The following is a 72,089-nucleotide window of genomic DNA, read 5'->3' as shown; positions in this document are numbered from 1 at the left end:
TAAATAAGAGTTGACTGTCCTGAAAAATCCTGCCCTAAGTGTTTTCAGATTTACTGTTTTCTCTGTTACAAACAGCTATGTGAGGTACAAGGAGTTATGGAGTAAATGAGAAGGGATAGTGCTGTCCTGACATTGATGGGTTAAAAAAAGGGAAAAATCAGACGTCCTTGCACTAAAACATTCACCTGATTTTTCATTTGCTTTTCACCTCTGAGGAACTAGGATATTTTATCTATGACACTCCATTAGCTCTGTGATAATGAAAACCAGGGTAGCGTTTTTCAGTTCTAGCGTTGCTGTTAGAAATGTTTATTACACATGGGGGCAGTAGCACGCCGTAAAGATGCTAAGTATGTTAATACTGGCTGGGTTGATTTATGGGCGTGCAATATACAGTGGGATATTTAGTATTCGTTAGCTGGCTGTATGTTTGACAGATATTGGCAAGAGGTATTAACTTACATCCAAGTTTGTCTTAAGTAATAAGTGATGAGCAGAGAAGTTTGTATTTGCTGTCATAAACCAATCTGTGAATCCTCATCCTTCAAAGTTTTTGATTCCAACTTTGACACATGGCCACTTTCATCTGTTTAAATGTTGCAGGTGCCATCAGAAGCCAAAACTGAAAAGACTGCTTTTGAGAACAACAAAACAACATTATTCTCGTGCCTTGCAGTCAGCACTTGTGTTAAACTGCCCTATCTCATCTGAGCGTGCTTATTTATTTATTTATTTTATTAAAGCACTTCTGGATAGATTTGCTGTAGTACAGTTAGTGGAAAAGTTACTTACCTTTGCTAAGGGATAACCAAATGCTTAAGTGCTTTGCTGGATCCCGGCCAGAGCGGGCATCTTGCAGGCTAGAGCCCATGACAACTCATTTCATCCCAAAATCTCAGCTTGCTTCACAGAGCCCAGTAAACGAAGTCTCCTGATAGCCCGGGAGTGCTGCAGCAGCGGCAGGGTCCCAGCTTTCCAGATGGCAAAGAGAGTGGTTAAATGACTTGCTCAAGGGAGTTGGGAGACGAGTGAGGCTGGGCAGATGCAGGAGGCGGACTCTGGGGATGATTTTGTTGGCTGGGTTTATTACATGGTTGTTATATTTATGCTGCTGCCTGGGTGGTGTGATTGGGACGTAATTGCCTGAGTCTGTCTGTTCCTGCGAGGTGTTTCTAAGAGTATGTCAAGAGCTCCCAGGGCCGAAGACGAGGGGGCTCTGGGGCGCGGAAATGGGGCTGGTTGCAATGACTCCGACTTGCTCCCGGAGTTGGTGGTGGCACTGACAGGAGTGATAAGTTGCAGAATGGTTGAGTGCTGATGCTCTGGTGCCCCAGGTCACCCTCGACTCTCTTGATACATAAAAGGAAATAATGGAAAAAGAATGAAAGCAAGGAAATGAACAAACACAGACTCTCAGCAACACCTTTTCCATCCTTGCGTTTGTAATTTATGTTAGTATTAATAACTGCAGCCAGGAACTCACCTGAAGCAATTATCTAGGGGCTTCCTAATGGTATTCCATCATAACACAGGGAGTTACGCAGGGTATTATTTTAAAGTAATACATTCTGTGTATTAATCATTGGTTGTTATTGACTTGGTGACACATTGCTGTTGGTGAAATGAACTGTGATATAATTAGGCGCAAATAATACCCAGGCATGCTGTGCTAATTATTTTTATGTGAACCCAATTCATTGCTAATATAAATAGCAATATTAATCACAGCAAGTATCAATATTTATGCAGCATGCTTCCATTTAAGTGCAGCTATAGACGAGGATTCTTGTTACGTACACTGAAGAAAGAGGCATACGTGGGCTTAAATAGTCTTTTTAATCACACCAGAGGATAGAGCGTTATGTCCATTACATGACCCAAGACAAATTGTTCTGTGGTTGTAACAACTGTAAAACATTACTCCAGGCCACTTCCCTTCCTAGGCCACTGACCCACAACCTAACCTAAAGCATGCCACTTTTTTTGTTATCATTAGGATGGGCGCGTTCCCTGTTGTGACTGTGTGAGAGGTATTTCACTCTTGTAAAGTCATTCCAGGAGAGCAGAAGGCCCATGTGGTGTTAAAAGTATGAAGGGGAAAGCTATGTGGGCGAGGAGATTGAAAGCCAGATTTCAGAGTCTGCTGCCGCCCATTAGTGGTGAACTCCACCGCCAGAGCAGGTGTTAGATGGACATCCCTGCTTTCCCTGAACGTTTGCTTAAATGGTGCGTGCTGGAAGGGTGGTTGCGTGTCAAATACCTAAGAAACATGCGCATTGTGAGGAAATGTTTCTGCGTGGTGCAGCTCAGTGAATACACATCCCAGAAAGGTTGCTATGTAATCCTGAAGTGGTATAATAAGTTAAAGCACCCTGAAACGGTTCATGCTGATGTGGATTTAGGGAACATCCAAACCATCCCACCAGATGTCCCAAAATCTAGGTATGCAAAAGTAGGCCCAGCAGTTTACTTTCCAGCTTTTCCTTCAAGTGAAACACAAGACATGCCCTGACCCAAGGAGGAAACAAGCCGATGAGCTTTCCGTGCTGAGTTCCTACAAACACCTGTGAATCCTGCGTGGGTGGAGGGAGGAAGGGCACAAGCTTCTCAGAGTTTGTTCCTGCCTCTGGCCTTGGCCTCCTTTCTGGCAGATGAACGGTCAGGAGGGATATGTGCTGCCAGACCGTTGCCCTCGGTCAGTAAGAGGATATGTCACGAGTTGGCCTTTAATACCGTCCCTGCTTTATCACTCTCCTAATCTCTTTGCCTAATATCTGCTGTGATTTTTGGAGTCATCGTGACAAGCGTGGGGCTGCACATCACAAACCGGTGGTTGCTAGTTGCTTCCCTAGAAGCAGACCTCAGACTTTGCCACATAATAAACACCTTTGTCAACATCTGGCTTTTTGGGAGAGAGGAGCTGGGGTGTGTTTTTAACCCTGTGATAACCATGACTCCCAGTTGTATCACAGCATTCTCTGTTCCAGAGTGCAGGTGTGAAGGGTTCCTGCAGCGGACTTAGCGTGGCTGACCAAAGCCCCAGGTCCTCCTCAGTCTAACAAACTGAACTAATGCTCTTGGAAGAAATTTGCATTTATGTTTGATCGTTTTTTCCCTCCACCCATTTCTAAGCACACAGGCTGTTACTCAGCGCTTCTTGGCCTGCAGCTCTGATACTGAAAGACGCTGGGTGCAGCAGGTGTCATCGGTGGATCTCGGCAAGAAGCATGTTCTGCTCCTTTCCCGTGGAAGTCCTCTTTGAACATGAAGCTAATTTGGGTGAATCAGAATCATCTCTGTTTCTCAGCTTCCTCATTCTTAATAGAGGGCTGTGATACTAGCAGATGAATGTGGCAATTGGAAGACTGAACTGCCCCAGCTGGATTTTTATTCTGCAAAGAGAAAGCCAGGAGAGTTTGTGTTTGGGTGCCAGTGTCTGAGCACGTGGATCCAGGCACTTGGCTTGTTTCAGAGGCTCCTGCTGGGATCCCATCTTTCCAACTACCTATGAGTTTTCCCAGGATGATCTTGTTAATGAACGTGGGGGGCTGTTTCTTGTTCAGCCTTGTGCTGATTGTAAACCTGCTTTATAAAAGCAGTGTTGGACTGTGCAGGTCAGCTGTGTGAAGATAGCTTGCCGTACAAATCATGGCACTATTGGCACACAGGGGAAGCCCAGGGCTGGAAAAAGCAAGACTGAAGATTGGCATGCAATCATGACTCTAGGCAGGGATGTACAGTGCACGCTGCAGAGGTGCACTCAATAAATTAGACGATGATGAATGGCATAGTACATCACATTCTTGAAGGCAAGGCATATATACTCACCAGATAATGTGGAGCATGTGAAGTATTGAATATATCAAAGAGAGATTAATCTTTATCTGAGAGTAACCCTGCACATTCTCTGTCTAGCTGAGCCAATGCTGTATAATTTAAAATTGGGGCGGGGGGGGAGGGATGTGTGTGTTTGCTTTTGTACTTGGACATAGGAGGAACATGTTTGTGTGTTTGTTTAATCTTAGAGGATGTCAAGGTACACATCTGCTACTTTTAATATGAAAAGATTTCCCTCTGTTATTTTGCAGAAGGAAATGTTCTGGTAGTGTCTAAGGCCCTTGTCATAAGCGAGGAGCTGTTCCTTTTGTCAAATGCTGCGTAGCTGAGAACGGTGCGTCCTGCCCCAACAAGGCCGTAGACAGGTGAGTTTTATTCTTTCAAATCCATCTAGAGGAAGCGGTGGCTGTAGCGCGTGCTGCGCCATTAGTACCCCTCTTGATACATCAACTAAAAAAATCAAAGAATAGAAAGTGACAGAATAATTATTACATGGTGCTTTGGCAAGTATCTGCTCAAAAACAAGTACAGCTCAGCGAAGGTGTGCGTGTGATTGAAAGGTTAGCTAAACGTTTCCAACATGGGTTTTGTCTGTATTGAAGGGTCAACGTTTTGTATAGTTAAAATCCCTACAACTGTTTTCACCTTAGCGATCTGCATCTGCTGTATTAACATGAAAATTTAAAACCATGGTGTGATGTATTAAATGATGATTAATTTACAGCCTTTATCTTGGGTTACTAATCATTCTGTTTTTTAAGTGATAATTTTATTTGTAATCTCCACAGTTAAATTTCCATAAAATATCATACTTACAAAGACATTCATGAGCAACGGAAAGGACATGACACATAGTAATTTAGGAATTAATGCACACATAAAAAAAAGCAATTTCAAGAGAAAGTTACTAATATATGTACGTTTTAGGAAAAACAAAGCCCCTCCCCCCCAAAAAAAGCCCTGCAAAACAAGGTAAGCACATGAGCATTGCAGCTCTATCACCAAATGACAGTTTAAAGATACGATAACTTCCATCCCACCATCTCTGAACAAGGAGTAACAAAGGGCTGAGAAGTGTAGGAAAATAATCTAGTGCTGAGCATGAGTGGTACCAGGTGGAAAACATTCACAGTCCATGCCTGATTAAGCTCTGCCTTGCTATCTGTCAGTGGGGACTGCTAGAAAATGTCCCCCATTTAATAAAACTCTGACTCTCTATTTGTACTGCAGTAGCACTGGGGAGCTTCAGTAAAGGGTCAGGACCCTGTATTACCAGATGATGCAAAAGGCGGTACAGAAAGATGCTTTTTGTTTGGGTAATCCCTAATTTTAGGACATTTGAGGATAGGACAAGAGCTCCAAGGCCTGCAGTGCTCTCCAAACCTTGCCCCAAACTGCATGTGATCCATCTGCCTTCTCAGCTTTCCTGGCTGTCTGCGTACCCAAAGTGGGGCTGTGGGCTTATCCCATGGGGTCTGGGCTAGGTGCCTTGCTCAGTGCTAGTTGTCATCACGCCAGGGAGCTCAGTGTTGCTGTGTCTCCCAGCAGTGCTCCTCGTGCTGTGTAATTTAAGTCTAGGTTGGGCACGTCCCTGGGAGCTGCCCTCTGAAGGGTGGAAACACCAGCAGTGTCAGGCAGTTCCTCTTCGTCTGTATCCGTTTTTGGGTGAAACCATCCACCTTGCAGTAGTGTCACAGGAAGGAAAACAAAGTGTCTGTGATCTCCGAGTAATATGTATGATACATGTGTTTTGTTTTTTTCAGAATAACTAGTAGAAATTAAAAAAAAAAAAAGGGGAGGGGGAGAGAGTAAAATAATCAAGATATGAATCTCAGATTTTGGTGCATTTAGTGTGCAGTTAAGTTTGTGGTACGGTTGGCTGATTCGTGTAGAACTGGATACTTTGTCTACTGAAAATGACTGGTCATTTTGAACTGAATTAAAATAATTATCTTTTTAGATCACTGTAATGGCATGAAGGAGAAGCTTAGAGTTAGGTTTTCCTTTTGTTGGCTAATAATAGTCTATGGAGCTCTACTTGGGTGTACAGGGAGAGAACAGTTTTCCTTTGTGGCACGGGAGAGACATAAATTACATGAAATTAAGGAAGCTTTTTTTCACTGTGCAGACAACCCTTTGTTATGTGTTTGTTCTTCATAGAAAACAGTTAGTCATTAATCTTACTTAATATAGTAGGGAATTTTAAAATCAAGAGTTCAAGCGTGCTTTCTTTGAAGGATATTTTTGCAAGGCATAGTATATCCTATGACAGAAGTCACCTGTATTAGTGAAGAGAAGCTGAAAGTACTAGGGGTAGGGCAGGAGCGACTCTTTGGTTACTTTGAACTGTCTTGGGAAATTGCAATTTATACCTACAGAAGAATGGGAAGAGGTTGAAGAATGTTTCGATAATATGAGATCTAGTTGGTACCTTAACGGGTTGCGGTGTTTGATGGGATCCTGGCTTGCAAACAAACCCATTTCCTTTCTCAACACTGCTCTTGGATGCACATGTCAGTATGGGTCACTGCTGTCACCCAGCTTTCATTTAAACATCCATTCTAAATAATAATGAACATTTAAGAACTAGCAGAGGTTTTTTAATTAGCTCAATCCCTCAGGCGCAACCATATTGTGTACCTTAAATTACCCAATTCTCTTTTTTTTCCTGTTCTAGCATTACCTGATAGTACACATGCTGCCATTTATGAGGGGGTTTATAATTTAGCTGATTTAATATTCACCCAAGGTTTCTAGTGTAGAATGCTAAATGCATTTTAATTTAGTTTCTTATAATGAGCATAACTGATCACCTTTTCTGATATGTTTATTTTATGGAAGCATATTATGCATATTATGGAAGCATATATGACAGTACTTGGCCAGGTGATTTCTATACCATTAACTCCTTTGGTTGAGCTGGGTTTTGGTAGCTGCAAAATAAATAATCTGTCCTTTCACTTTCACTGTCCTTTTCTTCTGCTTTCTGCAGGTTTCCTTCTAGCTGAGAAAGTGAGAAAGAGCCTGTTTAGGTAATGTGAATTTACCTGCCCACATCAAATTCAGAACGAGTGATCCTTCTGTCTCTAGCTCTTTCTCTGCCTCTGCATTACATGCACACTCAGTCTCTCGAAATCATGCAGAACTTCCGCGAGCAGGAGTCAGGGCTGCAGGTGGTAACAGAATGACCAGAGTTACACTTCATCAAGCTCATGGCAAAAAAGGTCCTTTGAATCAGTGGTTATTTAATAAAGAGGACCTATCTGCAGATAAAGAGGACCTATTTGCAGAGAGGTCCGCCCTGCAAAGAGCAATTTAGCTGCAATCTCTGCAAAGGTAGAATAGTGTAACTATAGAAGCTGTCTCAGGTGAACCTTTCTGAAGTGTGTCCTTGGCGACCCTGACTGCCTGGTCTTCCTTTCTCTCTCTGCTCAGCACCTTGTTTCTCTAGTTTTTGAGCTCTAGCATTGTTACTTTGTCCAGATAGTTGTGTCACTGCTTGAGCTGGTCACTCTGATTATTGGAATTTAATTCTGTTTAGTCCAGGTTCCCTGGAATGTCTTGCAGGGAGTCCACAGCAAGCACACCGAACTAAATGGAGAGGCAATAATGTTTTGTTTTTTTTTTAAATGGGGCACGTGAAAGCAGGACATGAAAAACTTGCCAGGAGTTTCTGGGCAGCTTTTCCACTTGGTTGTAATATTGTCTTCGTTGATGCTGTGTCCCAGCGATCAATAAAACTTGATTAAGGATAATAGAGAAAAACAGCAGCCTGCAACCTCATTAAATATAAAAATTCAGTACAGAATGTAGTGTCTAGAGTCAAATGATCATGACTCAGAGGACAAAGACACAGCTTTAGAACAGAAGAAATTGAAGCTGATATTTCCAAGGTTTTTTCTCACCACCTCTGTCTCACAAGAGGAAAGCTAGCACTTCCATGAGCTGAATGTGGATTTACAGCTGGACAGGAGATGAAACTCTGCATAAGTGTCTTGTCAAAGATTTATTTTCTTTTCAAATCAAACCAGGATTATTTTAGAAAGATTTGTAAAACAAAATGATTGAGGGAGAAAGTACTTTCTTGGGGCTGAATGAATCTTTTGCCTAATTTGAAATGAGACATCTTATATTTTTATTGAGTGTCTTTATTCATTGTAGCCACAATTAAAAACAATTGACATTTTAAAGTGAAAATCCGTTCCAAATTTTTAAAGTTTATATTATATTTTTCCTGTAGATATCTTTTCAAGGAGGAATGTGATGGAATAGACAGCAGATGCCAAATGTTTTGTTGCAATCGAATATGGATTTTCTCATTCCAATAAGGTTTGAGTGGCCCAGCTCTGTTTGGTGCTCTGTGGTGGAAAGAAACTTGAATCTTGATTTTGGGACAGGTGAGACTTCTCTTCTTTGTGTGATGATAGAATTGGAAAGGTCACTATTGCCAACTGCAAGGTTTTAAAAATTGTTAGGATGACTTAAAAATCATGAACTATTGTTTTAATGCATTGTGGATTCTTTTGATTTGTCTTCTGGTTTCCAGGTTATTAGAGTATTTATAGTCATTTCTTCACCTTCTCTGTACCACCACAAAGGTGTTATAACCACTTTTTCATTAAACTGGAGTTTATCTAAGCATATGCCTCTGGTGGCTGTGGCTTAAAACAGTAAAGCACAATGGGAGACACAGATTAGCAACACTGGAAATCTCTGAGGTAGGAAAGTTTCTCCCGTATTTTTTGGTGCTTGTGGGAGCACGGTTACCTAGTGAGGAAAGAAGTTGGCGTGTCAGAACCTGTCATTGTTCTTTATGTTTAAATACTTCTATGTTGTAGTTAGAGTAAGGGGCAAAGCCTCCCCCCGGTGAGTCCTGCCTTGCAAAGTGGGCACAAAAGCTTTAGAAGTTGTGTGGGTGTGAGAGCCTTGGACAATCTGTAGGTGCAGAAGGCTAGCTCCTGAGCTTTATCCCAGCAAAGTTCAGATAGTCTTGGGGTAGGATTTTCCTAACTCACATCCTGCAGTGGTTCTTCCTCTCCCTTATGCTTCTTCAGCTGCAGCAACTGTTGCTCAACTGTTCGTTGCACAAGCTTTAGACACTCTCATTCTAAGGCATTTGTAAGATATATTCCAGGTGGATTCTGTCTCTCAGCTCCATCTGCGCCTCTAAGGACAAGTTCCAGTTATCACGTTTAAGAAAGCAAAAGGAGATGTTAAAGTAGAGGTACCTGATGGACGATAGCTTACATGCTGGTCACTCCATGTTTCAATGTAAACTTGGCATTGTACTTTATAACTTGCACAGTTAATCGAGACTATGTTTGAAATTGTTTCTCTTTTTTCCCCCCCTAAGTGGAAAGTTAAATGCAATCCACTTTCTAGAAGCTGTTTTTAATTTTGACTTCCAGTAACATGCTCCAATAATGAAACCTGTACCTCCATTTAAAGATCCTTTGTGTAATTTATAGACCCTGTTTTCATTCCTCATAAATTCCCACCCTACTTTCTAGGGAGGCAAAGTGTACATTAGCCGCTCTCTTGGGAGACTTCCATACTGTGCGTATAATAACTGTGAGATGATAACTCAGCCTAGGAGGGCTGAGTGCACTCAGCTTCCAGCACCATGCAGAATTAGGTCCTTGGCTTGACCCCAGTATGAGCCAACAAAGGGCTGTTTTTCTTCCAGGCAGTATGATTTCTGATGCATATTTTTTTTTCTAAAGCACTGACTCATGGGAGGAGGGGTTGTGGATTTTCCTTTTGCTCAATTTATGTGCAAGTGTGACAGGAATGCTTCTTTGAAGTGTCTTTAGGGTGCTGTAGGGCAACCGTATTTTTCATTTTAAAATATTTTAAAAATGCCTAAAACCTTCAGATGTGTGTGTTTGTATTCATTACAGAATGTAAGCTCGAAGATATAACGGCTAACACGCATAGAAAGTCAGCTTGGTCAAGCTATGCGAGTGTTGCAATTTCTCTTCAGTCCCGTGGTTGGGGACCTTTTAGATTAAATTCATTAGTTCATGGTAGTTTTGAGATGTAATAAAAGCCTCCAAAGGGATCTTAAGCTTCTCTTTTTTATTAAAATGAAATCTTCCCTTGGCGTTTCTCTAGGCACTTCTCCAGTTGCAAATAAAAAGGGACAGTGCTGAAGGGTATTCTGCTGTACCCTTAAATGCCAGCGATCCAATTAAAGGAATGTTTAACCTTTTGTAAATAAAGCTATGGCTTGCACTGCCTTTTGTCTAAATGAAAAAAAATTAACTAATTTATTATTAAGCTTCTTACCCAAGACTGGTCTATGTATTCATGGTATAGTTTATAGCATTATAAGTCCAGAATACTGTTAACATCATTCTGTCCCAGAAGGTCAGCTGGCTGCAGATTCAGAAACCGTGTTTTCAAGACAGGCCTGCTAAGGGATGTACTTCTCAAAAGCCACCTCTGAGTCTTTGGCAACCGCTAGTCACAAAAGTCCTGATCCAGACGTTAGAGGCTTCACAACGTTTTTTGTATTTCTGTTTTTGAATTCTGGTCTTTGTAAAAATGAGGGTCATTTTCCAGTTGTAGACAGTACGTGTGGATTTAGGTAGGTTCTTAGTTCTGATGTGCTTTGTTCTGAGGCTTGATCAAAAGCCATTTTCCAAACTAAACAGTTCTGAATTGATTTTTTACTGCCTCTAGAGAATGTGAACAGTTTAAAAGGTTACTCTTTTGCTTCTGCTCGGAAACACAGCATATTGTGGTGTCCTATCCAAGAAGTTCTGGCAGAGAAGTTGGACCAGGTCTTGCTTAGGCAGAGCTGCCAGCAAACATGACAAAGGCTCATACTGGCAGTGGGGTGGAGGGGGAACATTTTAAAAGGTTTCCTGCTTTCAGTGTCCTAGAGCTATGGAGGGCTTTAAAACAGAAATCCATGGCAGTAGTAAGGTGCTTTTCTAAACCCCATTAACAGCTGTGATAGTAGAGTTGGACCAAGACAAGGTTCTTGAGTAGGGGTGCTTTTACTAGACCAGCTGATACTCTTGAGGCCTAAAAGCCTACTTGAATTCTGAAATAAAAGCAGCATCCTTCAAAACTAAATACAGGTGGAGAAGAACTGCTCAGTGTGAATTTCAAATCTTCCACTTCTAGTTCAGACCTGAAGAGAAGAGCCTGTGTGCCCATGTAAGTTTTCTGGTTGAATCAATTGGTCAAATATAGGATATCATCATATGAGTCTTGGCTTACCTTTTCTGAGTGTATTTCCTGCTTTGCTGTTGTAGTGTCCCTCAGAGAGGCTGTACTAGAAGCTCTGGATACCTATGGTGCAGCAAAAGGCATGCCCGAGGGACTAAGCCACTCAGAGCAGTGAATACCAGTAATACACTTGCTACAGGAGGGTAACGGGCAAGAAGGCTGAGCCTAAAGGTGAGTCTAAGCAGTTGAGGGCAAATAAACAGTGCTGAGTCTACCTGGGAGCCGGCTGGCTCGGAAGCCCATGCAGCGGGGTGGCACTGGGGCAGTGGGACAGACGCCCTACGCTGCAGTTGCCGTTTCCCCTAGCTCTCTTAGTTTTGTCTGCACATGTCTTTTGGTCCAAATGCTTTACAAGCCAAGGCTACAAATGTTGCTGTTCATTATACAGAAAGGGAAGCCCTCTCCTTGGTTACTGTATGTGCATGTGCTGCATGGAAAAAGGTTAAGTGATAACATGAAAGATCAGGCAGGAGTTTAGCACTATGTAGTGCGTTTGGGACAATGCCTGAGCTCTATAATAAAGGAGTTTTTCAAAATGCCTTGTCCATGAGGCCACAATAAGAATAATAGTAATAGCACGAAGAAGGATGGTGATTAGAAGAAGCGGAGGCCAGCACTGCATGTTGCGATCGTGTTAAGTTCATTACTGTGTGGCCAAAAGCTGACCAACTGTGATTTTTCAGTGTCTGTGCTGTCTGCTTCTGTAAAGTGTTTTGCAGTTCTGTGAATGAAAAAAGATGGCCTTAGAGGTAGGAATTGCCCATCTAGTTTTCTAACTATTTTGTGTCAATTGAAAATCATAGTCCAAAACCAGGCCATGTCTCACCAGCAGTCAAGGTTCAGTAGTGAGGTGCCCTGGAGAACAACAGGGAAGATCACATACAGAAATTATTGCAGCAGAAGCCTTAAAATGACCTAAAACCCTAAAGAGAGATTTGTTCCTTGATGTGATCTCTTGTTCTGGATGAGTTTTGCTTTTTTTCCCCCCTGTCAGTAATTATCGGCAAGAAAACTGAAGAAATGAAGATATCTGTAAAACTGTGGAGTGTCGCTGCTTGAACATGAATCTGCTTTGGTTTTGCAGAATTTCTCCAAATAGAGCTTGACCTTGAAAAACCATAAGTCAGGCTTACAAATAAGTTGATGCTGGTTGCATTTTACGTTACCATAAAGTTCAGAGAGAATCTGGCTAGGTTTTTGTACTGTTTCACTTTATTTGCGAGTAATGTTGAAATAAGAATGGTTTTACCTTTGCCAAACCTTTCCAGGTAGGGTTTGCTTAACTAAGCCCAAACGTACATTGTCCTGTCCACGGTTCACTGAAGGACAACAATGCCAGAGGTTTCTGGAAGAATATCCCAGTCTTGATCCTTTTCCTAAAGAAAAGCTATCTGTTTTCTGGATTTGAGTGCTAAACTCTCAGAGGACCTTTCTGATGATGTTAAGGTATTTTCACTGACCTACAATGGCATTTCTGTTCGCAGGCAGAGTAAATCAAAGCTGCTGCTGAGATTCCATAATGCTAATATAGCACATTGTGATACTCATCCCATTGTGCTTTAGGATGGGCTCCTGAATGTCTCTAATTGGTGAGAACACAGAGGTCCCTTGTCTGCGCGTCTGCTCCGTTTGTGGTTTGCCAGCTGGCTCATTCTTTTATGTTTGTATTGCTCCTGCTTGCAGCTTGGCATGGTTTGGGGTTTTCTTTTTTTTTTTTTTTTTTTTTTTGATGTTGGTTGTAAGGCAGATATATTTTCTTTCCCTTGTAAGCTATAGAAAAACCTAAAGCTTCTTTAAAAAAAAAAAAAAAAGCAAGCAAGCAAGCAATTCAGCTTTTTGAAACCACGTAATTGAAGAGCTCTGAAATAATTGGCTTATTATAGTGCACCCGTAAAAATGAATTTGCATCTCATTTATGAACTATTAGATTCCCTATTACATGAAACTGGTTGTTCTTAATGTGACTTGCATGTAATTTAGCATTCTTTACTCAAACACTTTGTAGCTAAACATGGGGGGAGGGAAGTTCATTCCAAAATCGTGGCGCTAAAGCTTACGTTACAGGGCATTCACGAACCAGATCCTGCATGTTGTGCTCTCAGTATGCTGTTTATATTCCCATGCCAGGTACGCATTGTATTGCAGAAGCTCCAAACTATCCAGCCTATTCTTTTTTTCCTCTTCATCCCCAGTAAGGGCTGGTCATGCTGCAGTGAGAGGTGTGATCGCTAAGGACCAACATGACCAGTGAGCACGCAAGCAACTGCTCAGCGCCCTCGACATAGATTTGCAGCCTGCGCGGGAGCCTTTGCGGTGATTTTCAGCTAGGCTGGTTGGCCTGAAGCGATAGGGAGATTTCCGTTGGCTCGGACACATTGCCAAGCACGCTACAGGTCGAGGCTGAGTCCTTGGGTGGTGGCTGGAGTCCTCCCCTCGGAGGGAGGTTGGGTGGAGCTGCCTCAGGGCTCAGCAGCGTTTCCCACTGTCGGACTGGTGCCGCTTATGGTGACAGTTTTGGCCAGGCTCAGTAACAGTGTGCTGTTGCTTGAGCTAACGTGCCTCACAGCGAGGGCTCTATGTGCTGCAGGTGTTTGTAAAGTTACACCCAGGGCCCAAATCCTTGTATTGGGATAGGTGTGAAGACTTCTCATTGAATACTTTTCAGCCACCGGGCTGAAATCTGTGTGTACCAAAATGTGTCTATGCTACTGTATAATAGCTACAGAAAGCTCTTGCATTATATCGCAGACCAGGGCTGTAACGCACTCAGGAGTCATTGCCGCCTCGTGTGCTTCGGTCAGCATTTCCCGCTTTGTGCGTAAGCGTTAGCTTAGGTGATTATGAAGTCCACTCTTGATATCTGTGACTCCGTTTTGACTCGAAGGAGGGGCAAAGATGGCAAGAATAAATATGCAGCAAAACACAGGGTCACCTTGTGGCACGGAGGAGGCTGTTGAGTGACTGCTTGTACAAATAACATCGAATGATTGAAGGGAAGGTGACAAGCAGGCCCCTTGCGTGAAAGTCTGCAGAAATATTGAACTGCAGTTTCAGAATATTTTATTTACTGTAGCTGGCAAATGGCAAAAGAAACGATGCAGATGTATCTAAGTGCTCTCCAATAGAAACAAAAAAATGTCATGGTCTTAACAAGAGGTAAGAGACCAACGTTAATCCATCTTTGGACACAACCAATTAAGAAAATATTGATGCTGTTTAGCAGGAGCAAGTGTAGCAAGCCCTAGGGTCATGGGTTTGAATATCAGTGGCTTCAAAAATACTGGGATACTCCTGTATATGCTTTTTTTTTTTCCTTCCCTCTCCCAGAAAGCAAGCAGAGAATTGAGTTTTTAATTGACCGTTATCTTTAGCTGCTTCCAGTGCATAATCCTCGTGTGTGTTAGGGGGCTGGCAGGTGGCCGGTGAGTGGCACGTCGCGGGATGAAAGGGCAAGGAACGCTGGGCTGAAAAATTATGAAAGGACCGTGTGCTCATTCAGGCGATATCAAATATGCACAACACCATTAACTTCAGAAGGAAAACTAGAAGTGTTGAGAGCAGTTGCATCACAACAGCAGCGAAATACTTAGTATTTCACTTGCTTTTCTTCTTGATTGTAAATCCTTTCCGAATTTCAGTTCGGCAGTACAATCAAAGCAACTGGGAACACATGATATGCCAACCGGGCAGGGAAACGCAACTTATCCCTCAGCCCTCTAATCCTTATATTGCACTAGTTTATAACACAGATTAAACTGGGCGTCAGAGCTGTGGGGATACTGCACCTTTAAAAGCTACCATTTTACGTGGGGAAATTATTCACTTTGTGCATTAGGAGAGATGGGGAATGTGTCAGCGGCGGTCCTGGGCGGTCGCGTGTTGTTAGGGGAGCAATTACTCCGCGTCGGAGCCAAACCCGACTTTGGGGCTGAAACTATTGCGGCGCCCGGCGCGCTGCAGAAACGGGCTGTATATCTCTGGCATTCGGGCAATAGCCCATTACAGCTGGTGTTAACGTATTTCTTCCACTTCGTCCGCTTTACCGTACGGCAGACGCTGTTATTGTTTTGCTCCGAGGCGGTTTTGCACCTCGGAAGCTGCCGAAGGGCGTAAGGAGGATTCGTAGTTCGGGGGTTAAGCAGAATTGCTCTGTTAGCTTTTCCAAGCCTGGTGCTCTGCTGCCCTGGCCTTTGAAGGATAAATGTCTTATTCGGACAAATCCACGTTGCTTTTCAGAGAGATTCAGCCTGCTGCACAGCTGTTGTCAGGGAGCGTGATGGCAGGGTAGATTGGCAGCAAAGACCTGGCTTCCCTCTTCCTTTCTTTTCTCTGTATATATCCTTTATTTATTTATTTATTGAGGAGGGTGGAATCCTACCTTTTCAGAACCGCTAGTTGTTTTGTAAATGCCGGTTTCTAATCCCCAAATAAACACATTTTCAATCTGCTGCCATCGTAGAGGGTGGATTCTGGGCACTTTGTGAAAAGCTTCCTACCCGCTCCTGCCAGTTGGCAATCGAACGGCCCATCAGCCTGGATCAAAAATGTTGAGTCCCTGCTGGCACTAACGCTCTAGTTGTGAGTAAAGAAAAAGTCAGTAAAGAATGAAGGCTGTTAGAGCTCTTCCTTCTTCTTCCTCCTCTTTTTTTTTTTTTTAAATGATGTATTTTAGGAGGAAAATACCATTTTTATCATCAGAGTTAAAGGTTAAACTGCTGGAATTTCTTTTGGGAGAAAGCCCATTCCGATTTTGCCTCGACGTAGTAGGCAGCAAACGCCGGGGGGTTAAATTGTTCTGCTTTGGCTATTTGAATGAAATTTGGCTATTTGAAACAGCCCTCATCCCGCGTGGGAGGTGCCACACCAGCCCGTGGTGAGGCATCGTCCGGGTCTCGCAACGCGCGCTTGAAAGGGAGGGAGGAAAGAGGTGGGAAAATGTTTGTCCTCGTGGCACGGAGGCGCAGAGAAGTCGTGCGGCTCTGCCGGCGCCATGCAGGTGTGCGGCGAGCTGAGACCTGCATCTCCTCGACTCGCACGTAGCTCGTGTCTCCTGGAAGCAGCATTGCTATTTGTTTGTAGATATTGCTGTTTGTTTTCTAAAGCCTTTTTTTTTTTTTAAGGATGCACCATGGTTGTTATTAAACGAAATTAAAAGGGCAAAAGTCAGAGAGAGACAGGAGAGACCAATTTTTATACCTGTTATCACGCTCATTACTCGCTGCTGTTAGCGGTTTTTTCACTGCTACAGATAACCATGCAGACATAATGCTAATTATCTGTGCAGGAGGTCGTTTTTGCATGCTAAAGGAAAACACTGGTATGTCTTGCTAATTTGATTTTAATATCTGTGCCACGCTATTGTTTGGCCTAGAAATTAGATTGCTTTTTACTAATATAATTGGCTAATTAAAACATCTTCTCTAGGAGATGGGAAGATACCCACAGTCCTTATGTGACTTGGGACATAATAAAGTAAACATGAGCAAGTTTCGAATCCAACAAGAGCTCTTATTTAGAGCACAAAGAAAGGCGTATGCTCAAAACAATTTTCTCAATAAGTTTTTGAGACAGAGTCCAGTCTCCCACTTCTGCAGCGGAGTTAGAACATGCGTCAGACCCAGTCCTTTAGGGCTTCCGTGGAGATATCTGATAGGTAGTTGACTATTATCAATTCCATATGTTTGCAATGTCATATATATTTAAGTCCCTTACATGGGGCTAGTTCTAAGATGTAAAGCACTAGAAATGAATGAAGTTGCACCAAAACATGCTCCCTCTCTCCCAGCGAATTACATATACCTGGGTTCGCAACCTGACCATGCAATCTTGACATCTCTTTGCTTCCCGTCACCACTTGTCACCTGCTCCGAGTCCTTGGAGGAGAAATTAGACTGGCTAGAGCCACTGCTTTCCTCTTTCCCGCTGTTTAAGAGATGATACGGAGTAGCCGGGTGGGGACTGGGCAACCATGAGCTCTGCCATAAGGGTGAAGGTGGAGCAGAATGGGAAGTGATTTTCCGTGAGCAGATTACTCCCTTGTCCCTGTCTTGGATGGCAGCTGCGAGAGCTGTAGGTCTTCCCTGCAGATGCGCTTTGGATTTCACAGTAATACACCAACCTTCAGACAGGACTCAAGGAAAAGTCACAATCTGTCTTTGAGTCTGAGAAGAGTTTTAGAAGACTTATGCTAATCATACTTAATTTGTATGTGCAAATGATTTTAACTAAATGTAGGCTTCCCTTAGTATCTTCAATTAAAAGCGCTGGATGTACTCCAAAGTTACAAATTCCTTTACTAAGCCAGTAGGGAATGATAATGAATTATTGCTAATATAGCCATAAAGCTTTTATTTGCATAAGTAATATGAAGCTAATGTGTGGATAAAATTAAACTTTAAAATGAAATGTTATTAAAACAAAACAGTTAATGAATTTGGACGCATTACCGAGCAGGTATACTTGGCAGCTGGCTAGAACAGATAACTCTAATAAAAGTCTAGTTGAATCAAAATCAATATTGAACATTACATAATACGTTGAAGATAGTTTAGCAAGTTATACGTGCTCATCTCCTCCGTTCTGATGCGCTTCATCGTTGTTAGCTTTGATAATCATGACGAATTTGGGAAGGGGAAAGGAATCCCTGAATTCGAGTGCTTCAGTCTCTCTCTGCTGTTGTAATTAGATTGACTTGAGAGAAAATGCTCTGAACGCTCACTAGTATGGAAGAAGAACTGAAGATTAGAAGTCATATTATCAGTAGATGGTGGACATGTGTAGTGCTCATACCAGCAATGTTGTTGTTATTATTATAGTAATAACATTATTACCAAGGTTGCACGTTTTTCTTCTTGAAACGTTTCACTAATCATTTTCCATGCTTTTCCTTATTGCAGAAGCCTTTCCTCAATCCCCTGGGGACTTTTTAGGTTGTGACGGCTCAGGAGAAGCACTCTAGACTACAATCATCTTAAAACCCAGATTAGCATCAGACAAGGGAAATTATTCCAAAATAGTAAATTCTGCCTGTGTTAGTAAGCCGTAAAAGGCTACTGGGTGCAGGTTTCAATCAGGTTTTCCTTTGTGCCCCTGGCACACATGAAGCAATCTTAGTAACATCTCGCTAAGCTGGCATACGGCATAGCCGGCTGCTTGTGGCCTTTTCCTGGGAAAAGGCAGAGGAACTGCTTTGATTGCCTTGCTGGCTGCTTTTAAAAGTATACATCAGAATTGCCGCTATTTTCCTCATGTAAAAGCCCTTCTTCTTGCTCTTAACACAAGTGTTATAGATTTACACAGGCTTAGCTTCGCTCCTGATTTATATCCAGCTGCTCCAGTGCAGAAAGCTTCAGTTACAGTTATAATTTTAGGCTCACCTGCTGCTTTTTTCTATAATGTAGTGCACATAAAACTGAATAAAGAAACCGCTAGATATTTTATTGTGGTATCCAAGCCACAGGCACTTTTGGGGCTATTCGGGGGCCACGCTGTGAGTACCTATGTTTCTGTTGCAAAGACTCCGTTGAGACAGGATGGGGTCACTGAGTGTTTGGACTAGCAGAGAAAGAGGCAGCTCGCTGCGTGGGGGCTAGAGGTTTCGTTGCTGTCACGGAGAAGCGAACTCCTTCTTATCTTTTGTGCAGGTGGGTTCTGTTTCTGCCCGTTTGCACGGGCTGAAACTCTTGACGCACCTGGAAAGACGAAAGTTGTCAACTTGTTGCTGGTGCTTCACCCAAAGTGGGATGGTCTGTGTTGACTTTCATCCTCTATGTGACCTGTCCACGTTGGTGTTTTTCCACTGTAGGTGCTTGGGAAATAACCTGGGGAAGTTGCTGCATTTCTGTGGGTCTCGTGCGCCCAGCGTATTTATACAGCTTTGAAAATCCCAGTCCTTAGGAGAGAAGGTTGAATTCAGTGTTGTTTTGTGACACAGAAAAGCTCGTTAGGTTTTCCTTTTTTTTTTTTTTCTCCTGTGTTTTATATTGAGGATGTTTCGCAGAAAAGAATTAGGAGTTATTTCCCCTGGTGTTTCATTTCAGTTACTTTTACTGTTTCTTCCAGAGGGTAAAATTAATTCCTTTTCTGTACTAAGGCAAAGATGTCTGTGAAGCTAAAACCAGGTTGGATCTAGACAATATGATAAATCAAACTGGCTAGCTTGTCATTTATCATTTGCCTCTTACATGTATGATAACCTACCACCATTGAGATGCATTTTATTCCTGAAAGAGGAGATTGATATTTGAGTAGCAGGTAGTGGTGATGGTGTGCAGCTGTCTGACAGTGCATTTAGTGGGCAGATCTACCATTTTTGTATATGTATTTTCCACTTTTGCATATACATATATTTGCCAATTAGCATTTTTACTTGGTTTCATACCCGTAACTTTCCCAACTTAACGGTTGCATCTTTTCTTATTCATAATTTTATTCTCTCCTAACTCAGTAATTAATAGGAAAAGCAATAGGAAGCTGGCTGTATTAATCAAAAGTATGCTGTCCTCTGTAAAACTGTGTGCAAAGCTGATCTTTGCACCTGAGAGGAGACCGCAGAACTGGCAGAGATTATTAATTTTGGGGAGAGCAGTACGCAGTTTTCCCACATACCTGGGGCTGGACCAGCTCTAAGGTGTCCCGCGTGGGTATTGGTCCGCAGCACAATCAGGTCATGTAGGTTGTCCACCCTGGATTACCAGGTTAGTTAACATTGGCACGCTTGCATCAAAACCTGGTGAATTTTTACCGGAGACTGCGTGAATAACCAGGAGCAACGGGACGCAGCCCAAAGCCTGTGGGACAGGAGGCGTTTCCGATAGCCTTGCTGAGACACACCCGTGCTTGCTTTCGCCAGAGGAAAACGTGATATTCTGAGGATGCAAGCCCTAAGTAGCTCAAGGGGAAGGTGCAGGCTAGGCTTTTTTAGATCTCTGATTCAGCAACAGCTGAGTGGATTTAAACTGTGCTTTGGATAAACACATGAGCACAGACTGTGTCTCTGTGCTGATAGCTTCAATGTCAAATTTCAGCCTTGTGCACTTGGAGCTGCTGACATATTAAACCTTGGAAATTGGGCTTCATAATGGAAATAGCAGCTCAGTGACCCTTAATTATAACTGCAGCACTGGCCATGGCCTACCTTTTCCCACGCAAGAACAACTCAATATGAGAGGGTGAGAGCAGCAGAAACGATTTGTCATGAATGATATTAGTGGTGAATGTAGACTTTCCTCATGCTGATCACCTGCCTTAGTCAACCTGAGGAAAGTTATTGCACTCAGTGGGGGCAGCGTTAGTGCTAGGAGCGCAAAATAGAAACTACTATTAACCTTTTGTGTGTGTGTTTTCAACAGTCAGGTTCAATATCTCAGTGGAAATGTGCCTGTTGTACCGCTCTGTTGCTAAGGTGGCTTGGGAAGATTTGACAAAATGGTAGTAAAAAGTTAAATCAGAAATGACGCTGTTCAGATGTGAGTTTACTCATGTTTTTTTTGTTCACTACTGCTCTTTGGTTTGAGTGACCCTGTTTGAGTATGGACATGTAAGTCATCACCGTCAAACGCTTAGAAGACAAGGGCGATGTTTTTCCAGTTTCTGTATGTTCCAAACGGCGTTTCTATCCAAAAGCGTGCTTGAAACTCTGGATTACAGGCATAAAAAGACGAACAGAATTGCAATGATTTGCTTTAAAAGCTAAGATTTGGAGAGTGGGATGGAAGTCAGCTACAGCCTAAGCATTTTTCTTCTGTGGTGTTCTTCAAAGGAATACAGCAGCAAAATCAAAAGAGATTGCAAGGATCTGTTATGTATTACGGTACAAAAGCAAACAGATGGCTTTTTCTCCTTTTTTAAATATGTAACTACTACTTTCTCATTATATCTCTTGGAATGGTTTCAGATATCAATTTAGTTTGCAAAACTGAGTTGTTTGAATAATAGGTATATCACAATTTCAAATCAATTAGCAATATCACTCACCAGAGGAGGAGAAGGTTTACTTGAATGTCAATAATGAGATTGTGTACGCCGTGAATTACTCTGGCCTATTTAACGTTATTACTTTTCTCTGCAGCAGGGACAGTTGCGCTGGTATTACTTGGCAGGAGCTGCTAGAGATGAGGCCGGCTCATTTGTGACCGGATGTAAAGTAGCTCTCGGCAGCCTTTGAGGGACTTTCGCTCTCTCTTGGAGCGATTCCTGCTCTTCAGCTGCTTTCCCCCACCTTTCCCCCGCTCCTCCAGTCCGTCCCGTTGCTGCTGGAGGGACTGAGGTAGGGTCCTTGCTTTAGGCTGCAGTAGGCTGCAATCGGTGCACAACTGCTATTTTTTTTTCCCCCTCCTGTTTTTGTTATTAACTTAGCATGTTATTTTCTTTTTCTGCATCAAGAAGCATGAAATATAGATAAGTGGTTTCTTGCATTGTGCTAACTGTAACTAAGTGTTCTGCCCAGGACAATTTTTTGTAGTCTGGCTTGTCTCTCATAATTATGTATTTCATAAAAGTTCTCCTGAAGGAATAAAATTATACCTGAGAAACTAATTTTTCAGAGGAAGGGATTGAATGAGGTGTTATGTGTGGGTTTTCAAATCCTAGGTGAATCATTGCATTATCAGTGTTCTTCCGAGAACAGTGTTGATTTTCATAATCTAATCTGCAGTACATTTATTTCCTCCAGTCCCACTGACACAAAAGCACTTGCTTAAATCCCTTTCTGTCTGATGAAGCAACATTTCTCTGGTTAACTTTCATGGAAATTAGTTGGCCTCAAATGTCTACATACGGTGTTGGCATTTCTACCAGGGCATGAACGTGCTTTGGGAATGTGCTCTTGTCTTCCTGACTAATCATAATTTTTAACACAATTCATCAGTAATGGAGAACAAGAAAGGAAGGACTTAAGGCACAACAGGAGTGCGTGCAGTTCTTGCGCTGCGTGGCAGGACGTGTTGTACGTACTTTTGAAAACCTCTCATTGGCAGGCTGCCTGGCAGCTGGCTGCAGAGATTTGACCTGTAACGTAGAGGCTTTTACTAGCTGTGAAGTGCCGGGGTAAATTTCCATGCTGTTGTATGAGAAAAATTGTAAATATATATATATTGTTTTTTCCTCCCTCCAGTGTAATCTGAAATAGATTTGAGATGGGAGTTGGCCTACCTCCACGTGCAGGAAAACGAGCGTTGAGATCTGAGTCGGGATAACGTAGCGAGAGCAAAACTCGGGCTGTGAGGCCCCAGCTTCACTGAAATAAGACGGGAAGGGTTCGACATGTAGGCTCTGGGAACCCTGAACCGATCTCGGTTTTCTTTGCGTTGCCTCTTTGGGGTTGTACTTCAAGGGCAGCTGCTGAGGTTGAGGAAGCGTGAATTTTTAAAGTAGCACGGGCCAATTTCTCTTCTGTGCTCCAACCAGCTCTACAAGGTGATCTGTTCTAGTAAAAAAGGGAGGAGAAGTTTCTCTATCCCTCGTATGGAAACCGCTGCTGTCACCCTCTCTAGCAGTAACAGTGGGACCACTGGAAAACCTTGCCTTAAATTCTACTTTGTCCTGCAGTCAAGTGGATAAGCAAGCTGGAAGGTAGCTGCTCTTTTGTTTAACGTGTATCTTCTGCTGAAACGCAATATACAGCAGCATTCGGGGCCTCCCGCAGAGACATCTTCAGTCAGGGAAAATCAGACGGGCTATGCCACGATTTGAGTCCTTCGCGATAGATCAAGAGCGGACGAGCAGGGAAGATTCCTGTTTCCTACCTGTTGTTCTGTTCAGGGCCGTAGTAACGCGCTCGGGGGCAGTCCGCGCTGCGCGCTCCCGGCTGGCCGGAATGATGGCCTTTGGCCCTGGGCTTTGAACTTGGTGTAGTGTTCATGTTTATGACACAAGTTAAGCTGAATCGATGGCTTTGCCTGTGTGCCTACCCAGTGCTTGATCACAGGGAGCTTTTTTTCTCTCCTCCTTTTCCATCTCTGTTGTGGCTAGTATTTCCAACAACTTTTTACCTTACGGGGCTGCAGCGAGCGAGGTCAGCCTGGGTCACCGCACAGGCTTTTTGGGTTGTCTTTTGTTTTTGGGGTTTTTTTTTTTTTTTGCTTCTGTTAGCACTGATCTTGAAGACAGTGAAAATATTTATTCAGCATAGGCAGAGTGACAGATATCTCTTGTATGAAGAACTATTTGATGAGCTGTTAGTTTTGAGTGCCTTTCCTATTCATTGAACTAATTAGCTCTACAAATCTTGCTGTCAACCAGTCATATAACCACTTATTTATTTTCCCATGTGCAGAATTTTTATTTTGTCGCCTATACACAGAGCTATAAAACCAAATGCACCAAAAATTGTCTCTTAGTTGAATATAAATGGAAACAAAATACGCTTGGAATTATTATTACATGTGCCATTAATTTTTATTTGAACTATCTTATAAAAACGCCAAACTGCTTTCACTGTTTTTCACTGTTGCACTCATGTAAATGTACAAAGGTTTCTTTTTTTTTCTTCCCCTTTTAATGCTGTTTAACAGTCTTCGGTGGGAGAGTGTGAAAATGACTATTTCTAAGTTGGGGAGAAGGCAGGTTTTAATGCTTGCCGTGGCTACCGGGACTCTCCTGCTATCCCTGGTTGCTGTTTCTCTGTAAAATTATTGTTTGCTTTTAACCGCCTCTCATGCTCTCTTTCCCTCTGCAAGTTTAGTATTTTTGGCAGCCTTTTCTACATTGTAGTAAGTGGATTTAAGTATTTCGTGCAATTAAGGCATTTCTAGCTCATGAAAACATAACCACTGAGCCTGACCTGTGTTGTGTTTAGTCGCAGCAGGTCGTTTCTGGCAGTGACAGCGCACGGTGCATTATCATGAAAGATATCTAGAAAATGGATTTTGTGGGAAGCAAAAACATAATGGTGTAATTCCTGGCACGCATTCCTCTTGTGAGTTGACTGCTGTTGCTTTCTTATTTGGGGACAGTATCACACAGGCTCCAGAGACTCGACAGTATTTGTCGGTAACCAGTGTTGCTCTTCTGGAACAAGTCAGCGCAGTCTGGTGAGTATGGGATCATCCCGTGAAATATGGCTCGCTGTTATATAGTGACACAGTTGCATTTAAATGTTGCCAGTGTTCCCTAGAAGTTGTGCAGAGCCATGGCCCGCTGGGATCGTGCTGCCTGTTGGGAAAGGATTTTCCGTTTTGCAGCCTGATGCACGTGAAGTCATCAAAGCCGAGATTCCTCTTTTACAAAAGCAGCATCCTCTGCTGCTGAGCATGGAAAATGGAGATTTTTGCTAATTGAAAAGTTATGCCTCCAGCATTCTGTGCTGTAACGGCCACGTACCACTAATTTTTTTTTTCTCCTATCAGGCAAATCTTATCTCATTTTATGCCACCCTTTCCCCTGGAAATCTTAAGTACACAAGCAAAACTAATGGAATTTTGTGGGATCTACTGCACGCACATGAATTAAACTGTGTTTGAAAGAATGAATGCTTCAAAAAAAGCCCAGTTCAAATGAAGCATAGACAAACAAAGCGTGCGCAGCCCAAAGGCAATGAGTGGTGAAAGCATAGCTGTAAAATGGAAAACGGCTAAATAGAACAGCACTAATTAGCTTCAGAGTGCTGTTATTTAACTATTAGAAATGTGTGTCCAATTTTGATGTGTGAACTTCAAAGAGGATGTTGGCAAAGTGGAAGGGGATTGGGAAAGGGTTGCAAGAAAGACTGGAAAATCATGCCATCTGAAGAGAGACTTAGCCTCTTAATCTCTTTATCTGGTTGAAAAGAAGAATAAAAGATTACTTGGGGAAGAGATCTCTGATAATAACGTCTCTTTAATCTGATGTTAGAAAGCACAGGAGCCAATGCTTGGCAGCAGTAGCCAGACATGATTAACATATACTTTTTTGACTGTGGGTGTAATTGAAAATTTGAGCTATTTACTCGAGGGTGTCGAGGCTTGTGTGTACTGCTTGAAGTCTGTATTGTCAAGACTGAATGCTCCAAGCTGTAGATCTGACGAAGTCCTGGAAGAAGCGCTCTGGTTCATGTTACACAAGTCAGATAGTCATGGTGGAGCAGCGGGAAAAATGACATACCTGGTTTTAAGATGGAACTTGACAAGCTTATGAATGTGGTTATGGGATGTGACGGCCTTTGGTATCTGTGGGAGACATGCAGTCACCAAGATGATCACAATAAAGCAAAAATTGGTAAGCTCAAGATCGAGAGGAAAACTTTAGGCCTGTGTTTTGGTTCATTCTCTGTTGACTCTCTTGAGGCATTATTGAATGTTGATGTGATGTTACAGAGATTGAAAGAAATGTGACTTCTCTGAAGTGTGTACTCTGTCTTTGGAGAGAAAGCAGGCTGTAGATGATGGAAAGATGTTTAAACCAGTGCAAAGCCCTTGAGTTGGAACTTTTTTTTCATGTGGAGGTCTGCATAAGAGCTTTGTTGAAGTGGGGCCCGTTGTGAAAAGTCTTAAGTTGCAGCCTATGTATATATGCTTCTGATGGTGAGGGGGAGGCAGGAAGAGACTGAAGACTCTGTCCTGTGGTCACTGGTCAGAAATAAAGTCTCATTTTTGTTGGGCTCCCACTGATTTAAGCGGAGCCAAGCATTTCTCGTTTTGCTGAGGTTTGGGTCCCCTGAGCCCCAGAGGTTGTTACGAATTAGCCAAAAATGCAGTAAGAGGTTTCATTTTATTTTGCTTATTCATTTCCTCTTTCTTTTTCTTGCTTCCGCAGCTTGTTATACCCTGTTAGGATTTCTGTCTGTTTGATCTAGTATAAGTGAGTGACAGATTTGCAGTAAAAGTTTAAATTCCCTCTTAGCAGATGTCATCTATTTGAAACATTTGAAATGGGAGGGCTTCAAGTAATCTAGCTTCATACGTTGCTGGTTGGCAGGTACTAGTTGGACAAAGCCTCCCTTCCTTTTGAGCCACTTTCTTTTGCTACCATAACATGTTTTGTGCATTCTATCTCTTTTCCCTTAAATATCCTTGCCATTAACCAAACCTTATCCTGTGACGTTTCGGTCAGTATGCTTTCATTTCAGTAATTTTGTACGTTTTCTGGCTGTACATGAGCAAGTATACTGAAGAGACTTCAGCAGTTTGCCAGACACGCCTGTAACCCCAACAGTCTTGACTTCTGCTGGAACAAACAGAAATTGGGCTTGAACTGTAACGTCTCGGCTGTGAACACCTTGAGGTTAGTGACATTTAGACCTAGAGTTTTAACTTGGGCCCACATCTAGTTATTAACACCAATTCCTAGAGGTTATTAACTATATTAACTAATTGATCCTAACATTTAGAAATCTCTTCTTTGGCACTATAGCCCCCCTTGGTCATCATGAGCGCATAGTATGTTATTTTGATTTCCTTTTTTGTCATCTAACCCTAGTTTCACTTGAAGACACTCTCTTTGGAAGAAAGCTATTATTGTACCTAGTTCAGCAAAACTTTTGGAGAGGAGAGCAATTAACAGCTTGTTGAGGTAAGTGAAAAGATTTGCTTTGACCTACAGAGGCCTTGGATCAGACGGGTGAATCAGAAAGGCATGTAGACACACACTTAAGGAATAGGAATCAACTTTAAAGAGAGACACATACTGCACTAGCCTGAAGTACAAGGTAATATTTGATAAAGCAGGGTTTATAGTGATTGAAACTGGAGTGGTCTTTTCACCCGCAATGCCCATTCTCTTATTTTAATAATGATTTTACAAAACCTACAGCAAAGCAGACTGCAGAAGATGTAACTTATCTGAATTATACTTTAAAACCAAATAACTTATCTGTAGCCACTTTAAAGGAGGTGAGACGTTATGTCAAAAACATATATCCTTACAGATTGTTTCTGCTGCTGGCAAGTAGTATTTTTCAGATGTGTTTGATTATAAGTCATGTTTGTACCTCAAAATACAGAAAATTGAGTGTTCAGTTTTAATAGTTATTAGAGATCTTTGAATTTTAACTCAACTTATAAGATGTGTAGTATTTTCTTTATTCCCAACACATTGTTGTCAAGTTTATAGAGTATATTTCAGTACAGTTTTGAAACATTTCTTTGATAGTAAGCGTTTCTGTCTTGGCAATACTAGAAGTGTTTTTCCATATCAGCAATGGTGCATGAATGCTGAAAACTCACTAGAGAATTGTGCTGTGTGCTGAGAGAGATTTTAACTCAGAAAAAGCAAATAAATAACTGGTAATTGCATTTAGAAAATTACTGCAGTAAAATTAAGAATTAGTCATCTTTGATGCAGAACTTGATTTTAATCATCATACACACAGCACTCTTCATATCCTAAAGTTGTAAGCAGAAGTATGTACTAAAAGGAACTGTTACAGATTGAAGTCCTCCCGTGACACTTCAGCAATGTTACAACCTCTGAACGTGTTTCTGTGAGCGTGCTGTATTCAGGCTGCTGTCACAGGAAGAGTTTACTAGTTTTAAAACATAATTGCTAAAATGTCTTATTTGCATGTAGGAGCTTCAGATGGCAGTGTACGGGTGAGGTCTATATATGCAGAAGTACCTTCAGTTGGCTTTATTGAGCGTGTCTGCTTGGTCCTGCACTTACTGCCCTCTGATCTTGCGCCAGCGCAAACAGGAGTTTCAAGAACTACCAGGGGAGATGAGAGAGGAATATTTGCCTCGAAAACACACAAATCATGTTCCATCCGTGACAGTGTGTCTTTACATTTCTCTTTTATTCTTACGCTAACCTGCAACAGCTTTGTCTTGCCTCCAAGACAGAGTTCCTTCTCTTTCACCGGTATGTGAGCAGCGTTTGGAAAGCTGATGTGTCTTTGTGCAGACAGGCTGTCAGATCTGCAAGCATAGCTGTTGTAGGATGTAGATACAGTCACAAACTGAAGCAACTTTTTACCACGTTCATCAGAAAACCTAATACTAAGAAAAGCCAAGGCTAATTTTCAAAAAAGGTTGATGTTCATCACCTAGCATTTAGCAGCTGTAATAAAATTTGGGGAAGCAACAAACATTCTTGAGAAACATCAGAGCAAGTCTCCCTTGAACTTTGTATTGCCATGCTGGTTAACTCTGCAGGAGGAGGTGGGCAAAGCCTCTGGGAGGGCTACACTGAACACTGTATTTAACAGGAGAGGGTAAAAAAAAAAAAATAGTAAAGTTTTTACTAATGTTGGCTTGAAGGGTAATTTTCTTGTCAACTATATAATTAATGCACCGTACATTACAGTAGCCTATTGTTATTCTGGAACGCCAGGATACATTTCAAACTGAATAGCTGTTTAACAAAACACTTGGCAGATTTATTACCCTTAGGTGATTCTGTCAGTCAGCATTTTCACGCATTTAGCCTGAAGTAGGCAGAATCAATTTTGGTATCTATTCTGTGAAACGCAAAGCTGTTTAAATTAAACCCCACACGCATATGCACAACCCCCTCTAGAAAACCAGGACTTGTATTGGATCTTCATCTATTAGCAATGAAACAAGAATTACCCTTGCAAGCTCCTTGGTTTTTCCTTTAGCAGTCAAGGCGTCTGCCACTTCCAATATCTACAAAGAGGTATTTTGTGGCTGTTTTCAGATAACATCTTCGACGTTATGTTTGTCTTTTCTTTGCTTCACAGAACACTTACTTGGCTGCTTCGGAAACTAAGGTGCAGCAATAACTGTGTAGGTAATGGGAATTTTTAAGCAAGGAAACATCTTGCTGAATTTGTTGTTGCCAGTTCTATGAAAGAAATTGAGTTGCAACTGAATGCAAAATAGGGAAGGCAAGTGGTATCTTCTGAATTTAATGATACTCTCATGACAGGCGTGGAACTTTTTCCAAAAGATGCTGGTTTAACTTTCTTGCTACACAGAAATTAGGATTTCAGGAATGGAATTGCATTATTTTTCATTTTTCCATAGGAGGTCAAGGTATGAAGAATACAGAATAAAGGACGTAGGTGGGAAATGAAAAATGTATGTTGCAAATCAAGCAGCAAAACATCAGGTAACAAAATTTTCACATTTTCAGTATTGCTTTTAATGAGAAAGGATTGAGGCAGCACAATTTTTCACTCTTTTTAAATACTCCATGAAATACTGTTGGAGAAAATTTTACTTTAAATTAACATGGAAAAGGAATACTTTGAATATATCCAGTTTTTCCTCACTGTCACATTTCTGTCATATTTCTTCTTTTGTTACTCTGCTTTCTTAAAATTTCTTTTTTACTTTTGAAAAGTTATGAACTGCCAGAGCTGTAATTTCTTTCCTGTTTCCCAATAGCTATCTTTCCCAGAGGCTGAAGAGTCAGCAAAGGGCACAGGCAGGAATAGGGGGAAAATCTTAGTTCCCACAAGTGATCTTAATTGATCTCTTATGGACAAGTTAAAAAGCAGAGAATTGTACTAAAAATAAGACATCAACAAGTCATTCCATTGCTCAACATTCCAGTAGTTTTAAAATATTTAATTTTTCACTTTTAACTAAAAAAAAAAAAACCCACAAACAAACAACCAAAGAAACCCCGACAATAAAAACCAAGCTGTTCATTGCACAGCAAAGCCTAGGGAGGAGGAAGAACATGTGAAATAAAAGGACTCTAGATGAAAAATTTTAGCCAGCTTAAGTTTTTTTTTTTTTTTTTTTGGTCCACCCGTTGGGCGCCTAGGTACTGTACCTGCTGAACTGCCTGAAAGGTCAAATACACTTACCAGAGAAACAAAAGTGCATGAAGCAGGCCAGGCTTGTTGCTGTGAGGTTGTTCAGATGTCACTTGTGGTCACCTCCAGCCCCTTCTGGTAGCAACCCATTTGCACTATCAGACTGGGTGGTGGTTGCGGTCACTCGTGCTTTAAGCTAGCAAAGTAGCCTGCTGTGAGTCTGGAAGTAGCACTGGAGCTTCCCACAGAGAGAGGCTTCTCAAATATGACCAATTTGGATATTTTAATTAAGGACCAGCACATACGTATGCACACAAAGCAGTAGCTGGTGGACAGCTTTCTTGGGAGGTGGAGGGCAGGTGGGAGGAAGGGGGTCCGAGCTTCCCCCTTCCTCCTGCCCTATGGGACTGGACGATGTGGCTCACACTCTTGTTGTTCCTCCTTCGTAGCTCGAGGCCGTGTTGTCCCATTGGGCAGTGCGCTAAGGGATGGGTTTGCAACACGGCAAGGCATCATCAATTGTTCTACAGCAATAGAAGATAGGGAGGTGTGGGGAATCCATGAGAGCTCCAATGGTTATCGTTGGTCTTCATTTGTGGATAGGATACTCCGTGCCCCATCTGGCACTTTGTAACCATAACAGGCAATTTTATTTACTCTGGTTTTCAAAGCGGCTTCGGAAGTTGGTGCACTGTACAGAGGTACTAAAAAATGATAGTGGTCTCGCAGTGCTTGTGAACACACCTCCAGAGTGGATGTGACCTTATAAAAATGCACGGTGAGAAAGAGTCCTAAGGCCAACAAATTCACACAGGTTAAAGGCTACCGAGGCCAAGGCAGCAATGCCACCAGGCTGCTGAAGTGGGACTGAGCTTAAGGTGTCCTGGCAGAGCTGCTAGGTGTCAAGTCCAGTGCCTCAGCTGCAAGGCTGTCTTCCTCGATCTCTGACTTAAAAGTCCAACCAACACTTTGGAGCCTGATTCTGCATGTTACAGTACGTAGGAGGATGTCAGTGCGTGGAACAAATTTCTGGATAAGGTCAGAAATAGGAGAAATATGAGAATTAAACCATCAGAATTGGTTGTTGCATGGTTTTCTTATGATTTAAACATGTCATAAAAACTGTGCTTTAAAAAAGAGATCCTAAAGGTGAGAATGGGAAGTTGTTTCCCTTTTTCCTTCAGTTATACTTGTTTGTGTGCATTCTGTTAACTCCCCATCTGTCCACCTGCAGCTGACCCTATGGCTGTGTGTCGGGCACCTGTGGAAATGCCTTGTAACCCAGCGCTGCAAGGGAGTTGCCAGCTGAGCTTGTAAGTCATGAACTGTTTTGATTTTGTAAATTCTTAAGAAAGTATCTGTCTTTCACTGACTTTGAGTAATCGGAAGATCTCTTTTTCTTTTTTTCCCCCCTTCCTGCTATTGATTTTTGGCGAAACCAAGTCATCTCGGGAAAATACAATGCTTGCACTCCATTTTGCGTTTTCATGGAATCCATTTCGATTTCTGGTAAATTGAATAAAAAATAAAAGACTGGAATAAGCAGATGATGTGAAACTCCCACCCTAATGGTTAATATTAAGAGACACTGTACTGCTTCTTGTGACTTTCAGAAAGGGAGAAGAGATCTTATGCTAGTCTGCCTTATTTATTTATTTTTAATTCTTTAACAGTTTTGATTTTGGGGGCATATTTTTGTTTTGTTCTGCTTGTTTTTTGTTTTCTTAGCAACAAGTGGTTTCTAGATACCTTGTTAATCTCTAGCTGAGTTGTATTTACTATCTTGCACACTCTGGATTGTATCCATTGGAATTGAGTTACAGTGTACAACAGCTGGATAAATTAATCAGGAGTGCTGGCCAAGAGTTTTTGCAGATGGAGCTGATTGCATGGGACAAATCCCTCCCTAGAATAACATGACTTCACTGGAGTTGCCTTAGAGATTATTTCGACCTGCAGTGCTGACACGGCAGAAAAAGTGTGTGCAGGCACTGTGGCTTTCCTGAGCCAGAAGCTTCATCTCCATGGTTATGTTTAATAACAATTTATCCTCCATGACCCATGTACAATCCTGTTTTTTTTTGTTTTGTTTTGAGGTGTGTGTTTATGTGTGTGTGCTTTTTGGTTTTGTTTGCTTGCTTGCTTGTTTTTTGCACCCATAGGGTCTTATGGCAACGGGTTCCAAGATTTGTCTTGTTTGTCACTGGTGTCCCAAAGCTCTTGCGTGAAGTATACGTTTTTTTTCCTTGTTCAGTTTTTTGTGCTGTTTGTAATTTCATAGGCTTCTAGTATATCAGAGTCTCTCCTCAGTCCTTGTGCTTGCCTTTTGGCAAAGCGAACCTAAGCATGGTAAACCTGTAAAAGATGCTGTGTAATGCACAAAAAAATATTGCTCAAATCCTTCAGTACGCAATGAATATGCAGTTGAGTCTGGTGCGCTGGACACTAATGGGGAGATGTTCGATGTTTTGGGTCTAGCATATTCTTAGCAAAACATCTAGTCCCAAAGATTTCAACAGATGGAGTTTCAAGCATACCCTGAGGTACATTGCTTCAGTGGCTGATTTTCCTAAAAACGTATGCCTTATTTTCCATTCAAGTGTGCTGAGTTTCAGCTTGCAGGCTTTGGATCATATTAAAATTTTGTCTCTTAGGTGAAAACACACTATGCTGTAAGTGGTCTCTCCCTGCATAGACTCCTCTAGTCACTGATCAAGGGACCTCTTACCCCTCCTCTTGATAAGCTGAAGTGCTTGAGCTTCCCTGAGGGTATGTCTGCCCTCAGTGCGGTGCCAGGACGGATGCACGAGGCGGTGCTGACGTGGGTCCTGTGCAGCGGGAGGGCTTTGCTGTTACTGTCCCTCCCCTTGTCACCCTTCCCAGAGGGGAGCTGCTGCACCTGGGACCCGCGACAGCAGAAAATGTGCTTCACCCAGTGTAGTTTCCCCCTGGAGGAGGAGTTCAGCTACAACATCACACTGAAGGAACAGCTGAAGCACACGCACGTGTTCCCCTCGCCATCTCTTTTTAGGGAGCAGTAAATCTGGGGGGTGAGAGGGCCTTGTGGTTGACTAACCCCACATAGGCAGGTTTGCCAGAACCCCAAATCAGCCCGTGCGGAGCTCCACGCTAAAGCAGCTGAACTGATCCTACGAGCATTGCTGTCTTTAATATGTACCTGCGGTGGAACGTAGACCTTTCCGTAATGCCTCACTAGGAGGGAAGTTTTCCAAACTTCAGCTGATTCTTGCAGCCTTTTTCACGCTCTCTGGCGTGGCAAAGCCCTTTTTAAGTGCAGACATAAGTATTCGGTGCAGTACTCCAGCACCATGTGTACTGACAATACAACTCAGCAGTATCAGGCCATGAGCAAACTGGTTGAAGCTGGCTCTGTTTTGAGCAGCGGGTTTGACAAGAGAACTCCAGAGGTTCCTTCTAGCTTGAAATCATCCTGTGATGCTGCTGCACTACTAGATAATAGATCTACGAGAAAAGAAAGAGAACTCGAAGAAAGTAACTAGTGCTGTAACAAGTTTTTTCAATGGAAAAAGGAATTTTGTACAGATTTTGTTTTACACTTTATATTTTTATTCCTTGCTAATGCAATTGTCTGATTTTAATCCAGATCTGTTCTGTTGCGCTTGTTCCTGAATGGAAAGTTTTCCCAGAGACTTCTCAAAAAGACAGCAAAGGTGTGGTCGTGTTTGCCAAGCATCTGAATGGTAACATGTGTGTTGATCTAAATCTGTTCAGCTTTACCCATGAACAGAACCCACGTTGTGTTTATTCGATTGGCATTGTATAAATGGATGAGCATTAAACTTGTTTTCGAGACTGAAGAAAACTCACACAGACAACTAAAATGGTATATTTATTTTTCCATTGCAGTATATGTGAATGTGAACTGGGAAGACCTTCCCTTGCTTTTAGCAAGCAGGATAAATCCCTCTTGCTTGAATTTTATTTTATATGCTTCCTTTTGCTCTGCACCTCAAGGCATCCGTGAGCCACCCTAAAGTATAAAATGATGGCTAGAAGTAAAGAAATAAAACAAAAGAGCAGCCTCACAGGTGCGCTCTCAGTATTCCCACGCAGGTGTTGGAATGAGTCTTCTCTGTTCCTCACAGAACATCCCTTTCTTGTTCCACAAGCAGCGCCTTTGCTGTGGCATTGTCTGAGTTATTTTCATAATTCATAATTATCTTGGTTCTTAAAAATTTAGACATACATTTAAAAGCATGATCCAATCTTGCCTGATTGCCACCACATTGTGTTCGAAGTAATTACCATTCATTTGGCTTTTGAGGCTGTTGAATGAATTTTCCACATGAGATTCCTTAATTTGTACATATTTTATTGCTATAAAATAGGTATTGGCAAGCTGCCTAAACTGTAGTGAGGGCCTTTAATTCCTATCCCTATGTGATGAAGCAAATTAAGTGCAAATGGGGAGACAGAAGATAGACTACTTAAAATGTATTTTGCTAGCATTTCTAAATCGTCCTTACACAGGTGCAAATGCACAGGTAAGATGAATGTAGCTTAGTTCTGCACTAAGGAGCCAAAAATGGTTAGTTTTCATACAAGGAAGATAATGTTCCTACACAATATAAAAACTCTCTATCCTTGAGCTATTATCCCCAAGAGAAAATGTACTCTGCTTGAAGAGGTTATTAGTGCCTTTGTGCTGGCTTCCTGCATACTAAGGAAAACCTTCAAGAATATTAATCCTCCTCCTCCTTCTGCACATCTATTCTCTGATGGCTGAGCAGGACTAGCCTGCTAGCTAGGTTTTTAGAGGCACTTTTTAGAATACTCTGAGTATAGTTTGTCCCACCAAACTGGAGGTGTCCGACTGTTGTAAGATAGCAGTTATTAGGTGGAGGTGAAATGAGAAGGAAACACTCAGGTGCTCTGGTTCCTGCTCTGCCAGAGATCCACTGAAAGATCTTGGAGGCTTCTCTGGGTATGGGGCTCAGTTCTCCCCCCGTTAAGTTGGCGCTATAGACTCTGGATACCTCTATAAGGAGTCTACAAATACATTTCAGTATATAAGAACGTTGTAAGTAGAGAGCAAATTATAAAACTGTTCTTTAAGCATGCCAGGCTTTATAGCTGTGTTTTACAAAACAATGTTGTATTTGTTATTCATTTGCTTTAAAGAACTGCAGGAAAGTTGATGGATTTCCCTGCTCCCCTGTCAGAGCACTTCAGGTATGGCCTTTGAGAAAACCCCCAAAAAACCCAAAATAACAGTTCTTGGCATGTTCCCTTGTATAGACATAATTGGTACACAATTCCGCCCAGCCCAAACCAACAAAGCCATCTCTAGTGATCTAGCATTTCATGTTTATCATAATCATAAGGCTGTCATAAATTAAACAGCAAGAGCATGGAGGCTTTGGATCTAATGAGCACTTGTTGACAATCAGCTATTCTTTGTGAAATCAAGCCTTGCTTCATGCTTCTAATGGGAAAGTACAGGAGTCCCAGAAAGGCAGAGCTTGCTAAGAAATCTGGCTAATTGTATGTATCTGAAGCAAAAGGCTTACAAATCAAGAGATGTACTATACAGAAACACTAGGGCTTCCAGTTAGAGATAATTTTAGTGAGTGGTGTAAACACCAAGTGTGACTGGTGGTGATGCTGGGCTGAGTGGTCAGAAGCTAGGCTCCAAACACGTTGGCTTATTCTGTTTAAGGCAGACCTGCTGCTCTGAGGCCCCACTGAAGTCAAAATAATATAGGGTTTGAATTTGAGGACCAGATTTGCAGCTTCAAATAAAAGGAATATGTTCAAAGCCAGCAATGTGCCTGACAGTGGACTTCACAGGGAACAGCACATCCTCCTCTTCCAGCAGCTTCCAGTCAAACTGCATGAAGCCTATTTGGAGTTCTTGTGTACTATTTGTACCTTACATTTGAGTAAATGGCACTAACATCTCACACAAAACAAGTGATTTCATGAGGTTTCTTCCCTCCCCTCTATGCTCATTCAGGATAAACCAGCTGCCAAAGAGACTTTTCTCTTAGCAGTACTAAAGCTGTCTTTATCTGCTCAAACACTCGTACCTTGGCATTCTCATTTTCACTGTGCAGCCTCTCTGCTGGCCTGGGAAGCACATCATGGAGGCATTTGGCATGCTCCAGTCCTCAGTGCTGAATTGGGCTTGCTGTTCATGCAGGCATCTGAATTCAAGCACAGTGCTTCATGGGTGGTTGTGCAGAGGAGACTGGGAGATGTGATTTCTTTCAGGGCTGTTGTTTCAGCACTAGCCGTTTCGGTATCAGTTCCAGGAAGCCCGCGGTTCCTCTACTTGCAAACAGTAGCCTTGATGGCAGCAGATATCAGCACCTTGAAAATAACAGAATGTAAAATGGCCCGTGTCTCAGATGGGATTTTGCCTTTGTTTCTCAGTTAAAGCCAGGCAGAATTTGGAAGTTGATGTTGCGCTCTCGGTTCCAGCTCCAGAGCAGGCTTGGCAGCAGCTGGTTCATGTGTTGCTGCACTGTGCTGTGCTGTATGCACGTCCCTTGTTTCACATGCAGATCAGAAAAAGTCAAAAGGTTTGGTCACCCAGTGTAGAAGAAAAGAAAACACCACTACTGGATTGTCAAGGTAATCGTTATACTCTTACGACCTTCTTTTTCTGTGATCTCTTCCTCTGGGAATATTCATAGCTCCTTTGATGACTCTTCACTGAGAGTGAGAATCCTAAAGAGGACAAATGCTCTGTTTTTTTATGGCAATACATAACTTAATTTTGAGGCAGATCACAGATTTCTGTCTGACATTTCTACCTGTCAACTGTTGCAAGTTTTTCAGCAAACAGTGAAAGAGTGGGAAAAAGACAGAGCCACCATGTTAAATGTTAATACGCTTTTCTCCTCCCTCTGGAGGTAGGCCTCGATAAAACGAATAACAGTTTTAAATCTTGTTTCAATACATTTTTATGTGAAAACATATGAAGTGTAGCCTGAAAGGACAAAAGAAAATTCTCATTTGTCCTTTAGGCAAAGCTTTTTAAAGCTTCATACATAAAATATGATAGAGAATACCAGTGGCATTTCAACTAGAGACAAAAGAAAACAAGGGTAAAAATGTCCTGGATTATCCTGAAAGCAGAAGTTTTTTCCTAGATTCTTTGTGAAGACCTTGTAAAGCGGTGCAGGATACATTTAATAGCTGTATGCAAACTTACTCAGCTGAAGAGAGAATTCAGACAGGATAATGCTAGCTGTGGGTGGTGCATCTATCCGTGGTGGTAACTGGTCTGTTCCCTGGTTTGCTGATGGCCTTTGTCTTCTGAAAACAAATCAATGTACAAAATTAATCAGACGAGCTTCCGCCTTAACCTTAACTTCTTAGGAACGTTCTGTGCAATTTTGTTTCATCATATAAAAACAAACAGTGGTCCTGGACTCAAGTCATAGTGTGCTGAAATCTGAATGTAACAACCTTCAATCCTTTTGCTTGGAAAAAATATTTCTTACGTTTCTCAAAGCGGTAACACTCCATCGGAAGGGGCTGCAATTAAGAAAACAGCACAGGCGAACTTTAGAATGTGTATTTTAGAGAAAGAAAAATACTATTTGGGTGTCAGGTGCTGCCTGCCTCTGTGGATATGGTTTTGCTCTATGCATGGAGCACCTCTTGCTGTTTCATAGCTGCTCTCTAGATTTGGCCAGTTATGAAACTGAAGTGCAGAAGTGAGTAATACTTTGATTTGTCCCTTTTTCTGGGTGGAAGAGGAAGGACCCACTTTGTCTCACCTTGTCTGGGTAAAGGGTAAAAGGCTGCCTTTTAGCTCACGCAATTTCTAACTTAGCTGTGGCTGTAATGCTTCAGGTTGGCTGGAGCTTGCAGCAGAAGCTGAGAGGAAAGTTCAGGTAGGTTGATTGAATCGGAGAATCTCAAAAAAACGTTACTCTTGTACCTTGTACCTTGCTTTCCCCGATAGACCCAGCTGTGCGAGCGACTGAGCCACTGAAGTTGCCAGTACAATTGGATTTGTGCGTATGAGCAAAGAGGGTGAAAATGCTGGAATCCTTTCAGGTAATGCAGAACGTCTTGGTTTTGGGTGCCCGGTCTATCCTCTCTGCATAGCCCCTTCTGTGGTCAAGCTACCCCAGTTTGGGGTGATGTCGGTTAATAGTGTGATGAGGTCTTATGTGTGCGCTCTTTGACGCTAATTTTGGCACAGTGCATTTGTAGCGAGGCTTGTTGTATCTGAGAAGCCAATATAATGATGTTGCAGGCATTAGATGGATTTGCCAGAACACCTGTAGCTATCAAGGCAGCTTAGAAAAGCTGCTCAGCTGAAGGTGAGACCTTAACTCAGCAGTGCAGGCCACAGTTTACTAACAGTTTGGATGAGATAATGAACGGCCAGATAAAGCAAAACTTCCTTACAAGTCCCCTCCAACTTTGCACTCCTACATAGGTAACACCATATATGCCCAGTTTCCGTATGTAAATTTTGTTTTGAACAATTTTTATCCTCCTGTCATCAAAGTATCGTAATTTCTGTAGCAGTAGCTTTTTATTTGTTTATTTATTATTATTTGCAATACAAACTGACCTTTTACTACACAACCACTTGAAAAAGAGATGTCCTGCTCACATAAGGAATGCCTCAAGAGAAGGGCAGCCCTGCATAATTTCCTATCCTTTCACAGAAAGCATTCATATTGGAAAACTGGGGAATATTACTTTCTGGCCCTGCACACTCTCCTGGGTAGAAAGGTCCTGAAACACAATTTATTGTAAAACACACAGTGGTTACAGAGCTAGCACAGTCAATGATATTCCTTTTATTACCACTCAGATGAGAACACAAAATGACATTGGAAAGCAGTGAACTCACCAGAAGGGCAGAGAAAGCCATTAAATTCAACACGCATCATATTTCATAATCAGAATCCTGCAGTCAGAGCTGACACCACTGAATGAGTTTGTTGCAGTCATGATAATATAAAACCCGCTGCATCTGCTTCCCTTGGCACTTTTCTTTGTAGACCCTTGCAGTGTATGGGCAATTAATCATCAGTAGCCAGGGACACTGCAGACCAATGCACTTTGTATTGCATAAATTGAAAATGCATCACTATTAGAGAGAAAACTGCCTTCTGTACATCTCTATTTAGATAAGCAGTTTCCTAAAGGGCTGCCATGCTATTATGGCTAACCACTTAATTGGAGTTCTTTACGCAACCTAATAATTGGGGTTTTGGGGCGGGGGGACGGTAATGCAATACCTTTTATAGCGAGTATGAGAACAACAAAAGGAAAATGTTCCTTTCCTTCCCTAGGAGGCCTGACAAGACTCGAGCTAGAGGTGAGAAAATGCAGTCAAATATACTGTATCATTTAACCTCACTAAATTAACTGTAGAAATGAGAGGGCTTGAGCGTACCTGTGAGTGGGAGAGGGATGTTGTGTAACGTGTGTGTTAATGAATTTTCAACAGCCAAATGGAGCAACGGATCACCAGTGAAGAAATGTTGCCTTTTCTGCCATAATGTTATCTCTGCTCCCCGAAGAAGAGAGTATGCTAAGGTTTAGGAGGGAAAAATAAGGTTTCAGTGGCAACCTGAGAAAAGGCAATTGCAAATTCAGCACTCAAAAATCGATCTTTTTAAAGAGAACCCATTTTATTGTACCATCATTTGTCCAAGTTATCATCCATAATGAACAAAGATCAGTAACTAAAGAAAGCAGGGGAAATTTGAAATAATTTAACAATGAAAATACAGCTTTAAAACTACATTTGTTTAACTGTAAATTATTGTGTGGTATGGTTATTTTCTCTTGAAGGACTGGGACACAATTTGCAACTTCATAGATCTTCGGCTATAAGCTGCCCACACTTAATTCTAATTACATCTACTGTCCTCTGTTGATCTTATTTCCTGGTGTGTGCGGCAGATGATGTGTTTAAGCAGGAATTTTTCTGATAGCGTTGTAATTATGTGAACTTGTGTTGAATCCCAAGCTTTCTGATACTTTCTGATTCAAACACAGGTAGGTCGGTGAAAGTGTTTAGATTAGGTCAGATGCAAATCAGAACTGTGTTTAAAATGGGACCTAGGCTAAAATGCACAGAGCTGGCTCAGAACTGTGATCTTCAACCCCTCCTCCCCCAGTACCCAGTTGCTTGTTAACTTGGAAGCATTTGAATTTCAGCTGTCTTTCTTCACTTGACCTCTTTGGTCAAAGTTCTCCAGAAAGTTATACCTCTGTCTGAGACCAAAAATATTTCATAGTTGACTGGTCTGAGCAGCTCAGAGGATCTCAGCACTCAGGTACTACCTTGAAGTGACTTGTGCTGGGGAGATATTTTCAGAGCAAGTATGGCAGAGAGGTTATTACTTAAGCATAGCTGCAGGAGAAGAGAAGGCTTAGGATATCACGTGAGAAGGTGACACTATATTGATTAAGGGATGGAGAGGGAGGGTTAGGCTCTCACTCGTGTTCACAGGCTTTTATTTGTACGTGCATTAACAGTAAGATATAGGAGTGGTGACCTGTGCCTGAATCAGGTCGGGCTGACTGACTTGTCTGATTGGCACGACTTGCTTCTCCATAAAGCCCTGGTTCTGATGGAAGGTGTGACAGATTTATGAGCGGCCCCTCCATGCAGACAAGAAAGGGGGACATGGCAACAATCATTCCCAGAAGTGTCACTCCTCATTTATTTTAGGAGAAGTTGGTGAGTGTCATTCTCATCTAAATCATATGCTGGAAAACATCTTTACCAGGGACGGTTCCCTCCAGTGGAGAAAGCATTTAGGGATTGGACTTTGAAGAAATCTGAAATTAGATCTACTCGGTTAAAAAAATAAAAAGAACAGAAGTTGGCTAGTTGTCCTTATCTTGCAAAGTTTAAATGAGAATTTCATTTCTAGGTAAACTGGTGGCAAGTTAGAACCAACTCTAGTTGTCATCTGTGTGGAAAAGCGGTCAACTAATTTATAAGGAATGGTCAACTTTAACCAGAGGTAACATGGAACATCTTCTATTTTTAAGTAATTGTGTGGGTTTTCTGAGATGTAATCAGGAAAGGAGAACCAGGGCAGGAGTGGAAAGCAGTTTGAGTCTGGGACCACTGCCTGCTTTTGCTGCCTCTAACACCTAAACAGTAACGGCACCTATAGCAAAAAGCAAAAATGGATTTGGGGAACTTCAAAGGTGCTCTATTGTCTAGTACAAAGGACTTGAAAGCCTTGAGAGTTACCATATACTGATATAAAATGGTAAGTAATTACAGTAACAATATTCAGGTTAAGAAAAAGCTCTTTTGAAAGACAAGCAACACAATCTGCTCACAGTATTCTTGCTCCTTAATAATGATTTACACAAAATGAACTATTCAAAACTATTGAACATTTTTCTTAAAAAAAAAAAAAAACAAAAAACAAAAAAAGCAATGCACACACGTGCACACGCGCACTCAGACTGAAAAAATACCCATATTTAGATTTTAGCTTTGAATACAGGTTGTTTTGCAAAAAATAACATCATCAAGACATGGAAGTATCTTGTTGAAACAAATGAATTATTATGCAGAGGTTTCCTAAATAATTTAACAGATGGAGTAAACAAAAATTATGATTTCTTACCAAAAAAACACAACCTGTGTGCATTTTGTTCCTGTGATAACAGATGAAGGATTTGTGTTTTAATCACACAGCATACTGTCCTTGGTCAGAGCGATGTTGAAGATGCAGAGTGATATCTTGAAACCCTTGTCAAGTGTTGTCCTGGCAGCCTTTCAAGTTTCTACTGTGAATTAAAGTGGCTGTACACTAATATTCTAGTCTTACTATGCAACTAATGCTATTATAAAGTAAAATATTCTGATATCAACCATTGAATGTGGCTTTGAAAACAAGATTTCATTATACTTGCTAGTTAACAGTATCAACACGGGGAGGGGAAAAAAGTAATCTATTCAAATTGTCTGAGCAGAAGAAAATACTCTGTAGTGTGTAAAGCTTCATAAATTTCTCATCTATATCCTTATTCCTTTAGATGGATTTCTGTTGGTCAGCAACCTCATTAATAAATGCCTTGATTGCCCCTGGGATGTCCTAACTCCTAGTTCAATCTGCTGATAGGCTTTTAAAAATATTATTTTATTTTTAAAATAGCTTTGATACATGGCCTTTGCTACATATAAAACTATATTTAATATGAACATAAGCTCCTCCTTTGGCATTAGGTGGAAAAGTTATGCATGAGAAGGCAAATACGAGTCAAAAGGAAATACTTCTGAAGGATAGGAATTTTCGTTCTTAATGTACATAATTACTTTTCTCCATCAGTACTGGTGATGAGAGATTTGGAATCGTACTGTCATTCTGTCATAAGACTTTGCAACAAGCGCAATAAGTTCCTGCAGCAAAGTCAGATTTTACATTTATTTGGTCCTTGGGGTGATATTGGAGTTAAGACTAGAAGTAAATGAGGCCTCACTGATTTAGTATACAGTGCTTCACATGTGTTAACCAGTTAGTGTGATTTATGTGTTTCCTTCCTCTCACACACCCTCCATTAAAGAAATTCTAATCAAGATTAAAGTTATGCTGTTTTTATTGCTTTGATTCTGGTGAATTATTTCAATTTTTTTATTATACATGAAAGAAAAGCCAAGCCAAGCAAATTACAAGAAAATATTTCAATTAAAGCTATATTTAACCCATAATGCTATGTTATATATTTTATACCTTGTTTTGCACACTATTAGCAACACCTCAAATTGAGAATCTGATTGCAGTAACTACTACCTGCCCATGTAGACCAAGAACCCATACTGTTAAAAGATAGAATGGGTAGGAAAAAAGAACAAACCCCACTTTTGTATAGTTTGGGATCACGGGAGAATGAACTGAAGAGTCAAACAGTGGCTCTGTGCCAGAGCCAAGAATAGAAATTAGATTCCGTCACTTATTCTAGGTTGTAAAGAAACTCATGCCCAGTCAGCAGGGCTAAGTACTATTTTTCTAGGCTGATAACCTCCCACAGCAGCCTTCAAGATGAACTACACCAGGGAAAAGTACCCATTCCCAGTGGTGCTGGGGAGAAGGAAGAGAATGGACAGCAGACAGAGCAATCAATTTGCTGAAGATAATTCACCACAAGTTCAGCAAACTTTCTTTTCCTTGCTGTTCCATCTTTATATCATTTTTACTCACCTCTTTCTTTCTCAGATGTGCAGAAGAATAGTAAATGGGTCCATCTGGCTTCACCCCGCAGCAAGCGGCTGCAGCCACACGCCAAGGGGAAAGAGTGGTCTGACCAGGTGGACGTCTGGGTCAACCATTGCTACTCCGAGGACCTAGAAGGAAGAGAGGAGGAACCGTGTCCTCGAGGTACAACCGATTTACACTGCACTGAGAACAGTACAGTTTGTGTAACACCGTTTATCTGACCGAGGCTGTGTTAAAGTGACAAGCAGCGTAGCCCTATATGTGGTGAAGCTGCATATGGATTTCACTTGGCTCTCTGTACTGGAGCAAATTGAAGAAGAATGAATTCAGAGGGTCACTGCCCTCCTGAAGAGGGGGGAGTTCAGCCTGAGCCTCGTCGGCTCCCTCAGCAGGGAGGGAGAGCAGCAGGAGAAAAATGTGCCATTAGCGCTCTGCAAGGCACGTGGGTACTAGCCTGGTATTTTAGGCACTAGAGAGATGTCAGTGTGAATTACACAGCAAAATCGTCACCGCCGATCTCTCTGGTAATAGTTTGTTTGCAGGCTTACGTTCTGGGAGTCCTTCCTTCCAGTGCCGCTTGTCCTTCTGATCTAGCGCAGCCCCCCGACTGAAAGGGACGCGAAGCTGATTGCCTTGCAGACTTCGGTTGTGCATCCTACTGGCTTCACGAAGGCAGACGGAAACGGCAGCTAGCTTGATTTGGCAGTAGCCTGGTATTTTCACTATGGGGAAAACAGCTTTAAAATCATCTGGTTATTTTTGTGAAACAACGTGTTCAAGATTGATTACTTCTAGAAGCTGTTGCACCTGAAAGTGTAGCTGTTTAAAGACTTACAGGTGCATTAATAGGATGCAGCAAGCCGGGGTCATCCATGTAAATCATTGCCTGCTGTTGACAAGAAATTTAACAATTTGGACTAGTTGTTAGGAGAACATGCACAATGCTGAAATCTTAATGGTGCTTTTCCCTACTATTTGACAGAGCTAGTAAAAAAAACCTCCAAACAATAGAAATCTTTCAGCACAAGCTTTAATTATTTTATGACATTGGCAGAAATGTCTTAACACGTCTTAGATTTAACATTTTGAAAAAGCTTTAGTTGATCAAAAGCAGATTCCTCCCTCTATGTATACACAAATTATTGATTTGCATTCATTTGGTACTTTTCACTAGCTGTATTTGGAAAAATCATTATCACAGGCTTCCTTGCTGGTAAAGGAGCTCAGTAGAATAGGAGAAGGACAGGGAAGCAGAGGATATACCGCAGTGTTATGAAATGAAAGAGATTGTACTGCAAGTTCAAGGAGATGCCTCCAGTGGAAAAGAGAAGGCAGAGTCTTCTGCTCATGTGCCTGTCAATTTGACTCACCCCCTGCTTGGTTGTACGGCAGTTGCCATGTTGCAAACAAATTAGTTCATGTCCATACTCCCTTCTAGAGTGAGCCCAAGCTAATCCCAGAGGAAACCATACAACTATTTCTAAGGTTAGTTTGTTACTAACTCTACCCCAGACAGTACGGATATATCCAACACTAGTTTGGCTCTTCCACTTAGGAGAGGTGTTTGATGATATACCAGGCAGTGATGCGCACTCCAGTGTCACCACATGCTATCAGACGTGTGCTCTCTGCGTCATGCTGTAAAAACATTACTCTGGTAGACGCCATTATTTTGACTGTTTTCAACCAAAAAACTGGAAAGTACTGTTTCAAGGCCATAAGGTCTCAGAGCGCACCCAAGCCAAATAGTGTGCAGTGTGGATGTGGCCAGCCTTTTCAAACTGGTGTTAGTTCTGGGAAATTTGGATGCAAGGCCCATTTTCATTCCCTGGTGCAGCTGATAAATGCAGAGCGCACCTTAGGATACCCAGGAGCTAAATTCAAATTTCCAATCACATCTCACCTTATGTGGACTTCCAATTTGCAAGCTTCCTTACCAAGTAAGGAGTACTTTAAAAGAGGTTTATGCAGCTCTTTAAAATAGAGTTATATGGTCTGAATTACGGAGAAAGTCAGACCCGTCCTTTCTGGCTTTATGATCCACACTATTTCATAGATTTTTATTTAATTAAATGTTTATCTGTCATCTTTCAGTTTACTGCTTCATTCAGTGATTTGTCACAGCTCATGAGAGTTGTAAAACTGGTTCTCTTTAGCACTAAGGAAAAGTATATTTAAATCTCTATTTAATGAAAGAAAAGTCTCCTTCAGCCAAAGGTGGAAATATTTGGCAAATTACAGTACTGAAAGTTTTCCATGGTATGTCAATCAGCTTCAGTAAGTTCTCATTAATTAAGCAATCTACTGTAAGGTAAGTGATTTGTAAGATTTACAGTGTCAGCACTCGCTACAGAATCACGTAATTCTCAGGTGTAAGGTTAGCTGGGAAGCTTTTGTATGAAACAACAGAATCCACCACCACTGAAGAGAGCTGTAGTCATTAGGGCTGAATAAAAATTACTGAATTATGGAGAGATGGCAGGGGGGAGAATCCTCCATCTCGTTCTATTTGAAATCAAAGGGATTTTGGAGCATTTTCCCTAAAAGCAGACAATCTGCAGGAAAGAAATTCTTTAGAAACATTTTTAAAATTTAAAACAGTCTGCCACAAGCCAGGAAATTCTGGCCATGTTGATGAAATCTTAAAAGTGAAGATTAAAAATGGTCCCTAAGTGCGTGAGTGTTTCTTTTTTAGATATAGCTATCAGTACCTCTCAGTGCAGATTGTAAACTTGCACTTTTTAGTGTCACTTGAAAACAAAAATGCATTTAAAGCATTTATATGTATGGTGCTAGCTGCCAGAAGTGAGCAATTGGGAGAGGAGATTGCAGGAAGGATGTATTCCAGCACTTTGAGTTCTGGGATGTGCTTATTAGAGGTTTCAGTGACGAGTCTCCAGCCCTGGAGATTTTATGCAATTATTTTGGGTTCAGCAGTGCAGAAGTTTACGTTATCATATAGATTAATCCAACCGCTGTAAGTAAACTGTTGGCCGCTGTTTGAGAGGTAACTTTTGTTTCCATTTAGTTGCTGAAGGCTTTCTTTGGCCAAACTGAAAAACAATCTCTTAAGAAATAGCTACCCTGACTGGTGGTAATTTGGTTTTAAGATAGCCAAATAGCCTCTGTTGCCTCTGTCACTGTACAGATATGAATAAGAATTTTTTATTCCTGAATAGTAGCTGTGCCACTTGTCTGTTTCTAGAGATACAACATAGTGAATATTTATAAAAGTGCCAAAATCTGTTCACACTGAAGTCTAAGGGTAGAATAGTTTGCTGTAAATAAAGAGAGTAATTCAAGTGGTAAGGCAGAAGTTAGATCTCAAAATTCTGTCGTTTTGGAGGTGGATCAGGTATGGAAAATTAGACCTAGATTTGAATTTCTACCATGACAGCTCTTATTTAGGTAATAGTAATACAAGCAAGCCTGTGTACTTTGAAGTTGTGTGTTTTTTTTTTTAAAACGTTAGCCATACTAAGCTAATTTAATCTGAAATTGTCTGTCTCAAGCGCTAGCCTGAAAGCACATCCCATCCAGAAAGTGTTTTCCATCAACTAATAAACACATTACTACATGTTGTAGGCTTAAAGTATCAATGCAGCTGCAGCCACTGAATGTACTTTGTGCAGAGACACCCACAACCCTACTTTATGAAAACTTACCTTAGAGGTCTTTATGGCTACTAAAGGAGAAATGAGAAATTATAGGGGCCTGCGGGTTTGTCTGGAAAGGAAATTTTGTCAACAAAGAAACTGGAAATTACGAAGGTGAAGTGGATTTGGATTATGATAATTTTGCTTCCATTAGGAAAGGCATTAGGAAAAAAGCATTTGATACTAAAAATATAGTGACTCCTTTGAAACGGTAACTTCAGGAACTCTAGAAGACACTCAGCCCTCCATAAAAGCAAATGTTTCATACCTGAAAAGTGGTTCAGCTACAGAAAGGTACAAGATTAAGTTAATGCTCTGAAACAGGGCAATGCATGAATCAATAAATTTAAGAGCAGTGCGCTAACATCTTATAAAACCAACATAAATAGTGTAAAAGCTGGCCTTCTTGGGTCTGTATGTGAGGAAAGCTGACTACAAGAAGTAAATTGAGACAGGATGTAAAACAAGGATCTGATGCTTCATTTTATAGTGGTCTCTGCCTGCTGGTTCATTTGTAACCATTTCTCTCTCCAACAGCCACAGAGATTGTTAAGGCGATTGGAATTGTAGCAGTCAAACACATTTGCTTTTATGCAAGATTTTTGCTTTCTATAAGGTACTTAAAAGTAACAGCAGTATTTCCTTTAGGTTAGTGATTTATAAGTAGTGGACAGTTTCATGCCTTTCCTGGCAAAGTGGTACACCTGAAACACACGATACATACAGATGAGTACCTACCTATCTCTTCATTAAGTCTAATATATCTGAACTTGGGCACATAAATCATTCCAAGTTACCGATCATTGTGGTTTCTTTTTAATACTTTCCATTTTGATGCTCATTCGGGTCTTATGCCAGCTAAGGAAGCTGCAGCAGGCCCACAGCAAACATGATGGGATGAGACAGGCAATATGAATGAAGCACTGTTTTATTTGAAGTGTGGGTTGTGATTGAGTACAATCCCTTTTTCCAGCAATATCCTTCAGACCTCTTCCCCTCCCACCTCCAAGATAATAATATTGAGAGTTAAGATTTTGAATTTTAACAAGCTGCAGTTTTGCAAATAAAACTGAAACAGTATTCTGATTTGAGTTAAAAAAAATTGCCATCTTGTTTGGCTTCCCTTGTAGAAGTGTCAGATGTTCTCCTAAAAGACTAAACACACTCCCTCAATCTAAAACATAGTGTGTGATTGCACAGCAAAACCAGAATTATAATAGCAAATTTTACTGCTAGAGCTTTTAATATCATTGTGTAGAATAACAGAAGTGTCCTGTTAAACAGGAGGAGAGGGAGGAAAAGGTCAAGGTTTTCTGAAACAAAACAACTTTGTGTACGAAGTAGGATCCACAAAGCAGAACAATGTTGTTAGGTGTAATCGCGGAGCAGTGTTTTCTATGAACTGTTTATAGCAATTGCAAGGTAACCTAACTAAACTCATTAGAAGAAACTCCACCTTTCGAGCAACAGAATATTGTGTATTCCTAATGCTGCTGTTTCCACTAAGTTTTGCCTGCGGCTTGGTCAGCTTATTTTTCTGCCAAATTTTTCTTGGGCTCTTTAAAGATCCCGCTTCAAAGTTACGTGGACCTTAAAGTGGTAGGGAAACAAAGATTGCATATCCCAGTTGAATATTTCGATTAAACTACAGAATGGTAATTTGCGTTAATTGTAGCCTATTGGTTGCAAATGACAGCATTTCATTTTGTTGTACTTAAAGATTTTATTAGTAATAGACGCTTTTAGTTAGTGTTTGTTGCCCCAAGAGCTTTGGAGGAACTGATTTTCTGTCAGGAAAGATTGGAATCAATTGCGTTCCTCCCTTCCAGATAGCGCTAAAACATTTATTTAAAGGTTTATATGCTCACCCTGCCTTATCTGTATTCCAAGTCACTTGTCCAATGAAATAAAATTCATTCATGCCTTCCTTCACCGTGTTATTGACAAAGTGTAAGCTTTATGTGACTGGAAGCCAGAATTCTGTCTTTTGGGAATACCTCTCTCTAAACTTGTCTGGAAGAATTATTTTATTGCATTTTTCACGCCAGTTCAAGTATGTTTGAATGGTAAATCCTAGGAGCTGGGCTGTCTGTGACCATATCAGCCTTTTGAATTAGCAGCAGGCACAGCATGATAGAAATATTAGATTCTAAAGAAGAAGTCTGTGCGCTACATAATTTTTTTTATTAAGTAGGGTTTTTTTTTTTTTTGCACATAATAAACTGCATGTCACTGGGTTCTACAAATCAAAAACTAGGTCAAGTCAGTTTTCTAAATGCTTGGCATTATGCTGATGGAAAAGTTTAGCATTGCTGTCGGTTTCCTTAGCCGTTCTCCATGAAAGAGCGGTGCCTGGAGAGCAAGCGCTGAGGACTATTTATGCTGTGTTTCATTTAGGGAAAATTAGAGCTTCAGCAGCTGCTTTGTTCATCCATGCAGCGAGTGCTGCATGAGTGACGCCGAACCGTCTGCCAGGGACATAATACAAAATAGATGTTGCGATCCAAGCGCTCTCTCTTATACGAAAGGCAGAGTAGGTCATCACTGAATTAAATACTTAACAAAACAAAGCAACCTGGCCTTGTAACCGCAATACTGATTAAAGAGTCCAGAAGCACGAGACGTGCACGACCTAACTGTCATTTCTGCTCACTTCTGCATTAGGATAACTCTTGTAAGGCCAAGGAGAGGTAGAGGTAAAAGTAGAATTTAACAGCGCTGTGCCGATTTGAGACTAGAAAGTGGGAGGAGGAAGTAATGAGGTTACCTTTTCCTGTTGCACTCGGCACATTCACAGAGCTGACCCTGGAGAGAACAACGTGCGTAGAGGCACCGGGGGATTACGACATACAATTCCACTACCTCAACCACAAACTAATTAAAAACCCCCCGATTCTCCCAAGCCCCTGCCCCTCTGTTTCGTTTCCTCCCCAAGCAGGACTTGAGTTTAAATTAGACATCTTTTGGGGACTTGGCAATGAATAAGACTATTTGAACTTTTAGAGCTTTCCTCAGAGAAACTCTCCAAGTGTTTAGCAGCGTACATGGACTGAGACCCAGAAGCAGGATGTATCCGTCTGACTTCTCACAACTGAGGGCTGAGAGAAGGGGCTGGAGAGAGGAGGTAAACTGTATCAGTTTCTGGCACAGAGGCTGCCAGACCTCTAAGGATGCTGTGGAGATGAGCGTGCTCGTGGGAGCCGGGCAGAGGAGGTTACCCAGGCAGCTCGCGGAGACGGGACGGGCTCCGGCGTTGCAGATAACGGGAGCTCTCAGGGATGCAGGTGATGCCAGGACACTAAGTTTGTTTTCTTTTTGTGCAGTAGTGTTGTTTTGGGAGTTTGTTATGTTTCTTAGGGTTGTCAGTTAGGAACACGTCAGTCTAACACAAATTGAAAGAAAAATTGGCTTTGAGTAGCTCTTACTTGCTTGTAACTGTTACCCCTCAGTGGCGCTCTCTTATGCACCTCTGTGGACAGGTCTCTTTTTCTGTTGCTGTTTGTTTCGTTTCTGATCACAGAAACAAAATCACATTTTGCTAACAGGCCTGTCACAATCCGTACTGAGATTTGGAACGGGGGAGTGATGTTTTGGAGAGAGAGATGAGAGCGATTAACCTGAACAGAAGTGCAGTGCCATCTGCCTTCAAACTCCTACAAATAGGCACTAGATCATTCAGGGACATGATCTGGGCAGTTTTTTTTTTTTTTTAATTTTATTAAAGCAATATACAAAGACAACCATTAAGGGACTTGAAATATTTGGGCATAAGCATAAATGCTTATTTCTATGCTAACTCTTTCTTCCTGTGCTAGTGAGAGCAGGCTGTGGTGTTTAACCTACAGCTTCTGTGTGTCCCGTTGTAGGGTGACTCTTTCCAAGGCGTAGCTCCCTGTGGCCAGTTGCTTCTGAACAGAGGTCCTTGCTGTCATGGCAAGTGGCCAGAAAGAAGATGCTCTTGTGTCTGGTAGTACAGCCTTCTATTTTGGGGCAACAATCCTTTTTCGTTTGTTTGGCATCACAGCAAAGAGAAACCTGGTGATCTGCCTGGGGGATGAAAGAACAGGGGACTGTGCGAGTGAGGATGGAGAGCAGGCATTTCTCCTTCAAGGTAAGCCGTTGAGGCCAGGTGCACTGAGCCTGGAGAAGTCTCATGTTCCCTAGTTGGATTTATCAGCACTTCTCCAGGAGAGATCAAAGCCTCAGCACCTGCCTCACATCCTCCCCAGTTACAAGAATTAGGTCTACTATGGCAAAGAGTGGGAACAGTGTTGCACACTTTCACAAAACTAGTGCTGAAGGCATCCCTGGCAGAAATAGCTGTAAACTGTGCAGTGATTCACATGTTTTTATTCTTGGGCCATAAACAAAGTTGGGCAGAAACTTTTTGTTTCTGTATTGTCAGATGAAATGACAACAAATGGTTGCACGGGATCATAGTCCCACACAGGTTTGGGTAGGCTTATGCTAAGTTATGCTGAACAACTCAACTTCCAGACTCCGGTTCTGGAAGTTCAAGGAAACTTTTCAGATAATATGTTTGTTAGAGATTAGTCGATGTGCTACTGTCCTGAGTCATTCTGGGCTTAAAAGGCAGTGAAATACCAGCTGCAGCACAGTGTAAAGCCTTTTCTTTGTTTAACTCCACTTCACATGCAAGCCACTGCTTGCGGACCTAAGAAAGCAGACCTAAGGCAGGCATTTGAGGACACTTCACCTTTTTGTCCTCCTTTCAGAAAAAGCCTCTACATTTAGAAACCCTGTTAGGTAGTCACAGAAATTGTTTGAGTGCTGGGAGAATGGATCCTAACTCTACATTAAAGCTCAGGGTTCTTTATGTTTTTCAGCATGCCTTTGAAGGATATGTGCTCTCCTCCTTTAGCCATGCCAGTTTTATAGCGTAGCCCCCATAGGAGTTTGCCACCTGGAAATATAAGCTGGGGACCTCGTTCACATCCAATTCCTTTTGCTGGAAATCTTTCCAGTTAAGCTTTCCAGACTTCACAAATACATATGCAAGAGCCGGGCTTGGTAGGGCCAGGTGGAATGACCCTCCTGTTCAAACGCATGCACACCCACCAAAGCTGCGTTCCCAACACGTGATCAGTGATGTCTGAACAATGCTTTTGTCAGTTCTCTTATTGAATAGTTCCCCGTTCATTCTGGAGCTCACCTTGACCTCTGCAGAGAGCTATCACATAAATACTTTGCTAACAAGTTGACCTCTCAATAAGCAACCTTTTTCTGTAGTGTCCATAAAGCACCTAATTTGATCCTGGTCTATCACTGGGAGACCTTGGTCTAGCTCCAGCACAAGTGATTAACATTAATAGCCATAAAATACAATACATTTCTCATAACATGAGGGAACAAAAATGTTTTGTCCAGTCCTCTCCTTTGGGGCAGACAACTGAAAGAATACACTACTGCAAAAGCATGCTGTGATGGTGTTAGTGTTAGTAATATTAACAGGCCTCCCCCTCTTCTTTACCTACATACACACACATGCGCGCACTCGCTGTGTGTGTGTGTGTGTGTGTGTGTGTACAATATCTCACAAGGTTAAGTGTTATGCTGCTCAGGGCACAGCATTATATCCTGGTTGCCTAGAGGCAGTTGTTGGCTCAGTGAACGGGATCAGTCTAAGGCAGGAAACATAATCTCATTGGGAGAATGGGAGCTCCTAACAAAAGTCATGAACTCGTTCGCAATCCAGACATGCCCCAGGAGTTGGTTTTTCGAGTGACCTAGATTGCCCTCTGTTGTTATACATTTGTCCCTGCGGCACTATTTCACAGGCGAAAAAAAAGAAATTCAAATATGACTAATCGAAGACAAAATGCTGCTTTCAGTTGCCAGTTGGCAGCTTTTGCCCTTGTGGTGGGTAGGTGGTTAAAGAAGTAGAAAGCAAATATTTGGATTCCAAAAGCCCTCTTACTGCCCCTTTTTTTTTGTGTTTATGTTTAAATAAACTATGAGCTGAATAGATAATTAATCCTAGAGAGAGGGATACGTATTAACGTAAAAAGGTCATTTTTGTGTTCAAGCCAACTTGCTAAGGTTGAGCAAACCTACCAGTTGGCAAAACTGGTTTTCCATATTTACATGAAAAGAGTCAAACATCTTTAGATGGGGTGAGCTCCTGGTAGTTGTTTGTGGGGGGAGATTTCTTGTTGTTTTGACTGGGTTGGGGGGAAGGAGGTAAGCAAACTCTTTAGAGAACTTTCAAATGTCTCTATAACCAGAGTAAATACATGGCCATTCTCATCCTAAAGTGTCTGTGCCAAATTGTGTCATGCCTGAGAATCAGCTCACAACAAAGGGAGAAATCTAATATACCTAACAGGCAAACAGGTCCTGTATCAGAAGTTTCCTGTATGCGCTCAATGGGAGCATCATTACAAACAGCTCCTGACGCTTGCCACTCTGGTCCTCACCAAGGCTGAGATCACTCCCTTCATACGGAGGGCAGTCTAACATAGATTCTGTCTTTCCATTTTGGCCGGAAATAGGCTATTCCAAAGTATACGTTAAACAAACAACAGAACGCTCACCGTAATATAAGCAGATGTTTTCTGAGATTCTGAATGCTGATCTGCACTGGGCTATATGAAGCCCAAACCTTTCAGGGCTAGCTCCTCTTCTTAATCCTTAAATATTTAAACTGATGTAGAGAAGAATGAAGTTGCTGCAAAGTGATAGCATGTCAAACTGGGAATACAGTATCCTTTGGTATTAAAAAAAACACTGCTAGGCTAAGAAGGAAGTAGAGATACTGAAAACTTCCCTCATCTCCCAATTTTGTTCTCAGTTTTAGAATCTCTCAAGTAAAAAGTGTTGATGAAGTTGACCTGCACATAGTCTTTCGTACTAGATAAATTGTCAGGGTATTGGAGTATATGTAAGAAAGGCCTCTGACTAGCCATCGCTACTCATTCTACAGCACGGAGATATTTCTATGCAGCAAGTAGTGAATAAGAGACAGTTGCCTTTCCTAGGATCTGAACGACCTATGGAGCAGTTTGCTTAGAACAAACTTGGGATTGCTCACCTTGAAAAGGTGAAGTTCAGCAGGAATCTATGTAGTTCAAGGGAAGGAGGCTGGGAGAGAGATCTGCAGCAAACAGGAACCCAGCAAGAGGCTTTCTCGTAAGCCCTTGGAGACTCTGAAATGCTTTGTTTGACCCTGCTTTACCCTGTAGTTCAGAGAGCTGTATGAAATAATAAGTAATGGGAGAAAATGAATGCTGTGAACTTTTCAAATGTCAAGAGCCTTGATCAGAGACTCAGGCTGATTGCTGCAAGGATGAAGGAATTGGTTTGGAGACACTCGGTTGGATAGTGGGAATCTCCACAGATATTAAGGGAGGGTGACCCCTTCCCCCAGTATTCCAACTAAGACGGCCAGGGTTGGATTTGTGTGGCCTCATGTAGCCTCTTCAGTAAAAGTGGTCTCATTTCTTAGAGTAGGAAGCACTTACCAGTCCCAACCCTTTTAAGGTTAATGAATTTAGTTCACAGCCTGCTTTTCAGATGTGCTGATAGGAGAAAATGCTTACCACTATGAATAGTGAAGCATATGGGAACGTAACTCCATCAGGTTTACCCAGAAATCTGTAGTTAGTCTTCCCCCTTGCCTTGTCTTGGTTTAACTCCTATTAATACACACCTTCCACTAAAAACAAGGATCTGTGTGGTGAGTTTTCCTAACAACAAACTGCATAGATGGTTCACAAATGTCAGAAAAGATCTAAAAACAAGTCAAGTCTTCTAATAGTTGAAACTGAGTGTTGCAACCTAGCTAACAATTTGTCTTCAAATTCTTTGTTACGAGAGGGAAACCCGCATTGTGACATTAGCCTCACTTCTGCAAACATCCCCCTCGGGTAAGGCAGACTATGCAGTAAGATAAGCACTTCCCGTTTGAGCAAAGTCTCAGACATACTAATGCTGGATACATTTGAAGGGCAAAGATTGCAAGTGATTTAAAAAAAAAAAAAAACCCCACACAGACATCTTCTTTGGGACCCAGGAAGGAATCGGCTGCCCCTACGTTCCCATAAACGGACTTCCAAAACATCAGATCTATGCTAAAATATCCTTGATGGGAAGAGCAACAGCCTCAGGATTTTTTGTTCTTGTTGTTTCCATGTGATTAGCGATATATAACTTCTTGGTAGGCATGACCCTCTCTGCTTCAACTATTTTATAATGGATTTTATTGAGCCAAAACTTTTCTTTTTTTAATTAGCGATTAAATTGTTTTCTCATTACAGTCCTTTTAGTTTTAATTGTTGTTTTGTTTTCTGATGCTTTGTGCGTGTGTGTTTTCCGCTAGAAGAAAAGGCACTTGGGAAGTCTGCTAAACTTAGGTAAATTTAATAACATACAAGAGATTACAAGTTTTGGCATTTAAAGTGTTGGCTTATTAGCACAACTTCAGAAAGAAAAGTTGTATGTCAAGCAGAGACAGGGAGAAAATTTGTTGTGCCTATGAGGCTGAGTACCAGAGAAAAAAGAAAACACTTTCTCTGGTGACCTGGAACAAAATCTAGCCTTCCCCCACCATATAGCACGCAGGCTATGAAGTAAAGCTTCTTTTTAATAAATAAGGCTGCTGATCTTAATAGAGAAGACAACTACTCAGCAAGAAAATCCATTTTTAGGAGCAAGATATTCTAAAAACAGACTCAGTGAAATCTTGGAGAGTTTGTGATATAGCATCTCATCAGTAGTGCTAATGAACTAACATTAGCTCATTTTATCATATAGATAGCAATATCTGTAAGTATATAATGGAATAGATAGGTACAGTAAGTTTCTGGAACATAAGTTCGTTCTTTATATCTTCTCACAGTACAAAAAGAAAAGGAACAAATTTTCCAAATTGCTAATAACCTTAGCAAGGCTGTTAATTGATTTCCATTTCTAGAATGAGAAATAAGCAAGTCTTCTAGCCTTAAGCTTCCCTAACTTTGCCACAAGGAGAGCGATCCATAAACTGAAACATAAACTAGCCTGTGCTGTTTCTAGTTATTTTATGATGGACTCCTCTGATGTCCAGTTATGACCGAGATCTGAATTTGAAAGACCTGAATGCGCTTTGCTGTGAAAATGCTGAGCCATCCTTTTTTAGCAACCTTTGACATATAAAAAGGGCTGGTAATTGCCACTTTCATTCCTAAACCTTGCCACTTACATAGCAAATTATTACTTGATAGGATCTACTTTTAGACCTTTTACTTTAAGAGTCAGACGATTTTAGAGAATAAATCAATTTTCTCCCCTATTTGTGTCTTACACACCCGCAGATGTCTAATTACATAAGATAAATCTGTGTAAACATGAGCCTTATCCTCTATAATCCAACTTCCACCTTACTTGTTTAGGCAGAGGCTAATAGGCTCAGTCTATTTACCATACTACTTAAAGTAATGGTTGTAATGCTCTATGCAACTTCATGGTCTTTTACCAGGAGTAAAAAGGGATGGAACCAAGAGATGACTGTCTGTGATTGGTCTGGGTTCAATAACAGACTTTTAACTTATGAGTCTATGAGCAGAAATGCCAGTAAACAGATTTGCAGAAATATATGATTTGTTTTCCAGGAGCATTAATTTTCATTTTTATCCTGTTTATCCTTCTGTGTAATAATTCCTCATTCTTGATTTGGAGAGTAGACTCATGCATTATCATTCAGAATGCCACAAAATTCAATTAAGGGCAGGCTGCAGCATCCCTTCTTGGTTTGTGAATGATTGACCTCTGTCGAGAAAACAGGAAGACTTCTTCCATCACAAGGCACAGTTGCTAATTTTAACAGAGTAGATAGCCTTAAGATATGCAACCCATCATTAAACAATACAGGAACATTTATAAAATGACTCAAGGGGTGCTATCCTTTAGGCTGGGGGAATAACTATCCCTTGAACTTTGTACGGAGTGAGGTTGTAAAATAATGTAGCACCTCAGGTACTGCACTGCTGAATTTAGTTCTCTGTCCTCCAGCAATTCTTTTACATTACCAGTGTCCTTATCAGCACTGGCCCACAAGAAAAATGGGTACAACTGCTGTAACACTGCCCCTAAAAAGGAAGCTATTCTTGCTGTGGACTTTTATCAGCCAACAACACAGGATTTGCTTACATGTTTTTAGGTTTCTTCCTGAAAGACTGCACAGCTCACAGCCTAGGTCCCACGGGTTCCCGCAAGTGCTCCCCAGTCCCCTCTTATCTGCCAGGCTCCAGCCTCTGCAAGCCCTGCTCACTCTTCCAGCAGATCCAGGCTGCCTAACACCTTGATCGTCTCTTAGTCTGCTGTTCAGGTTTTGGCCATCTTCCTCTCTGAGGTCCTCAGGCACCTGTCAGTATGATAGAAGCGGTCTACATAGGAGGAGCTGTTGATTCTGCTCTTCTGTCTTTATTCCTTTTGTTAATGTTTTCATTTATTTTTTAAGATGAGCAAAAGTTGCCAAGACAAGCATTAATTTCTTTATTTAGTAAGCTTGAGAGGTCTTTGAGCATGCTAGAAAACACCCTACTCTTTCCCTCACCCAGAAAGTGTTTTATCAAGATTTTCAGACTTTTACCAGTGTAGCGTATAGTCATGTTTTTCTTTGTTAGGAGAGAGCAAGGCATGGATTAAGTATTCTGTTTAAACGTGTGCTAGGCTTTGACACGTTTTGCTGAAGCTAAGACATTTCTGTTGAAGTATTATCATGATCTACTTGAGGTAAATCAGAAAATAACTCATGTTGCCCCATAGGGCCACTCAGCTTAAGTGTGTGTTTTATCTATACAGAGCCCTATAGCTTCTGCAGTTGGCACATTTCTTTCAATGCGATGTAGAGATTACAATTGTGTAAGTCAGAGAGAGATGCTGCTGGTGGTGTCTGAGCCCCTAGGCTTTGTTCAAGCAGCTCCAATCTGAACAGATCGCTTCCATACCAAAAGCAAAAAAAAAAAAAAAAATCTCTGGAGCGCAATGCAAAGTGTTTGCTGTTAATGGCAACATGAATGTTACTGCTGAGCTATGTTATACCGGATGATTCTATGCAGCAGAAGGTAATTTAACTCACCAGAATTCTGTCTTGCTTCTCTCCCCCAGGTTAAAAATCTGATCGGATGCCGGCTCTATACACAAAATGATCAAAAATCATCAAGTGACTGCAGGGAACGCCTCACAGAACACAAAGCAATATCCTGGCAGACGACAGCTAAAACAAACCCTGCTGCCAGGGGAAGCAAACAGCAGGGCTGTGGGTTCCCACTGATTTCCCCAGCCCTTAGTTGGTGGGTGGAGGGTTATTAAACCTTTTCGCTTTGCTCTGAAGTGCTGCAAATAGAACGGTAAGTCTAAATAACGAGGTGCACGCTGTTCCCTTCGATGTGTGCTGCAGATGACAAGCAGGGACTAAAACCAAAAGGAAACTGTAAGGATAGCTAGAGGCTATTGCGCCCACCACCGGGCTGACTGCTGAAGCGTGCTGAGGTGTGTACCTTGTAGTTGTGTTGCACGTCCTGTGGTTGTGACTGCCTCCTGCCGTAAGTGAGGCTGTTCAAGGATGCTCGTAGTGCCAGTGACCTCTCTTACAACACCCACTCGGAGAAAGCTACAGAAAAGGGAAGTTGTATCTTGAGATCGGAATAGCAGTGCTCAGACTTTTCTTCTTGTATCAACAGGCTGACTTTCCCTCTCTCCTGCCTTTGGTTCCACCAAGGAAGGTGGCAGGTGCAATTGGACCAGGACCTCTTTCCTGATAACAGCCCCTGTGGGTCATCAAGCCCAGCCTGTGGTGACCCTTGGCAACAGAGCCTGATGTGGAGGGTCTTCTGAAGGGGCCTGCTTCTCATGCCTGCTGCAGATAAATCCTCCCTGCTCTGGTTTGAGAATGCCCATGTTAGAACAAGCCCCTGGTTCAAAAGCTCAGAGGACCTGCCTGTGAACCCTGGGAAAGCCGAGAGCAGCTAGCTTTCAACTGCCAGCAAACGGAGAGCGTGCAAGGGTTATGCGGAGAGACTGCTGTTACTTCTCATTTCTCAGACTACATCTGAGATGAACGATTGCTTTGCTCATTTACTGCAAACACTTAAACCCCTAAAGGTGCTCTTCTAGGAGTAGAAACTTCAGACAGAGGGTGCCAGCCTACAGAAACATGTTGAGAGAAGAAATCTAGGTACCAGCTCATAGTCACGTATAACACAACTAATGCCTCATCCAAATTTCTATTCACCTGCTATGTGGTTAGTTTGTTGGACAGAATCATTTATCCAGATCTGAAAGTAACAATTTTAAGAGCAGGCACAACTATTTATAAATAAAGGACAGGTCTCTTACATGGCCTGGTATTTAAGGCATTTGCAGCGTGTCCAAGCCATTTACCAGCTGTGTTAGTTACTGGATCAGAATTACAAGGTGAAGTCCTTTTCTCCTGCCCAAACCAAGCATTGAGGTAGGAATTCATGCTCACTTTCAAAAGTGGTCCAAGTCTTTCATATTCCAGGTGAAGCTAGATAAGGAAAAAGTGTTTTCACCCATGAAAGCTTGAGGGTTAAGATACATCCCGATTCAACCTCAGGCTGAGATGGAGGCCTTTTGCAATTTATACACACAGAGGCACATGCATATTAGAGAGACACTAAAGTGATCAGGATCCTCAGGTGAGAGTTCAAAGACAGCTTTCAAGGCTTTGCGCTCCTGTTTGAGTGCCTAAAGCACCAATCTGTGGCGTTTCGGAGGGTTTCTCCCTCTTTTGAAGCCGACAAAACTTTTCTGATAAAAAGCCAGGTTTAGATTTGGACTCAGCTCCCCTCTGCATTATCCAAAAAACCCACACCAAATCCTGAGCGTTCTTCCACGCTCCTGAAACTGTCATTTTCCAGTGAGATTCAGTGACTCTCATCAGTTATTAGCAATTAGTGATCTTGCTAACAGTTAGCAATACTCAGGGTCCCGACCAGTGCTAATCATCACAAGTCATAGGATGTGATCCTGGGCAATATGCTCTAGGTGACCCTGCTTGAACAGGGAGGTTGGACTAGATGATCTCCAGAGGTCCCTTCCAACCTAAACGATTCTGTGATTCTGTCATGATCTCAGCATGCCTGAGTCATTTCTGAAGGGGGACCTGACATTTTCAGAAGGGTCTCCAGCTACTTACCATTTTTCCGGGCTAATTCCTAAATATGACCTGGCATGTCCAGGCTGTGTATATCTAATCTGGCTAATGCTTCCTGAAATGACAAATTTCAGGATAATTCTGTATTATATATTTGGATAAGCATTTTACTGAAGCATTTGTCTTCAAGAAATGGTAATGATAAGTAAATGATTACAAAAAAGGAAGAAGTTAATAGTAGAGTAAAATGGGAACACTTGTCTAAATGTAGATTTCACTGTTCTGGGGCTCTGGCTGGGGAGTAGAGCTGATTGCTAAAGTTACTGAATAACATAAATTCTCTTTCAATTCCTTTGCAATTTTGAAGCTAATAGCGACTCTAGTGAAAGTTCCTAATGCTATTTTTCTCTCTTAACCTAATTAACAAACTGAAAATTTATGTAGTCCTAAATGGAATTACTTTCACTTGAGCACTGCAGAGGGAGTAATTTCTCATATACCTCTTAAAGCATGGCTATTGATGTTAACGCTTCACTCCAGCTACGACACCTGCATTTTCTTCACGGGAATAGTACGCTGAAATTGCCCTATATGAGATCATTCTCCCTTCTGACCCGCGCTGCTGACATTAACTCAGGACAGTATCACCCTGCTTCTGCTGTTAGTATATTAAATAGTGAACTAGAATCATTAATTTTAACTGATTTACCTGCTGAAAGTTAAGAAAACCCTGCTCATGGCTCAGGAAAGCTGTTGTTTTAAAGATCATTCTTTTGCAGAAAACTTGGTTTTCATTTAAAAAAAAAAACTTTAAAAAGTCTTTTGATTTTGATTAAACTTAAAAAATAAATTGCTTAAAGTCTCAGAGAAGAATCTTAGTATATTTTTTGACTTTTTCAATAGAGTTATGTTAAGACTGATTATTGGTTAGCAAGAGCTTGCCATCACTTCTGGAGTGATATTCTAGGGTATTGCCGATGCCCTGTTAATAGTTTCACATGTAGTTAGTTTCTCTAAAACAGATTTCACACTCTTCCAAACAGAAAGTGTGTATTATTTTGCGGCGTAACTCTGTTTTACCATGATATCACTTCTAAAATACTGAAGGTATAAAATGCTTTATGGTCCAAAGATAAACTAGCACAAGACACTTTGTAGGAATAAAGAGAAGGATGTGAGAAAGTGCTAAAAGCATTATTGCAGCTACAGAATGGACTCTTAAATCTTTTATGCAACTTGATCAGTTCCCACTGGAACCACACTGTATTGTTTTCATAAATAAACACTAAAAGTTGCTGTGCGCAGTGTTTCTGGACTGTAACAGACTGCTTTTGTGCCTTAACAGGTTTTGTGTTAAATTGTAAACTACAAATGATCCCATGAAAAATTCTGTTTTCCAGCAGGTTGCTTGTGAATGGCAAGTCGTCATTCTTGATGATCAACAAAGCAATCATATTTGTGTAGTGCTATACCACAGCCCGTCGCTTCAGCCTCCGTGGAAGTACTGCAGCTCATGGAAAGGCTGGAAGGAGCAGCCCAGCACTGTTTTCCTCTCTGAGGCAAGAGATGGGTTTCCTGAACTGGAATTTGCCCACGACAATGAGTTTAAGGAAATGATTCCTCTTCCCACCTTGATTTTTTCAGATGAGAAAAAGCAGTAGAGACTAACCCTCCATTTTAATCTACTCAATGATTACAACAGTAAAAGCTTCCATATGTTGAACTGTCTTTTCCAGGCAGAAAGGACTTTCAAACCCCTGGCTTATCGCTCAGTATTGCCAACTAAATTTGGCAACTGTGTTTTGGTTTGTCCATTTTCAATAGTACAGTTTAACCTTCTGCTAGGCCATACCTTTTCCAGCTCCTTTTTTAAATGGAATGGTTTCCAGAGAGATCCGGCTATGGTAAAGACCAACTGTCCTTCACCGGCGACAGCTCAATGATTTGCAAGACACAAAATTCTACATCCTGCAGGTTCTAGTCCCCAAACTGCCCTCTCCACCCAAACTCTACATGCTTACATTACAGTCAGCCTCTTTCCCTCTCGAGGAGTCTGGAAAAACGTCTGTCAAAGAAGAGACAGTTTGTCTGAACTACTCCAACAGTTTGGCTGAAAATCTGTAAGGATGATATCTGATTTCTTGTTACTCCGTAGGAGAAGAAGCAGTACAATTAAGGAAGGAGAATGTACATTTGAAAAAAAAAAACGTTGTCTGTTAGCCAGCTGACTACAAAAAGAGGTCAAGAGGTACTTCCTTAACAGCAAGATACAAGTAGAGGTGATAAAGAGAAGAAATGTTTTATTCAAATAGGCCTTCATAAAGTATAGCAAAGAATAATTTCTATATTCAGTGCTTAGTATCTGAGAAACATGGGATAAGAGGTTATTAAAAGAACCTCCTGAAAAGTTTCCCTGGAATGCTTCCATGAGGATTTAAGTGATATTGGAGAGTGGAAAGTAACACATACTGTGTGCTCCCAAGCAAAATGTAAGTCATTATGGTCAAACTTTAAGCACCGCTATTGATTACAGAAGGGCAGGTGACTTTGTGAAGATGTACTCTGGAGAACAGAAGGAAGGAAAAAAAACCCACAAGGGTGCTTTCAGAAGTAAGACTTTTGAAAGGAGGTTTAGGAGAATCTATAGCATTCCAAGACCCATTAAAGAGTCCAGACCATAAACATTGAATCAAAGGATTTGGTAAGTGAATAAAATATTTTAAGTGCTGTATAATTCTGCATTAGTGACAGAAACATGGAAGGGGAAAACTAGTGAAGTCATCATTTATGGGTACTGGTATTATTTGACCTAGCCCTTAACGAAGATGCAGAAATAGGGCTTCGGTTAATGCTGTTCCAGGAGTCAGTCTACTATCTCAAATTCCTTTACAGCTAAGGCAAAAGCCTACACTGCTAACCAGAAGAGGATTATGCAGAAAGTATTTTAGCCTAAACAATAGGATAATTGAATCCATCAGTTTTTTCCTAAAAAGAATAAAATATGGAATAAAATATGGAATATATACTATATTCCACTTAGTATGCAAATAGTGGTCCTTCAGAGAACAGGAGGTGAATAGGTGTGAAGGTCAACAATTAAAAAAAAAATCACAATTAAAAAGTAAAACAGCTGTACAGGCTATGAAGGAATACATCCTTCCCACTGTGTCTTGGCAATGATCTCAGTACGTTGGGTGTAGCTATAATCACTGCTGCTCATAGCGAATGTGATCCTACTGCTTAAGATCACAGCCTTTCTCATTGAGCTGGGGCAAAAAAACAGAGATGGATGAAGCACTTGCATGTGTGGAGGCACAGATTTGCTATTAACTGTAACTGCTAGCAATGGGTATTTACAGAAAAGGGAACAAGCCTCTCTAAGTTTGCTTGGGAAAACTCAAAACGCAAACTAACACTTGCCCATTCACATTCAAGATTAAAGACTAAGCTTGAAAATGGAGAATGCATATAAACAAGTGGGAAAGTTTCTTAGCCCAAAGCAGAAGTAACACTTTGAAGTACCCAGTCTCCACCCTTGAAATAGCCCCAGGCAGTTCTCTCTTGGCCAGAGTATGCAGACAGCTTGGAGGGAGAAAGATATGAAACAGGAATATCAATAGTCCAGTGCATGAGGATCAGCTAATATGGAGGTCTTACTGTGTCAGGATCTATATATACACACATAGGAACTGCTGTTCTCTTGAGCTTCCTACTCTTTAAATAGAAAGGATTATCCTTATCTTGCAGAGGGACCAAGAGATTTGCTTAAAAAGTCTCAGATGAACCTGCTAGAGAGCTAGAAATGGAACCTGAAGGCAGGATTCAATTGCTTACAAACAGGAGCTATCCAGAACAGACCAGTGTATGTAGCATAGGACTTGCAGAAGAGCTGCACTGATCTGAAACGGCAATGGGAGGCCAGGGGAGATACCCTGCAGCATCTAGAGTGACGTTTGGGCAGCTGAGTCCCAGCCTTGCACCCTGGCCTGTCATTTTTTTCCAAAACAGATGTACAGCCATAGGGAGTCGTTTTCAAAGCTAAGTTTGTGTGTACATGACACAAGTTACAGACACAATATCTATTCCTGCATACTGAGCCAATTGTTCCGTACCTTCACTGAACACAGCGCAAGTCAGCAGGAATTTAGACGCAAAACAGAACAAAGTCCTTTCTGAACACAAAGGAGATAAGGCAGAAGAAATGCGTGGTCATTTAAAGCAGGTACTGCTGTTAATGCTTACTAGTTGCACGTCTCTCAGGTATCAATGTCACGCATGCGTCAGCTAACAAGCATACACCATAAAGTGGACTTGAACCATATTTCCTTCTCCCTTTGCACCCCCCCCCCAAAAAAAAGTGAATTTCATAACGAGTTTTTAATTAAACGCCACCAAAAAAATGTACTGCTGCTGTCTCCTAACATATGTAGGAAAGGTATCTTTATACAGAGATTAAAGAGAACTAAAACTTTTTGCCCCAAGGCCAAGAGATTCCATACGGTCCGATTTGCACGTCAGGACTGCTACGGACCTCCACCAGAGTTTCCTCTGGCTTTGCCCTGCCCAGGCATAGTTCACCATCTTTCCGGTCCTAGCACGGACGCTCATGCTCCACCTCCACCATATGGTCGGACCATATGGTTTTCTATATGAGTGGAAAACAACCACTGAGGGAATAAAAGGGAATAATTCAGCTCTTTCATTGCGTGTGTCTACGCATGCAGACAGAGGCATGATCTAAAGCACTATGGCATTGTTGACATCTTGAGAATCACTGTTACGTAACTCATATGCCAGTGCAAAACGTATCTATGAGCTCTAGCAGAAGTATATCAAGAAAGATTTGTCATTAGAGATGGTGCAAATTACACCGCACAAGCACAGCCTGTTTTCTCCTGCAGCGTTCTCTAGGCTGGGTATGTAAGAAATCCTACCTTCGACGCTGTGGAACTAGCAAACAGATCCTGAAATAATTTCTTAGCATAAGGTCAGCAGATAAACTGATGAATGAGCCTTGACTCGGCCTGACTTTCAGGACCAAATCAGACCTTTAAGCAGAATCTACCTACACTAGAGCGGTAAGATCTACCAGTTCTTATTCAACATCGCAGACAACAAACAAAAAGCTGAATGAGTGGGTATTTTGGTTAGTGTTCATTGGAGGCAGCTGACAGCTTTTTACACACACAGATGTGCAGATTTAGATTAGGTTTCAACTCCTTTCAGTTTGTGGTTTCAAAACCAAAAGTGCTTCCAAGAAATTTCTCATATGTCTGTCCTGTTCCCCTCCTCTCTCTGCTGTGGAGACTTTTGGGGTCACGCATGACTCTGCTTTCCTTATCTACAAACCTTTCTCTGGGCTATTGCACACAACTGGCAGTTCCACTGTTTCGGTTATGTCCAGCTCTTAATCTACTCACTCGGTATTTTACTATGACTCATTCTCTTGTCCAGCCTCAAAACTCAATCTGATTATGAGTACATGCAGAATACTGCTAGCCTTTTCAGAGAAATGCTTCTCCCTACATACCCACTTTTTGGTCAATATTTACACGTTCTGCATTCATTTTAGGAGCTAATTTACCCTTAATATGCACAGCATGAGGTATCTCAAGAGACACCTGGGAGTGACTTCTGGCTGTACCTCCTTGGAATAGGGACCTGTGTGGCAGCTACAGAAAGTGTTATCTGGCCCCAAGGCCAAAGGAGTTAAGAGGCTTTTCTTTGGACAGTGTACGTATTGAAAAAAGTACTTTGTAAAGTCTTTGCCTCCCTTCAGGATCTTCCACAGACTTGCATTCAACTTTCCTGATGGACCTTTCTTTGCTCCCCTACTACCTTCAGGGTTTATCTTTACCTCCTCTTCACTGACTCCATCCACAAAGCTATAAGGGTGCCCTCACTCAGCATATGTCTCATCTTCCTTGACCCACTCCCCTGTAATTTCACAGTGATGCCTTAAGTTTCCATCGACAATCTACCAGTCAGAAGTTTTGTCCACAGCCCTGTGAATGAAACAGCTTCTGCTGGCTTTGAATCAGGTCTTTGAAGAGGAAGAGCAGAAGCACCTTACTAGCACCTTTTCATTAGCTTGTAAGGTAAGAAAGCTGTTTAAAAAAATCCCCTTGCCTCCTGTTTATGTAGCTTCTCTTGAAGAGGGGGTGAGAGAAAGTTAGAGTTGATGGAAAGAATGTTGCCTTCAAAACCAGGAGGCTGCACTGCATAGGAAATAGAGCATGAAAAGGATTTGGGCTGTGATGTTGAGATTAGAGAGAACAAGCAATGTGAATTAGCAAGCGGGAATGCGAATATTGTACATTCAAATGTAACTTCAACATAATTCTAGAGATGCAGGTGCAAAAGGAATTGTACAGTCTCAAAAGCAATATTAAAACTGCTTCTCTCCACTGAATGGAGTCCCTGTACACTGTGTTAGGTGGCCCCAGCCTCCGTTGATCTGTGTCTAGAGCCGACACTTTCCTCTCACTCATTTTAGCAATTTTCATTGCATGAAATTACAGATTTTGTTAATGTGGTTACTTTGCGTTTGGGATATGGAGCTGAGAAGCACCTTCAGTCAGGTGGCGGAGCCCTGCTAGGTAGCTGGTTCTAGTCCAGGCTGATTTAATAGAGACTCTTGACTGCTTCCAGAACAGTCTGGTGGCCAAAATGAAGCAAATGGATTAATGATAACTGTGCTGTCATTAGACCCTTCTACCTCACTGGCTTCTTTTTCAAGGTAATCATACATGAAGGGAATTTAATAATAGAGAAAATGTATTAAATACTTTATTCTACTCAATTTCACAAGAATTACTCTTCCAGTCCATAACACCATGTATTATACTGAGATCAGGTCTACCCTAAACAAGCCCCCTCTGCCCTCCCTCAGCATGACTTTCCGCTTCCTTCAGCTTTTGCCCAGAATTAGCAAGCAAATGCCAGGATGCCAAGTGACAGACTCATACCCCAGTTGCATGACTGTGCTGCCTCTCCCTGACCTGTTCCACATCTGGTGGCAGGATGGGCACTGCTCTTCCTCTAGAGAGGATCCAGCACTCCAAAACTTGCTTCAGCCTCACGGGGTTAGACTGACATAGTCATCATAAACTATGCATAGAGGAAGGAAACGCAGATCGTTTATGGGACCTATCAGTGTTAGGTCATGCAAATATTGATAGTAACCATGCACCAGTAACAGTAGTGACCACTGCAGCTAGGTGAAAGCCACGCCAACAGGCAGCCACACACAAGAGGCCACATTAGAAAGCGACAGGTTATCCAAACATCTATGAATATGCTTAGGCATGCTCCACTGGTGACTTGCTCTCAAGGGAGATGATTGTCACACTTTGAGCAGAGACACTAGTAACTAACCAAAGATGACTCTTAGGTCCTTTAGAGAGGGGTGGAGAAAAGAAAAGCAGATTTGCAAGAAAGGGGCACTACTAGTAAACAAAAGCTTAATTGCTTTGTTGGTGAGGTGGGTCAGTAACCTGAGAGCGCAGTCTGAGCCTTCTGTGCCTCCCTTTGCACCTAACTGGAAGGTGAAGGAAGAAGGACAGAAGTTAATAGAGTTTTCTTAGTGCACCTTTCTTTAGTTTCAAGGTCCTCTTCCCCCTGTACTTGGAGCTCAGAGTTGTTTGTGCTCACTATAATTCTTTACAGCACCAACACCAGAGCTTCCTTTTTAAGTACGCACAGTTCCAGTCACATGAATGCTGCTCTGCTGCACTTCCAGTAACGTGACTAAACGCTATGCTGAAGCAGGGCTGTGGTGCATCAAAAGTTTTCTACAGCTAGAAGGGTTGAACTAGGCACTTACTGAATATGTAGACTAGAAAAATTAACTTTTTTGCATAGAAAACATTTTTAAAGGCTTACCTACTTTATGGTGGCGGGGGCACATATTTCAAAATAACAGCAATTGTTAAGCAATTTTCCTTTAATTCTGCAGGAATGAAGCCTGTGTTTTAAAAGGAAAGACTCTACCTCTAAGATTGCCTATACCTATACAAGGCTATTGATATATTTAAGGTCAGCTGGATCATCATCATTACCTTCCTGTTTCCTCAGCTTTCCACCTGTCTTGATCTGTGAGCTCCAGACTTGAACACAGCAATGACAGGTTTAGGGCTTCCTTCATATTCTCCGTTCATTTCCAGGGTCTAATGCCACAGAAGCAGTCTTCTCACCCTAATTCTACCTTCTAACCCTTCCCCCTGAAATTGGTGTACTTGCATTACAGTTACTACACTCGGCTTGTATCAGAATTTTTTACTCCCTTGCTACAACCTCTTTCTGTGTTACTCTTCCCCACTAGCTCCAAAACCCATCTCGCTACTTCATTTCTTCATTTTTGGAGTATTTCATTGCTTTTCCTTAAGGAAATCAACTCCTTCATTGTACAAGAAAGCTGAATTCTGTTTTCCACTTGAATACGTTTTTAGGCAACAGAGAGGGGAGGAGGAATGAAGTGGATGATTTGGGTTTTTAAAGGAATAAACTCAAAACTCCCAAAATACAGTGCTAGTTCAATTGCAAAGGGGCAAGTATGTAATTTTCTCAGTAGCAAATACAGCTACATGTATCTAAATCTAAGACATTCATCAGCTCTTTTATAGGATAAGACAGGGCTCAGAAATGATTTTCTGTTTAAGTACATAAGATCAAACATGTTTGTCATTTTCGCCTTCTCTTTCTTCTATCTGATTTCAAGATCTTCAGACAGTCTCTTTAGATGTCATTGCTTCAAGCTTCTGCTTTTATCACATTAACCACTCTTCATGAGCTTTTACACATCAAAATGTCTTTAGATACATTGTTGAAGAGAGAGTACTTATGAAGACTTTTCAATAAAAAGTTAGAGAATCAGTGCCTGAAACTTTATACAAACACACTTAGAGGGGAAGGAAAAAAAAGCAAAACCAAAAACAAAATAAAACTCCAAACAAAAATCCACAGTGCTGCATTCTCATTATATTTTTTCAAGAGGGAGAAAAAAAGACATTTTCATTATGCTTGAATTCAGCTTTGTTAGTGTGCAAAAACCTGTAAGAAGTGCTAAGCCATCTCATGCCTGTTGGACTCTTAAGAACGTCTATTTGAACATAATAACTTAAGAATGTGTTTTTGAACTGTTCCTTCCCTGCTATATTTAGCACGTGGCTATACCAAGTCTTGTTATTAGAAAGACTTTCCTTTCCTAATGGAAAGGATCACCTAGACTTTTGCTGAGCCACATCTCCAAGTAGCTGTAGGTCCTCCTGCTTTTCAGTCTCTGAATACCGAAAATTAATTTTTCCTAGCTAACATAAAGGCTAGGTAGGGTTTGTTCTGAATTGTTTTCACTGAGGGCAGAACTAGCCTTTGTAAGATCGGTTAGTGATTTCCCCAGCTGTTGCCATCCCTCTTGTCAGTTATGCTTCACCAATACCTTGCAATTAAGACTAATGAACATCAGATGACAATAACAACATGTATGTGAATTAAAGTGCTCTCATGCCAGTTTGGCAAGGCAAGTTCAGACTCCCTTCTGTCTGAAGGGGTGCATTTATACATGGAAAGCAACTGTTCACAGTGTGCAGCCGCAGTGTGGGATCACAAGGAGCCCGGAACAGTGGCAGGTTATTTCCATGGTAAGTCCTTCAAACTGGCTATTTTCTTAGAAAGTGCAGATTCACTTTTCTTTAGAATAAGTGTGCTAGTTTTAACACAATTGCTTGTAGTGGGACCACGGTGCAAGCAATGTTAAAAAGACAGTTCAAAAATGTTTTCAGGATATTTTGGGGCATATGCACACAAGTATGTTGATTTTGATGATAAACTACATAGCTGGGCTTTGTTCATATCTGGAAGAGACATATAGCCATAGGATTTACTAGAAGATAAAGAGGAGCTATGTTTTTTCCATCAAAATAGACTGGATGCTCAAATCACACTGAAGCACACATTGTAACACTGTGATTATATAATTGTGTTAAGTAAAAAAACCCAGACACTGTATTTACATTACTAGGTATAACAGTAACTGCCCCAAAACCCATCCAGCTTTCTGAATGCAGTCTACTGCATTTTCTCCTGAAGCCTTAAACATTGGCCACATTTGAAGACAATCTGCTTTAGTTACTTGCATTAAAAAAAAAAAAAAAAACCACACATACAACACAGAGAAGCTTGCCATGGTCATCTCCAAGTTCTACTGTGGACGTGGTCACCTATGGGAGACCATTTGCAAAACATTGACTCTGGAATTTCCTACTACATGAGTGAGCATTACAGTTATATATAAGAAGTAAAATCACAGTCTTATTATGCTGTGATTATTTATTTATTTATTTTAAGTATAAAGCTATGCTTTGAGGAGCTCACAATGCGAGTAGACCACCAGAATGGTAGCGTTAGGTCCAGTGAGTAGAATAAACTGGCACATAGATGGTCAGTCACACAGGAAACCTTTAAAGTTAGCAAAGAAACATGCATCTCCTGTGTCCTTGGCACAGATTTTCCTCCCTATTTTGTAGGTGCTTGAAGAGCACACAAGACTCCTTGCTTTCAGCTGAGCCTCTTGCACACTGTTTTCAGAGTGTGTTGCCTGGAGGAAGTGCAGAGCAAAGGTGTTATTAATCACTAGGAGCAGTTTTTGTCTAGCAATTTCAAATCTTTCAGTGCAGAATGTCTCATAGTGCCTGAGCCTGCTAGCAGTCAAGTCCGGAAGTTACCAATTCACAATCACAATCAATTCTGAAATTAAATAACAATAAAAAAAAAACAACAACAAAACAAGCAACCTTCCCCCACCCCCCAAAAATAAACCCTCCCCCAGAATACCTCCTCTCCCCCAGAAGGGCTATTAAAGTAAAAGCTACTTGCCAGAAACCATGCTCTACTCTCCAACTCAAACCAGGGCAAAGTGAGTAGGTGAAGTATAGTGACAGTGTTTGTTGCTAAAGTTTTCTAGATGTGACCACCCACCTGTCTGCTCTGTAAATCACTGCTGCTGAATTACCGCTTTTGTTTTTTTTTTTTTTTAATAGTGTCCTTCTGATGTCCAATAATATGACTGAATTTAAAGAATGGAAGAAAACAAAGGAAGTCTTTTTAATTTGTTTCATAATTACTGAATGTCTAGCTATGCTATATCTTCTCCCTGAGGCAGAAAACAGTACTCTGTTTTTCAGCATTTGATCATTGATGTCACTTAAATATATCTGCATAGAACAAAAAAATCTTATATCTAAAATATTGCCATAAATCAGACCCAAAGAAAACATATTTTGCTAAGGTAAATGCAGAAAAGGTTTGAACTAAGAAGACCTACATGGTAAATTCAGTTGTGTTCTACTTTTGTGCTACTTCAGGAAAAACTTTGAGCTTAGATTTTCTGCAATTCCTATTTCCTGTTTATTTGGGGGATTAATTCTGTGACATACATGAAGCACCTAAGACTAATGAGAAAATAATTTACTGTCTGAGTCTGCATAAATATAGGATAGGGACAGGACTGTAGCTAGAACCAAGCAGAAGGGCCCTTCAATGGCTTCTCAGGTAACAATGCCTGGGCATGCACTTGAAAGACACAGAATTGTTTTCTAGTTAAGTTTTAAGCCTTGATTTATCAAAACCAAGAATGTTCACACCAGAATGCTGTTAACTGTTTAAAAAAAAAGGTTCTGTTTCTGATTATTTAGTTTCTTTCTTTCTGAAGTGGGGAAACGATGCCTTCGAGACGAAGGCTGTGAGGCAGAAGGGAGTGCAAGGTAACTAAATTAGAAGTGCAGGAAGACCATTTTACTGCTTCTTGTTCTATACCTGTACTGCATGTTTTTTCGTCCACTAAGATGTACTTTTGTTTGAAAATGTTTCTCTGGTTGCTCCGGCTGTTACTTTTAGGACTAAAGTGTCACGGATTTGGCCCTGCTGAGATGTGTTTTGATAGATGGCAGCATAGAAATGTAGGAACAGGACAGTCATCACCGGAGGAAGGGTGAGCAGGAGAGTAGCCATCACAATACAATTTGTGCACCTCTTGTTCAGTACTATTTCTCCTGGTTGTTTATTGCTGCGAACAAATAAAATGCCAAACTTCATCTGGGAAAAAGCTTAGAACTGATCCCTAGGAATTTAGCTGGAAATAGGTGAAGGAAAAACATGCATAAGCAAAGAAGGAGCGGCGTTATTGTGAATGTGCTAGGGTAGCACGCAGCGCTCAAGTCCTCTCAGGAGAACAGCCCACTACAAACAAGCCTGTGCCCTGTGCTCCTCCATTCTTGTTGGCTATCAGATCATTTCCCACTTGATTTTTTTGAAATTTAAATGTTCTTAAACTCTAAACTCTCTGTCTCTGTGATCTGCCCTCCTAGTTAGGGGTTTCAAAGCATAAGAGATTTGTT

At 41.4% G+C, this 72,089-nt stretch overlaps 2 long non-coding RNA genes across 3 annotated transcripts; both read left to right on the top strand.

The window, feature by feature from the left end:
• The first annotated feature begins 25,851 nt into the window (after positions 1–25,851).
• On the top strand, positions 25,852–33,453 carry LOC138061260 (uncharacterized). Its single transcript, XR_011134944.1, has 5 exons — positions 25,852–26,274; positions 26,470–26,562; positions 28,974–29,058; positions 30,948–31,026; positions 33,339–33,453. It is a non-coding gene; the product is annotated as an uncharacterized lncRNA (long non-coding RNA).
• Positions 33,454–36,130: 2,677 nt separating this feature from the next.
• Positions 36,131–60,997, top strand: LOC138061259 (uncharacterized). 2 transcript variants are annotated; one of them, XR_011134943.1, is made up of 5 exons: positions 36,131–36,331; positions 37,674–37,768; positions 40,621–40,713; positions 42,925–43,086; positions 57,687–60,997. It is a non-coding gene; the product is annotated as an uncharacterized lncRNA (long non-coding RNA). The 2 variants fall into 2 exon arrangements; XR_011134942.1 differs by lacking the exons at positions 36,131–36,331; positions 37,674–37,768; positions 40,621–40,713; positions 42,925–43,086 and adding exons at positions 49,557–49,864; positions 50,605–50,691.
• Positions 60,998–72,089: the final 11,092 nt, after the last annotated feature.

The sequence above is a fragment of the Struthio camelus genome, chromosome 16 (genome assembly GCF_040807025.1).
Source record: "Struthio camelus isolate bStrCam1 chromosome 16, bStrCam1.hap1, whole genome shotgun sequence".
NCBI classification, from domain to species: domain Eukaryota; kingdom Metazoa; phylum Chordata; class Aves; order Struthioniformes; family Struthionidae; genus Struthio; species Struthio camelus.
Note: the sequence above shows the minus strand (reverse complement) of the source record. Positions and strands in the feature narration are given on the sequence as shown.